At 44.0% G+C, this 72,089-nt stretch overlaps 1 protein-coding gene and 1 long non-coding RNA gene across 3 annotated transcripts; both read left to right on the top strand.

The window, feature by feature from the left end:
• Window positions 1-31,679: 31,679 nt before the first annotated feature.
• LOC123150472 (uncharacterized protein slr1919) lies at window positions 31,680-38,979 on the top strand. Of its 2 annotated transcripts, none has more exons than XM_044570320.1 (13): window positions 31,680-31,932; window positions 32,439-32,682; window positions 32,787-32,828; window positions 33,149-33,220; window positions 33,664-33,799; window positions 33,943-34,100; window positions 34,819-34,897; window positions 35,276-35,430; window positions 35,735-35,896; window positions 36,683-36,832; window positions 37,313-37,573; window positions 38,019-38,288; window positions 38,665-38,979. In XM_044570320.1, exons 1-13 carry the CDS (start codon window positions 31,772-31,774, stop codon window positions 38,899-38,901), a joined length of 2,127 nt encoding a protein of 708 aa, XP_044426255.1. In that variant the 5' UTR covers window positions 31,680-31,771; the 3' UTR covers window positions 38,902-38,979. The 2 variants fall into 2 exon arrangements, with proteins under 2 accessions (XP_044426255.1, XP_044426254.1); XM_044570319.1 differs by having other exon boundaries at window positions 31,681-31,932; window positions 35,270-35,430.
• A 17,084-nt stretch (window positions 38,980-56,063) lies between these two features.
• Window positions 56,064-56,861, top strand: LOC123148270 (uncharacterized). The gene is made up of 3 exons (XR_006473714.1): window positions 56,064-56,158; window positions 56,250-56,339; window positions 56,439-56,861. It is a non-coding gene; the product is annotated as an uncharacterized lncRNA (long non-coding RNA).
• The last annotated feature ends 15,228 nt before the right edge of the window (window positions 56,862-72,089 follow it).

The following is a 72,089-nucleotide window of genomic DNA, read 5'->3' as shown; positions in this document are numbered from 1 at the left end:
CCACAGAAAAGAATATAGTGAGGATAATTACAGGTAATGGTTGATCAAAATGATCACTACAGCTAGCTTGAGAGTTAAATTACAGAAAGAAATCACTTATAGATAATAGCAACTGACGATAGATTTGTTGAGTGCGTCTTGATTGTATAGCTGAAACAGTTCTGAATACTCAACGGCCAGAGCTTTCTCATGGTAGTAATGCTCCTCCTTGACATTCACCATGAGGGACTCTCGATTGGAAATCTTGGTAATGTCCATGTACCATCGATGCAATTCATACATTCTCGTTGGGAGGTTCTTGACCTCGTCTGGCTCGACCAAAGGTTGGCCCCGGACATATTTCCGTTTTATTTCCTCCTCTCTAGTCGGAGACATGGGCTCGATATCGAGGAGTTGTCCAATAGTGATCCCGATCGCTTCAGCCTGCGCAATATGCTCCTCGGTTATTACCACATCGCCCACCCCGGGAATGTTAACGGTTTGCCCACAATAATATTGGGCGCGCCTACTCTCATGTGTTGTTGGCACAACAAGCGGGGGGATTGATTGCGCCGCCTGTTCTCCCTACTGGGGAACGGTTTTACCGCTCCTTTTGCTAGTTGATTTGCTCGAGCTCGAGCTCGCCTCTTTCTGTAGACGTGCTCGATTTAACTTCTTGATGTGGCGCTCATAGTCTGTGTCAACAGGCTTGGGAGCTGGTGCTCTAGCCATATGAATGAAGTGGTCAATCTTTTCCACAGGCACGTTCTCCCTTGGCGGCGATGGCGGTTTCGGTGCAAAATGGGCTTACACCTCGGCCTTCGATATGGCTACGTTTTCCTCCTCGGACTTGTCGTAAGGCCTCTGCGGAAGAGGCGCGAGGCTTGGACCATATTGAAATCGCTTGCCTCCGCCTGTACCTCCAATACTACCTCGACTTTTACCGCTACGCACCATAGCTGAGGCCGCTCTCTTCCGTGATTGCTGAGGCGGCGAAGACGGCTGATGTGGCTGAGTTGGAGGAGGAGGAGTGGCCTGAAGCTGTGCCGGACTTGGAGGAGGAGTGGCCTGACGCTTTGCCGGACTTGGAGGAGGAGGAGTGGCCTGAAGCTGTGCCGGACTTGGAGGAGGAGTGGCCTGACGCATTGGTGGACTTGGAGGAGCGGGAGTCTGCTGACTCGATGGCGGACTTCGACGAGGAGTCGGATGACGCGGCGTCGGTGGCCTTCAAAAGATGATGCAATCCTTTCTCCATAGGATGATACGATGGTTGGCCTCTCCCAGTGTGTGCTCATCGTCACCTCCAGGAATGTCAAGCTCTAGCCCGGAATATTGGTCCACCACCTCATCAACCAAGACACGAGCATAGCCCACTGGAATCGGGTTGCAATGGAAGGTTGCCTCGGGGGGATTTGTAAAAGCAAGGGTGTCCACCACCTTCATGGATATGTTCTTCATTTTGAAGTGTAGCTCGCAGTTAGTGTTCTCCATGATGTCATCCACTGGGTAGCTATCCAGCAATGCGTCGCCCGGGGCGGAACCCACGCTGCTTCTCGGCATGGATGGGATGGTGCTATCCAATGGTGGATCATCCATTAGCTACTGAGACCCCCTTTGCTGGCTAAGTGAGTCGATCTGCTCCTGCTGCCGCTGGAATTTGACTGCCCAGTCCGCGTGTGCTAATTCTAGGCCTTGAAGGCGTTCATAGTCTAGCTTCCTCTGCTCCTCCTCCATCTTCCTCTTCTTCTCCTCCGCAATCTTCTTTCTCGCACGGGTTCTGTAGTCAGCGTTCCAGTCCGAAAACCCCTCATACCACGGCATAGCGCCCATGCCTCGTGTTCTTCCCGGGTGTTCAGGATTTCCCAGGGCACGCGTAAGCTCGTCGTTCTCTCTGTTGGGCTCGAACACCCCCGATCGAGCCTCTTCTATTGCAACAAGTATCTTATCTTCGGCTCCGTCTAGACATGCCTTCTTTGAAACTTTGCCTGTCTTCAGGTCCAACTCCCCCCCATGCACATAGAACCAAGTCCTGCACCTGGGGGCCAGCTCAATGTTTCTGGAGTGACACCTGCATCCAGCATCTCTTTCTCAGACTTATCCCACTTAGGCATTCCCACCGCATAACCACCTGGCCCCAGCTTATGGAACTTATCCTTTTTTGCGGCATTGGCCTTGTTTATTCTTGACCATTCCTTAGATAATTCTGAATCCTTGAATTTCATGAAATCGTCCCAATGAGCACTTTGCTTCTCTAGTGTTCCCTCGAATACTAGAGTCTTCCTTCCTCCCTTGACGTACTTGGGCCATTCACGAATCTTGTGGTTCTTGAATGCAACCGCCATCTTCCTAAGAGCAGCGTCCTTGACTTTCTCCACATCTGCATCTGTGAAATGATCTGGTAGGGTGAAATGTTCCATGAGCGTTTCCCAAAGCAGAAGTTTTTGTCTGTCATCGACAAAAGTAACTCCTGGACGTGGCTTTGCTGGCTCTCTCCATTCTTGAAGGGAGATCGGGAGTTGGTCCTTCACAAGAACTCCGCACTGACGAATAAACTTGTCCGCAATCTTCTTAGGTGCTAATGGTTCGCCATTAGGTTTGATGGCCTCGATATTGTACTTTACGCCCTCCTTCAACTTTTTGTTCGGGCCTCGTTTCCTGTTGCCTGAAGATTTGCTCGATCTGGATGGCTGAAAGAAGGAAGATCGATTCGTTAATATATCTTCAAGTCATTTAAAACATGTGATGATCACCAGATGCCTGCTTATATAAATATATATACCTCGCCGGTCTTTGTTTGTTTCAAGATCAACATTTTCTTCATCATGTTCATAGTTCATGACTTCATCAATTCGGTCGTCGCGATCGAATATCATATCACCCTCCCCGGTGTTGTTTAAATATTCGGAGCTGTCATAATCTTCTTCATTCTGATCATCATCTAGCCCGCGACGATTGCGTATGATATTGAACAGGGCCTCTTCTCCCTCTTTGCCGGTATTGTCCGCCATAGGTTTTGTTTAACTAATCCAAAAGAAATATATTCAAATTACAATGCATGGATGCAATCAATTAATAAGGAAAAACTGAATCAATCATAGTACATAATAAGCATCATTGAATATAATCTCAAATACGTCGTCTCGAATAATAGATATAATCTCGAATACATCGTCTTGAATAATAGATATAATATCGAATACATCGTCTCGAATAATAGATATAATATCGAATACATCACTAGCTAGCTAGCTAGCAAGCTAATAAAGATCGAATACTACAGAGTAATCTAGGCCACTCGCGGTTCCTGAGGTGCGGGCGGTGGACACCCAAAGAGAAGGAACCATCACTGGATCATAGCTCGGGTGATCTCCCAAAAGAACCTGCCAGGTATTGGAGAACCTGATGTCCATAGCAGCCATGTTGCGATGGATGTGCTCGTCCTCCTCCCTGACACAGCGACGTACCACCTCCAGCGGGGCCGGCTCCCTCCGCACCGAAAGTGGCCCACGCGAACGCCACCAAAGGAGATGAGGGTCGACGACGGGACCCGGGGCCGGGTTCCTCACCAAGCGTCGCGCCCCTGAAGGTAGCACCTCCCAGTGCCAGCCCGGCGGAGCCCAGTCCCGGACATGGGTCCTCTGAAGCAGGACGTCGTCGTGAACGGGTCGACGGCGAGGATGCGGGCCGGGCATCGTCGACAACAAATACTATATGCCGCAAAAGTAAAGTAACATTTTTTAAATGATGGATTGTGATTTCATATATGCAAATTCTAAATTTTATAACTAAAACTAACATTTCTAATATTTCTATAACTAACATTAACATTTCTAATATTTCTATAACTAAAAAACATTTCTATATAACTAACATTTCTAATATTTCTATATAACTAACATTTCTATATAACTAACATTTCTATAACTAAAACTAACATTTCTAATATTGCTAACAATTCTATAACAATGTGTGTGTGTAACATTTCTAAGAAAGAAGTAGGGAGAGATGAGAAACTGACAATTTTTTTTGAACTGTTTTCTTATATAGAACCCACCTTTAGTACCGGTTGGAGCCACCAACCGGTACTAAAGGTCTGTTTTGGCCAGGCGAAGCGGCGGGAACCGCACCCCCTTTAGTACCGAGTCGTGGCACCAACCGGTACTAAAGCCCCCCCCCCCCTTAGTACCGGTTGGAGCCACGACCCAGTACTAAAGGGTGTGCGTTGCCAGGCGAGGGGCGCAAAAGTTTAGTCCCACCTTGCTAGCCGAGGGGCACTCGCACCTGCTTATAAGCCCCGCCGTCGCTGCTGTCTCGAGCTCCTCTCTTAAGCAGGCCTTCTGGGCCTACCTCTTCTGTGATGCCCTGTTGGGCCTACTGGGCTAGCGGGCCTGCATCCTGGCCCAACTAGAATTTGGGTTTCTAGTCTTATGCAGGCCGCTGTGGCCCAGTAGGTGGGCTTTTTTTCTTACTTTTTTTGCTTTATTTATTTTTGTTTTATTTATTTTAGAGTTGTTTTTGCTGTATTTAGAGTTTTTTTGTAAATATTTTTGCTTTACGTACAAAAAATTACAAACTTTCGGTTAGTACCAGTAGTTTACAAATTTGAATAGTTTAAATTTTGAATTATTTGAAATTGTGTGAATCACTAGTTTGTGAATAACTTAACTTTGAAAATAGATTTTTTTCAGTGATTCTTTTTTCTTATGTTTAATATTAGTGTGTTTTATCATTATATTCAATTTGGTAATGCTTAGGTTATTTAAAAAATGAAATGCCTTTGTAATGGATGAGTTTTCGTCCGAAACCCTGATACTTCGAAAGAGATTGTCCATTTTGTACACGAAGTGCATCCAGTTTTTGCGGTAACCCTCTCTACTTTTTTGCACATGCTATGTGGGTGAAATTATGATACCATGCCAACTTTCAACCTTTTCTGAGTTCATTTGAAATGCTTTTCAATTTCAGGGTCATTTAGCTGAAAAAATCAGTAAATGCATGAAAGAATTGGCTTGCACATAAAATTTCTTCGCGTTTCAAATGCCAAAACACATAACTAGCTACCCTAACTATTACAGAGATTCCCTCCTGGGTGTGAAACACAGAAGAAATTGATGATAGTGAAGCCGATCACATCCCAGATCTTTGGGTGTGAAACTTTTTCTTCGCGCGTGTCCCTTTGTGTCGTAGCCATGGAAAATCTTCATCATTTAACTGGATGCTCGGGTCAATATTCACTATGAATGGAGCAATTTCATCAAACTTTTCATAATCTCCTGACATGTCTGTCTTTTCATCCACTCCCATGATGTTTCTCTTCCCAGAAAGAACTATGTGCCGCTTTGGCTCATCGTACGATGCATTCGCTTCCTTATCTTTTCTTTTTCTCGGCTTGGTAGACATGTCGTTCACATAGAAAACCTGTGCCACATCATTGGCTAGGACGAATGGTTCGTCTGCATACGCAAGATTGTTGAGATCCACTATTGTCATTCCGTACTGCGGGTCTTCCGTTACCCCGCCTCGTGTCATATTGACCCATTTGCACCGAAACAAAGGGACCTTCAAACCACGTCGATAGTCAAGTTCCCATATGTCTTGTATATAACCATAATATGTTTCCTTTCCCGTCTTGGTTTCTGCATCAAAGCGGACACCACTGTTTTGGTTGGTGCTCTTCTTATCTTGGGCCATCATGTAAAATGTATTACCATTTATCTCGTACCCTTTGAAAGTCATTATATTCGAAGATGGTAACTGGGACAGCAAGTACAGGTCATCTTCAATAGAGGCGTCATGCATGGTACGTGTCTGCAACCAGCTGGTGAAACTCCTCGTTTGTTCACGTGTAATCCAGTCATCAGACCGCTTCGGGTGTTTGGAGCGTAGCAAATTCTTGTGTTCATCCATATACGGAGCCACCAAGGCGGAATTCTGTAGAACTATGTAGTGTGCTTCAGTGAGAGAATGTCCGTCCATACATATTATTTGTTCCCCTCCTAGCGTGCCTTTTCCATCCAGTCTGCCCTTATGCCGTGATTCAGGAACACCAATCGGCTTAAGGTCAGGAATAAAGTCAATACAAAACTCAATGACCTCCTCATTTTCATGGCCCTTGGAGATGCTTCCTTCTGTCCTAGCACGGTTATGAACATATTTCTTTAAGACTCCCATGAACCTCTCAAAGGGGAACATATTGTGTAGAAATACAGGACCCAAAACGTTAATCTCTTCACATAGGTGAACTAGGACGTGCGTCATGATGTTGAAGAAGGATGGTGGGAACACCAACTAGAAACTGACAAGACATTGCACCAAATCATTCTCTAACCTTAGTATGATTTCTGGATCGATTACCTTCTGAGAGATTGCATTGAGAAATGCACATAGCTTCACAATGGCTAATCGAACGTTTTCCGGTAGAAGCCCCCTCAATGCAACCGGAAGCAGTTGCGTCATAGTCACGTGGCAGACATGAGACTTTAGGTTCTGGAACTTTTTCTCTGCCATGTTTATTATTCCCTTTATATTCGACGAGAAGCCAGACGGTACCTTAATACTGAGCAGGCATTCAAAGAATATTTCCTTCTCTTCTTTGGTAAGAGCGTAGCTTGCATGACCCTGATGTATGCCGTCTTTTCCGTGCATACGTTGCTGCTCCTCCCGTGCCTCAGGTGTATCTTTTGTCTTCCCATACACGCCCAAGAAGTCAAGCAGGGTCACACAAAGATTCTTCATCACGTGCATCACGTCGATTGCGGAGCGGACCTCTAGGTCTTTCCAATAGGGCAGGTCCCAAAATATAGATTTCTTCTTCCACATGGGTGCGCGTCCGTCAGCATCATTCGGAACAGGTTGTCCACCAGGACCCTTTCCAAAGACCACCTTCAAATCCTTGACCATATCATGTACATCAGCACCAGTACGGTGGCGAGGCTTCATCTGGTGATCCGCCTCACCTTTGAAATGCTTGCCTTTCTTTCTTACGGGATGCCTGCTCGGAAGAAATCAACGATGTCCTAGGTACACATTCTTCTTACAATTAGCCAAATATATACTGTCGGTATCGTCCAAACAGTGCGTGCATGCGCGGTATCCCTTGTTCGTCTGTCCTGAAAGGTTACTGAGAGCAGGCCAATCATTGATGGTCATGAACAGCAACGCCTTTAGGTCAAATTCTTCCCCCAGTGCTCATCCCACGCACGTACACATGTTCCATTCCACAGTTGTAAGAGTTCTTCAACTAATGGCCTTAGGTACACATCAATGTCGTTGCCGGGTTGCTTAGGGCCTTGGATGAGCACTGGCATCATAATGAACTTTCGCTTCATGCACAACCAAGGAGGAAGTTTATAAAAACATAGAGTCACAGGCCAGGTGCTATGGTTGCTGCTCTGCTCCCCAAAAGTATTAATGCCATCTGCGCTTAGACCAAACCAGACGTTCCTTGCGTCATCTGCAAACTCCTTCTCATACTTTCTTTCGATTTTTCTCCACTGCGACCCATCAGCGGGTACTCTCAACTTTCCGTCTTTCTTACGGTCTTCTCTGTGCCATCGCATCACCTTGGCATGCTCTTTGTTTTGGAACAAACATTTCAACCGTGGTATTATAGGAGCATACCACATCACCTTGGCAGGAATCTTCTTCCTGGGGCGCTTGCCCTCGACATCACCAGGGTCATCGCGGCTGATCTTATAGCGCAATGCACCGCATACTGGGCAAGTGTTCAAATCCTCGTACTCATCGCGGTACAGGATGCAATCATTAGGGCATGCATGTATCTTCTGCACTTCTAACCCTAGAGGGCAGACAGCCTTCTTTGCTTCGTACGTACTCTCGGGCAATTCGTTGTCCTTTGGAAGCATATCCTTTATCATTACCAGCAACTTTCCAAATCCCTTGTCAGATACACCATTCTCTGCCTTCCATTGCAGCAATTCCAGTGTGGTGCCCAGCTTTTTCTTGTCACCTACGCAATTCGGGTACAACATTTTTTTGTGGTCCTCTAACATGCACTGCAACTTCTTCTTCTCCAAATCACTTGCGCAGTTTCTCTTTGCATCGGCAATGGCCCGACCTAGATCATCAACAGGCTCATCCGATGCCTCTTCTTCAGCTTCTTCCTGCATTGCCGGCTCAGCTTCTTCCCGCATTACCGGCTCAGCTTCTTCCCTCATTGTTTTATCATCGTATTCAGGGAACCCATGGCCAGGATAGCTGTCGCCGTCCTCTTCTTCTTCATTGTCTTCCATCATAACCCTCTTTCTCCATGCTTGGTCCAAACATTATAGTGGGGCATGAAACCGGACTCAAACAGGTGGACGTGAATGGTTCTTGACGTAGAGTAATTGTGACCATTCTTACAGCCAGCACATGGACAAGGCATAAAACCATCCGCCCGCTTGTTTGCCTCAGCCGCAAGTAGAAAAGTACGCACGCCATTAATGAACTCGGTAGAGCATCGGTCATCGTACATCCATTGTCGGCTCATCCTCAATACACAGCACCAAAAACACCAAATTAATACAATACATAAAGTTCATACATAAAGATCATACAACACTTAAATGCAACAAACGAATAACTCTCTAGCTAAAGAATTTAAACGCAACAACAAATGCGATCAAGATCGCAACTAAGGTAACAATTGATCCAACAGCATAATGATACCAAGCCTCACTATGAATGGCATATTTTCTAATCTTTCTAATCTTCAAGCGCATGTTCTCCATCTTAATCTTGTGATCATCGACGACATCGGCAACATGCAACTCCAATTCCATCTTCTCCCCCTCAATTCTTTTCAATTTTTCCTTCAAATCCTCGTTTTCTCTTTCAACTAAATTTAACCTCTCGACAATAGGGTCGGTTGGAATTTCTGGTTCAACTACCTCCTACGTACAAATATCTATGTCAACTTGATGGGCATAATTTGTCATAAACACGAAATGCAATGAATAGTTTTAAAAGAGAATATACCACATCCGAATCATAACTCGGACGAGGGCCGACGGGGACGGATATCAAAACCATGGCACTATGTATAACAAACAACATATGGGTAAGATAATTATACGAGTAACTATATATCCAAATCACACAAACATCAATTTTTTATATAAAACTTCATGAACAAGAGGCTCACCACAAGGTGGTGCCGGCGACGGGACGTTGCGAGCGATCGATGGTGGTTACGACGGAGATTTAGAAGGTACTAAGTAAACCACACCTACATATGCAAACTAAGTGTTATTTTTGACCTCAAATTGAATATAAATCAAATACTAGCACATATATATAATTCCTCCCAAATTACTAAACTCAAAAATCAATCACTATATAAAGCATTGCACGAGCTAATCTAGCAATGAGAGATGAAAGGACAAAGTTGCTAATAGGGTTGGCAATTTTATCCACGGATCTGGATACCCATGGATACCCGACCCGGTTGGGCAAGGGTATGGAGCACATTTTCTCCCATGGGTCCATGGATATGGATACCCACGAACAGCCGGGTTGGGCAAGGTTATAGTTTGTGCTCCATGGATATCCAATGGATACCCATATGACATGTGTGGCCATATGCCAGTGATAGTAGAAAGAGCTAATCAATGGGAGATGGCAGGAAATATGCAACTTGTTCCATGAGCTATATATTGAAGAATCAACCTCTGGTATGTCACACTTAAGGACTCATCGTATTACTTGTTGCCTACTTATGCATGTAGCTTATGTTGTCATTTGTGAGTGAATGATGATGAGTTAATTTGCTCTTTGGGAAGGCTTCATACTGACTTTTCTATGCCCATGGAGCTCCATGGGTATGTGGGTATCCAGTGGATTTGGACATGGGCACAAGTTTTGCCCATGCATAATTTGGTGGATGGGTAGAGGGTAGGAAGGTGGGTCATGGGTTGGATTTGGACCAGCTCCACCCGCCCCAAACCCGACCCATTGACATCCCTAGTTGCTAACCTTTGTGATCATTTGAATGGATGGGGGCCTTCAAATCTAGAAAAAATTTGGGCAAAATGTGTGATGAGCTTGAGAGGAAGAGGGAAAAGAACAGATGGGAGAGGGGAAAGGGGAAGAACAGAGCGAGCTCGGGTGGACGAAGGGTCTATGTAGGACGACCTTTAGTACCGGTTCATCATACGACCCGGTACTAAAGGTGCTGGAGGGGCCCCGGACTGACAACATCCTGCCACCACTCACTTTAGTACCGGTTCGTGGCACGAACCGGTGCTAAAGGTTCGCCACAAACCGGTACTAATGAGAGCGGCCGGCTAGCCGTTGGAACCGGCACTAATGCACACATTAGTGCCGGCTCAAATTCAAACCAGCACTAATGTGCTTCACGTTTGACCCTTTTTCTACTAGTGATTGCATATCCAGGTACACCACCGGAGCCATTCACATAGAGTCATATTTTGTTCTAAGTATCGAGTTGTTATTCTTTAGTTGTAAAGTAAATATAAGTGTGATGATTTTCATTATTAGAGCATTGTCCCATGTGAGGAAAGTTCTTCGAAAAAAACAAAAGAGAAAGGACATAAAAAAAGGAAAGGCCCAAAAATAAGAGAGAGAAAAAGAGAGAAGGGGCAATGTTACTATCATTTTTCCACAAACGTGCTTCAAAGTATCACCATGATCTTCATGATAGAGAGTCTCTTAAGTTGTCACCTTCATATACTAATGGGAATTTTTCATTATAGAACTTGGCTTGTATATTCCAACAATGGGCTTCCTCAAATGCCCTAGGTCTTCGTGAGCAAGCAAGTTGGATGCACACCCACTTAGTTTCTTTTGTTGAGCTTTCATATATTCATTGCTCTAGTGCATCCGTTGCATGGCAATCCCTACTCCTTGCATTGACATCAATTGATGGGCATCTCCATAGCCCATTGATTAGCCGCGTCAATGTGAGACTTTCTTCCTTGTTTTCTTCTCACACAACCTCCATCATCATATTCTATTCCACCCATAGTGCTATATCCATGGCTCGCGCTCATATATTGCGTGAAAGTTGAAAGAGTTTGAAAAGACTAAAGTATGAAACAATTGCTTGGCTTGTCATCAGGGTTGTGCATGATGGGAGCATTTTGTGTGACGAAAATGAAGCATGGCCAAACTATATGACTTTGTAGGGATAAGCTTTCTTTGGCTATGTTATTTTGATACGACATGATTGCTTGGTTAGCATTGCTGGAAGTATTATTATTTTTATGTCAATATTAAACTTCCGTCTAGAATCTTTCTGATCTAAACATTCATGCCGCAATAAAGTGAAATACATTGAAAATTATGTTAGGTAGCATTCCACATCAAAAATTCTGTTTTTATCATTTACCTACTCGAGGATGAGCAGGAATTTAGCTTGGGGATGCTTGATACGTCTCCAATGTATCTATAATTTTTGATTGTTCCATGCTATTATATTATTTGTTTTGGATGTTTATGGGCTTTATTATACACTTTTATATTATTTTTGGGACTAACCTATTAACCAAAAGCCCAGTGCAAATTGTTGTTTTTTGCCTATTTAAGTGTTTCACAAAAAAGGAATATCAAACGGAATCCAAACGGAATGAAACCTTCGCAAGAATCTTTTTTGGAACAAACGCAATCCAGGAGACTTGGAGTGGATGTCAAGGAAGTAGCGAGGCTGCCACGAGGTAGGGCGCCGCGCCCAGGGGCTATGCGGAGTCTGCATGACAGTGTTCTTTCTTTGGAGAAGCGGCGTCTCTCCGAGAATGATGTGGCATACCCGGTTTTCATGGCCAAGGTGCCAGAGGGAAAGGGCTTTGTGGATAACGCCATCGGGGGTACGATCGTCATGCGGTTTGATGACATCTTCGCTATGTTTAACCTTCGTTCGGCTATTTTCGCTGAGTATGGAGATGCGGATAATTAGAGACAAGACCCCGGACATCGTGATAGTCGACCCCTTCTACATGTGTGCCAAGATCTTGGACAGCGCTGGGGACCGGCAAGTCGCGAGTTCTTACCTCGAAGGCGTCATTCTGGCAAACCCAGATAAGGATAACTTCCTCGTGCCTTACTTTCCCGAGTAAGTCATCCCCTCACTACCCCGTAACATATGATTTCTTAGATTTCGATCGTTCTTTTTTTCTAACATTCCGTGTTTTGTGCAGTGACACACATTGCACACTCATCCTCTTAAGCCCGAAATATTCCATGGCCACGTATTTCAACTCGGACCATCAGTCAAAGAAAGACTACACAAATATCAAGAAAGTTCTTGATGATGTTCTCCCCAGCTACGCCAGATCTGGAGGCACCTTCACCAAGCCAGTTCGTAGGTACGGCAAGCACGTGTTCGCCCACACTACGACGTTCCCCTGCGTCAAGCAGCCGCCTGGCGGTCATAAGGATGCCTACTACGCCCTCCATCACATGCGGGCGATCGTACAGGACCATAATCACCTTCTGCTACCAAATAATCTCAAAGATTGGGCCGCAAGCTTGTCGGCAATCCAGGACGCGGACATCAGACAATAATTCTTTCGCATCCAGTCGGAGTTTGCGGAAATCATCCATCAAGATGTCCTTCGTACCTCGGGGCAGTTCTGCCTCAGATATCAACCGTCCAACATTGAGATAGACACAATGCTACAAATGCAGGCTGACAACGCCCGCGATTTCATGACCATCACGAGAGACGGCGGCTTCGTCCACGCTCCGGTCCCTAAGTCGAGTCGAAAGTAGTGATGCTATGTGTAGTTCTGAAATATCGATTAGCTCATGTTGTAATTAAACTTTAATGAACTTGTATGTCTCTTTGGTTTGTACAGTCGTTCAACTTAGATGTAATCGATGCTATTTATTAGTAGGACCATGAATCGTGCTATTAATGTCTTGCTTTTCTCTTCCGATCCTTTTGTTGCATACTTATATATTGCTTATGTATTGTCTGTGAATTGCTACTAACGTTTTGTTTGGCTAGTGCATAGAGATGCCATCGTATGTCGTGTACAAGGGTAAGGTTCCTGGAGTCTACGACGACTGGGAGGAGTGTCGGAGACAGGTTCACCGTTTCAGCGGTAACAATTACAAAGGGTACACCACTAGGGCGGAGGCGGAATCTAGATACGCGCGCTATCTAGCGGGAGAGAGGAGGGAGCGGAGGAGGAACCGGATGAAGACTAGTTTCATCGCGATGATGCTCATCGTGATGACCGCAGCTCTCTTCTATGTGATGGTAGTTTAGATGATCGATATCGACTTGTAATGTGAAGACAAACTCGCTACTCGCGGTCTCGAGACTTGTAATGTTCTATCTTTGTTCAGTCTTTTGAATTCGGAGACTAATATGATGAATTGTATTCGGAGACTAATCTTCTATTGTATTCGATGAATCTGCTGTTGCTGTGTGGTGTTGTCTATATTTTGTCTAGTAATATATTTTGTAACCTGTGCAAAAATCAGAAAAGAAAAAATCCCTAATATTCATACTAGTGGCGCACCACCAACTAGTGCGCCATTAGTAACCCAGAGCACACTAGTGGCGCATCATCAACCAGTGCGCCATTAGTAAGCCAGAGCACATGGGTAAATTTGGCCCCTGGGAGGCATGCTAATGGCGCACCGTGGGACATACTAATGGCGCACTGCGTAGTGCGCCATTAGTATACCAGATACTAATGGCGCACCTGTGGTGCGCCATTTGTAAACAATACTAATGGCGCGATGCTAGTGGCGCACCTGTAGTGCGCCATTAGTAGGCAAAACAGGTGCGCCACTAGTAGGCCTTTTCCTACTAGTGTCCTTCTGGAATCGGACGGCAGTGAAAAGTTGCGTCGGGTTCATGAGGTGCAACAGAGCCGACATCCGCCTTGACTTTAAAGTTCTGCCATTGCGTCATAAGGTGGCAAGGTTGAGCCCCCATGATAGCATCCACGGGGTAGCTAGCAGGAGCCGTGAAGTCAGGCTACTGAAGGAGCTCGGTGGAAGCCACGCTGCCTCTCCGCTGAGATGGCGGGTAGCTTCTGGGGTAGCTTCGACATGTCGTTGGCTGTCCTTTTCTTCTAGCGCTTGTACCCTTGCATGTAGCTTCTGCAGTTAGGTCTATTCCACTTTCCACCTCCTCTCCCGGGTTTTGTAACCGTCTGCCTCGAGAAACCCAGCCTTCCACGAAATGGAGCCTGGCATGCCTTGTGTCCGTCCAGGGTGCTCAGGATTCCTGAGGGCCAGTGTGAGCTTGTCGTTCTCTCTATCGGGAACGAACGTCCCTTGCTGCACTGCGGTGATATACTCCTGAAGCTTCGTGACTGGTATATTCAGTTACTGGTTCGTCCAACGACACTTCCCTATTTCAGGGTCCAAGGTTCCCCCAACCCGGAAGAACCAAGTCCTTGAATGGTCTGGCCAGTGCAATGTCTCTGGTTCGACCCCTTTATCAAGCAGGTCATTCTCAGTCTTGTCCCACAACGGCCGGGCTTTGAGGTAGCCACCTGACCCCGTGCGATGGTGAAGCTCCTTCTTTGCAGCATTTTTCTTGTTTGTCACTGACATCTTCTTGCTCTTCTCCAATGTCTTATGGGCTACAAATGCGTCCCAGTGATCTCTTATCTTCTCAAATCGACCGGTGAATTTTGGAATCTTTTCTTTGTCGACGAACGTTGTTTTCAACTCATTTTTCCACCTCCTGAACAGATCTGACATCTTCTTAAGAGCATGAGCCTTGACCAATGGCTCTATAGCTGGCTTCTCTGGATCCTCCTCTGGCGGTAGGGTGAAATTTGCCTTCAGCGTGGTCCAAAGATCATCTTTCTGCCTATCGTTGACATAAGACACCTCAGGGTCTTCGTTCTTAGGCTTATACCATTGGTGGATGCTGGACGGGATCATGTCCCTAACAAGAACCCCGCATTGAGCAGAAAAATGTTTCCTTGGTCTGGATGGGTTCAATCGGTTGGCCATCGTGCGCGATTGCTGTGATCGTGAACCTTTCATCCTGGCGCAACTTTTTCTTCGGGCCTTGTCTCGTTACCGAAGTTGTCCTTGATCCGGAGGGCTAGAAAAGAAGAAAGAAGAGAGTTAATATGTGCACACACCAAAAAAATTAATGCATCAATTAACTAGTCAACACAGGCTTAATTAATATGTATACCTGGTCGGACTCTGTTTGGTCACAGGAGCCGTCATCACGGTCTCCTTCTTCCACCGGCATTCGGTCACCGGAGCCATCATAATCATGTCCTTGCTCCTCCATTGTTCGATAACCGTAGCCTACTTCACCCTCTCCTTCCAGACCATCGGTGTCGTTGAGATACGACATGACATCACCTCCGGCGAGGATTATGTCCCCCAACACCTGTTCTGCTTCCAAGTCTCGGTGCTCCATAGTTTCTGCAAATATACAACATGGCAATTAATATACAAACATGACAGATGGATATATTAGTGGCAAACGTAGACCTAGCTAGCTAATCACAACAAGGAATCATACTAGTGTCCTCGACGCTTCTACGGTTTGGGGTGGCCTCGGCAACGCTTCTAGGGTTTGGGGTGGCCTCGACGACAACGCTCTTTTAACTTGGTAAATTTGGGTGGCCTCGGCAGCGCTTCTAGGGTTTGGATCAACTTGTGCACATCCATAATGGGGCATTCTTGATAAATCTGGACCCTCGACCCCTGGACGACCCTGGACCCTCGACCGCTCAGCGATCCATGACCCTCTACCCTATTTCCTGACCCTCGACCCCCTCATGTCACATTTGTCTAGTGTCAAAGGATTCAACAAAACCATGTCTTCATCATTAGGCGAAAGTAACAGGCGCATGATGGTACGAAGTTCTGCAAAGTTGTTCTAGAACGGAGTCCCAGATAGGATAATTCGCTTTTTGGTACAAAGTTCAGCAAGAGCCTTCCGAATATCACTATTTGGAAGGCCTTTGCTGAAATTCATACCAAAAGGTGAATTATCCTATCCGGGACTCCGTTCCATAATAACTTTGCACAACTTCGTACCATCATGCCCCAGTTACTTCCAGCTAATGATGAAGCCATGGATTTCTTCAATACTTTGACACTAGGCAACCTCTCGACCCCTCGGCGATCCTCGACCCTCGACCGCTCGGTGATCCACGACCCTCTACCCTAGTTCCCGACCCTCGACCCCCTCATGTCACATTTGTCTAGTGTCAAAGGATTCAACAAAACCATGTCTTCATCATTAGGCAAAAGTAATAGGCGCATGATGGTACGAAGTTCTGCAAAGTTGTTTTGGAACGGAGTCCCAGATAAGATAATTCACTTTTTGGTACAAAGTTCAGCAAGAGCCTTCCGAATATCGCTATTTGGAAGGCCTTTGCTGAAATTCGTACCAAAAGGCGAATTATCCTATCTGGGACTCTATTCCAGAATAACTTTGGACAACTTCATACCGTCATGCCCCGGTTACTTTCGGCTAATGATGAAGCCATTGATTTCTTCATTACTTTGACGCTAGGAAACCTCTCGACCCCTCCGAGATCCTCGACCCTCGACCGCTCAGCGATCCACGACCCTCTACCCTAGTTCCCGACCCTTGACCCCCATGTCACATTTGTCTAGTGTCAAAGGATTCAACACCATGTCTTCATCATTAGACGAAAGTACACTAGTGAAGAACCGGGCAATAGCACCGGTTGGTAAGGGCCTTTAGTGCCGGTTCGGTAACTGGCACTAAATTGTGGGCACTAAAGCCCCCCCTTTAGTACTGGTTCATCACGAACCGGTGCTAAAGGGCAACCACGTGGCACGAGCCAGCTCCGTGGGCGCGTAGGACATTAGTACCGGTTGGTAACACCAACCGGTACTAAATGTTTGGGTGTGTTTTGGCTTTATTTTTTATTTTTACTTTAATTTTGTGTTTTCAATTTAATTTAGTGATTGTTTTACATTATAATGAGTTGTTAAATCATTAGGTGAATGTACCGCAGATTAGTTTGACTGGATGCGTGGATCCTAGCTAAGTCATCAAGTATATGTCATATCCATATTATATATACTTGATCACCTACTTAAGTGATTGAGGTAATATGGATAGGGCATATACTTGATCACTTAGCTAGAATCCATCCAGTTGAAACTAATATGCAGTTTCTTTCATAAATGATATAATCATCATCATCATCATCACATTAATATAAAAACTCTTGCATCATATATATCATCACCAACGGTTTTCATAGCAAAGTTATCATCGAGTTCAACATGGTAATGATATTATAAGCGTTCATAACACCACAAAAGCAAATCACTCTTTGAGGTTAAGTTCAGGACAAAGAACACGGACATGAGAGGACAAGTACTAAGAGCATGAACTAGCTAATTAATCACTCCTGCTGCTCTCTCTCAGGTAAAATAGCATAGAACATGTATAGCTTTGCTGATTCATCGTATTGGAGCATGCAGATGAACCTGTCTCCTAATCGTGGGTTGCGCTTCTGATTGCTGCCCCCTAGTACTTCTCTGTGATCGTTCACAATTTTGCTCCAGTCTTTTACTATTAAGCGTTCCTCGCTATTAGAAATCCTGAATGCACTAAAGTGCATTGTAGGATATCTTGGCCGTAAGCTAACAATATTCATGGTACCTTTAGTCTCGATCCAATCAGGCACAACATTCATCGGGAGTCCCTCTTGAAGAACATTGTATAGTAACATACTTAGCAATGAAGTTTAGCTTAAAAAATAATGTATGCAAAAGATGCACTGAGGAGAAATAGTAGAAATCTTACCATCTTTTCTAAATATATGTGACCGTAGTTCAGTACGAACACTATTGGTCGCACGTTTGGAGTACTAACATTTCTAAGTGCAGGAAAGAAATTTGTCTTGACAGCATCAAGATCCTCAAGCCATGAAACATAATGACTTGTCTCGCAGTTTAGTTCAGCCCCGGGACAGTGGACGGTCCTGTCTACCAAGCGTCGGACATGTTTGCTTGATTGGAAGTAAGTTGTCAATATAAATTGAGATCTATTAATTATTGAACTGGTTCAAATAATCTCATATCGAAGACATAAATATGGTTGAGAAACTCACATAATGGTAGAACTGGAGGCGTCTGCACATCGACCCAGATGTCTCTATTACCTTCAATATCATCTTCCGGACGAATATCAAAGGTGATAACCATATCAGGCTCAAATGCATAAGCCTTGCATAGTGCTTTCCAAGTTTTGCATTCAAAATAGGTGTATGTGTCTGCATTGTATAATTTGATGTTGAAGGTATAACCATGCTGGGTCTTCAAGTAAACTCTTTTTACCTCCATAGTTTCCTTAGGACTGAAACCTATCTTGTCCAAGACAAAAATTCTTGCATGACCAATGGTGGTGGGCCAGGAGCGAGGCCCATTGGTCCCGGTTCGTCCCACTAACCGGGACCAAAAGGTCCAGATGAACCGGGACCAATGGCCCATGTGGCCCGGCCGGCCCCCTGGGCTCACGAACCGGGTCCAATGCCCCCATTGGTCCTGGTTCTGGACTGAACCGGGACTAATGGGCTGACCCGGCCTGGACCAAAGCCCTGTTTTCTACTAGTGTCTGCACAAAAATAAAACCATGGCAATTCTGCTGAAAATAGCGTCAGTCCGGGTTAGTTCCATTCAAATCATGCAAGTTAGAGTCCAAAACAAGGGCAAAAGTGTTTGGAAAAGTAGACACGATGGAGACGTATCAACTCCCCAAAGCTTAAACCTTTGCTTGTCCTCCAGCAATTCAGTTGACAAACTGAAAGTGATAAAGAAAAACTTGTACAAACTCTGTTTGCTCTTCTTGTTGTAAATATGTAAAGCCAACATTCAAGTTTTCAGCAAAGTTTATGAACTAACCATATTCACAATAACACTTAGGTCTCATATTTACTCATATCAATGGCATAATCAACTAGCGAGCAATAATAGTAAATCTCGGATGACAACACTTTCTCAAAACAATCATAATATGATATAACAAGATGGTATCTCGCTAGCCCTTTCTAAGACCGCAAAACATAAATGCAGAGCACCTCTGAGGACCAAGGACTGACTAGACATTGTAATTCATGGTAAAAGAGATCCAGTCATACTCAATGTAAACTAATAGTACCGCATGCACATGACAGTGGTGCTCTCCAACTGGTGATTTTTAATAAGAGGATGATGACTCAACATAAAAGTAAATAGATAGGCCCTTCGCAGAGGGAAGCAAGGATTTGTAGAGGTGTCAGAGCTCAATTTTTGAAATAGAGATAAATAATATTTTGAGTGGTATACTTTCATTGTCAACATAACAACCGAGAGATCTCGATATCTTTCATGCTACACACATTATAGGTTGTTCCCAAACAGAGTGGTAAATTTTATACTCCCCCACCACCAACAAACATCAATCCATGGCTTGTCTGAAACAACGGGTGCCTCCAACTAAAAACATTCCTGGGGGAGTTTTGTTTGCAATTATTTTAATTTAAGCATGGGACTGGGCATCCCGGTTACCAGCCATTTTCTCGTGAATGAGGAGCGGAGTCCACTCCTCGTGAGAATAATTCACCTAGCATGGAAGATATAGACAGCCCTAGTTGATACATGAGCTATTCGAGCATACAAAATATAATTTCATTTGAAGGTTTAGAGTTTGGCACATACAAATTTAGTTGGGACGGCAGGTAGATACCGTGTATAGGAAGGTATGGTGGACTCATATGGAATAACTCTTGGGGTTTATGGAAGTGGATGCACCGGCAGTATTCCCGCTTAGTATAAGTGAAGGCTAGAAAGAGACTGGGAAGCGACCAGCTAGAGAGCGACAACATTCATGAACATGCATTAAAATTAATCAACACTAAGTGCAAGCATGAGTAGGATATAATTCACCATGAACATAAATATCATGGAGGATATGTTGATTTTGTTTCAACTACATGTGTGAACATGTGGCAAGTCGAGCCACTCGAATCGTTCAAAGGAGGATACCACCCTATGATACCACATCACAACCATTTTAATAGCATGTTGGCACGCAAGGTAAATCATTATAAACTCCTAGCTAATTAAGCATGGCATGAGCAACTATAATCTCTAATTGTCATTGCAAACATGTTTCATTCATAATAGGCTGAATCAGGAACGATGAACTAATCATATTTATAAAAACAAGATAGGTCAAGTTCATACCAGCTTCTCTCATCTCAATCAGTCCATCATATATCGTCATTATTGCCTTTCACTTGCATGACCAAACGGTGTGGATAATAATAATAGTGCACGTGCATTGGACTAAGCTGGAATCTGCACGCATTTAATATAAGGGAGAAGACAAAGTAATATGGGCTCTTGGTTAGATCAACAATAATTCATATGAGAGCCACTCAACATTTTCATTATGGTCGTGTCCTCTCGACCCCCAAAGAAAAGAAAGGAAATAAAACTATTTACACGGGAAAGCTCCCAACAAGCAAAAGAAGAACGAGAAATCTTTTTGGGTTTTATTTTAATTATTACTACTATAGGCATGGAAAGTAAACTAGCTAAAAGCTACAACTAATTTTTTTTGGTTTTTCTTAAGGTTTTTCAAACACACAAGAAGAAAATTGGAAAAGGAAATAAACTAGCATGGATAGTACAATAGAAAAGTATGAGCATCGACAACTGGAATGAGTGTGTGAATATGAATGTAATGTCGGTGAGAAATACGTACTCCCCCAAGCTTAGTATTTTGGCCTAAGTTGGTCTATAGCCACGGCTGGCCTAGTGGATATCCAAAGTTGTAACTGGGGTCGTACTGAGATGCAGCAGCTACTGCCTGACAAGCTGCAGCTTGGAGGCGAGATGCCTCCGTCCTCCTCTCATATTTGTTTGCTTCCTCCCTGGTTATAACATATCTCCTTTTTGCCTGAAAGTCAAAGAAAGTAGGAGCAGGGACGGCGATATGGATGGTGTGCCGTCTGTTAAAGATTAGTCGGTACTAGAGAAATTGTTCATTCCTCTCAACAAACTGATGGCGAACCATGGCATTATAATCTAGGTAAGCAGGAGGTAATTCTATATCATTTCCATGTATGGGTATATCAAGATAGTTAGCTACACGAGTTGCATAAATTCCATCAAACAAATCTCCACTTATACTGTTGTGATGCAACCTACGTGCAACAATAGCCCCCAAGTTATATTGTTTATCACCTAATACCGCACTCTTGGGGACACTAAGATCTGGAACGCACATGTGACAAGCCTCATCTTTACCATTAATGCATCTACCAATGAAGAGAGCAAAATAATGTATGGAAGGGAAATGAATGCTCCCTATGGTAGCTTGTGTGATTTCTCTAGATTCCCCCACAGTAATACTAGCAAGAAAGTCTTTATATTCAGATTTGCCAGGTTCACTAACATTGCCCCACTGCGGGAGTTTACAAGCAATATTAAAATCTTCTACGTCCATGGTATATGATTTATCATAAAGATCAAATAAAACAGTGTGAGAATTGCGCGAGGATGTAAATTTAAACCTTCTCACAAAGGAATCAGTTAGATAGCGGTATTGTCGGCACTTATCTGACACGAAGTCCTCAAGATCAGCATTACGCATATACGCGTCAAATTCATCCTTGATGCCTGCCTGAACCATGAACTCCTTTGACGGCCATTCACAAGGCCGCACTTGAGCTTCCCTCGGCGGTTCATCGTCCTGCTCACGTATCGTGAGCCTTGGTCCTTGCTTCCTTGAGGAACCACCTTGGTACATTTTCCTAAACATTTTTCTTCCTCTGAAAAATTTGTGAAATTTTTAGTGACTCAAAATAAAAGTGAACCAAACTTAACAAGATTGATAGCAACTACTCCTACAAATGCCTAGAGGCCAAATCATGCATTAAAACTACTATTGACCACATAAATTTGACATGCAAGCTCAAGAACAGGGTCACCTAAGAAGCAAAAAATTGCAATAAATAAAGCACTAGAACAAAAACTAATTGGACCATTGGAGGAGTCACATACCGAAGAACAATCCCCCAAAGCAGTTTTGTGAATGGAGGTTTGAGCTAGGAGATCGAAACTGGCAGCAAGATGAGCTAGAACACGGGTTTGAGATATGGGATGATTTTTTCTGGAGGAAGACGAAGTGTGTTGGTGCAGGAATAAATGGAGGGGGCCCACGTGGGGTCCATGAGGTAGGGGGCGCGCCCTGAACCCTCGTGGCCAGGTGGTGTGGCCCCCAGGTGTGTTCTCAGTGCCAATAATTCTTAAATATTCTAGAAAAAAAATCATATTTCATTTTCAGGACATTTGGAGAACTTTTATTTTTGGGGTATTTTTTATTGCAAGGATAATTCAGGAAACAGACAGAAAATACTATTTTTTTCTTTATTTAATCTAAATAACAGAAAGTAAAAGGAGGGTACAGAGAGTTTGTTCTTTCTAACTTCATCCATCTCATGCTCATCAAAAGGAATCCACTAACAAGGTTGATCAAGTCTTGTTAACAAACTCTTTCCAAATCGCATGAAACGGAGAATTTTCGAATAACACTAAGTTACCTCAACGGCGATATGCACATTCCCAACAATAAGAATATCATATTTCTTCTTGATAGTAGGAAGAGGGGATTCAAAACCTCCAATAATAATCGTTGGAATTTTTCCAATAGAATTGATATTGTGGACTTGAGGTTGTTTTCTCGGAAAGTGTACCGTATGCTCATTACCATTAACATGAAAAGTGACATTGCCTTTGTTGCAATCAATAACAGCCCCTGCAGTATTCAAAAAGGGTCAACCAAGGATAATCGACATACTATCGTTCTCAGGAATATCAAGAATAACAAAGTCCGTTAAAATAGTAACGTTTGCAGCCACAACAGGCACATCCTTGCAAATACCGACTGGTATAGCAGTTGATTTATCGGCCATTTGCAAAGATATTTCAGTAGGTGTCAACTTATTCAAATCAAGTCTATGATATAAAGAGAGAGGCATAACACTAACACCGGCTCCAAGATCACACAAAGCAGTTTTAACATAGTTTCTTTTAATGGAGCATGGTATAGTTGGTACTCCTGGATCTCCTAGTTTCTTGGGCATTCCACCTTTAAAACTATTATTAGCAAGCATGGTGGAAATTTCAGCTTCCGGTATCTTTCTTTTATTTGTAACAATATCTTTCATATACTTAGCATAATGATTCATTTTAAGCATATCAGTCAAACGCATACACAAAAAGATAGGTCTAATCATTTCAGCAAAGCGCTCAAAATCCTCATCATCCTTTTTCTTGGATGGTTTAGGAGGAAAAGGCATGGGTTTCTGAACCCAAGGTTCTCTTTCTTTACCGTGCTTCCTAGCAACAAAGTCTCTCTTATCATAACGTTGATTTTTTGATTGTGGGTTATCAAGATCAACAACAGGTTCAATCTCTACATCATTGTTATTGCTCGGTTGAGCATCAATATGAACATCATCATTAATATTATCACTAGGTTCATGTTCATTACCAGATTGTGTTTCAGCATCAGAAATAGAAATATCATTGGGATTCTCAGGTGTGTCAACAACGGGTTCACTAGAAGCATGCAAAGTCCTATCATTTTTATTTTTCTTCTTCTTAGAAGAACTAGGTGCATCAACATTAGTTCTCTGAGAATCTTTCTCAACTCTCTTAGGGTGGCCCTTAGGATACAAAGGTTCCTGAGTCATTTTACCCCCTCTAGTCACAACTCTAACAGCATTATCATTTTTCTTATTATTTAATTCACTAAGCAAATCATTTTGAGCTTTAAGCACTTGTTCTACTTGAGTGGTAACCATAGAAGCATGTTTACTAATAAGTTTAACCTTTAACTCTAGACATATAATACCTCAAGTGTTCAATCATATAAGCATTACGTTTCAATTGTCTACCAACATAAGCATTGAAGTTTTCTTGTTTAACAATGAAATTATCAAACTCATCCTAGCATTGGCTAGCAAACTTAGTAGATGGGATTTCACCCTCATCAAATCTATAGAGAGAATTTACCTTTACTACCCGTGTCGGGTTATCAAGACCATGTATTTCTTCAATAGGTGGTAAATTCTTAACATCTTCAGCTTTAATACCCTTTTCTTTCATAGATTTCTTTGCCTCTTGCATATCTTCAGGACTGAGAAATAGAATACCCCTTTTCTTCGGAGTTGGCTTAGGAGTTGGTTCAGGAAGTGTCCAATCATTTTCATTACTCAACATATTATTCAATAGCAATTCAGCTTGATCAATAGTTCTTTTCCTGAAAACACAACCAACACAACTATCTAGGTGGTCTCTGGAAGCATCATTTAGTCCACTATAAAAGATATCAAGTATTTCATTTTTCTTGAGAGGATGACCAGTCAAAGCATTAAGTAATCGGAGAAGTCTCCCACAAGCTCTCTTCTTCAATTTGCGCAAAATTATATGTTTTCCTTAAGGCAGCTTGTTTCTTATGAGCGGGGAAATATTTAGCAGAGAAGTAATAAATCATATCCTGGGGACTACGCACACAACCAGGATCAAGAGAATTAAACCATGTTTTAGCATCACCCTTTAATGAGAACGGAAATAACTTAAGGATATAGTAGTAACGATTTTTTTCCTCATTAGTGAATAGGGTGGCTATATAATTCAATTTAGTAAGATGTGCCACAACAGTTTCATATTCATAGCCATAAAAGGATCATATTCAACCGAAGTAATTATCTTAGGATCGATAGAGAAATCATAATCCTTATCGAATATACAGATAGGTGAAGTAGCAAAAGAAGGGTCATATTTCATTCTAGCATTCAAAGATTTTTCTTTCAGCTTAGCTAACAGTTTCTTAAGATCATATCTATCTTTCCAAGCTAAAAGATCTCTAGCAGTTTCTTCATCGATAACATAACCCTCAGGCACAACAGACAATTCATATCTAGGGGGAGAATCTTCATCATCACTTTCATCAATATTATCAGTTTCAATAATTTCATTCTCTCTAACCCTAGCAAGTTGTTCATCAAGAAATTCACCTAGTGGCACAGTATTATTAAGCATAGAAGTAGTTTCATCATAAGCATCGTGCATAGCAGAAGTGGCATCATCAATAATATGCAACATATCAGAATCAATAGCAGGAGTATGTGTCGCAAGTTTACTCAAAACAGAAGGTGAATCAAGTGCAGAGCTAGATGGCAGTTCCTTACCTCCCCTCGTAGTTGAGGGAAAAATCTTGGTTCTTTCATCTTTCAAGTTCCTCATAGTGATCAACATATAAATCCTAAGTGACTCAAAGAATAGAGCTATGCTCCCCGGCAACGGCGCCAGAAAATAGTCTTGATAACCCACAAGTATAGGGGATCGCAACAGTTTTCGAGGGTAGAGTATTAAACCCAAATTTATTGATTCGACACAAGGGGAGCCAAAGAATATTCTCAAGTATTAATAGTTGAGTCATCAATTCAACCGCACCTGAAAGACTTAATATCTGAAGCAAAGTATTTAGTAGCAAAGTAATATGGAAGTAACGGTAACGGTGGCAAAAGTAACAATATTGGTTTTGTAGTGATTGTAACAGTAGCAACGGTAAAGTAACTAAGCAAAGATCAATATGTGAAAAGCTCGTAGGCAACGGATCAGTGGTGGATAATTATGTCGGATGCGATTCCTCATGCAACAGTTATAACATAGGGTGACACAGAACTAGCTCCAGTTCATTAATGTAATGTAGGCATATATTCCGAATATAGTCATACATGCTTATGGAAAAGAACTTGCATGACATCTTTTGTCCTACCCTCCCGTGGCATGGGGTCCTATTGGAAACTAAGGGATATTAAGGCCTCCTTTTAATAGAGTACCAGACCAAAGCATTAACACTTAGTGAATACATGAACTCCTTGAACTACGGTCATCACCGGGAGTGGTCCCGATTATTGTCACTTCGGGGTTACCGGATCATAACACATAGTAGGTGACTATTGACTTGGAAGATAGGATCAATAACTCACATATATTCATGAAAACATAATAGGTTCAGATGTGAAATCATGGCACTCGGGCCCTAGTGACAAGCATTAAGCATAGCAAAGTCATAGCAACATCAATCTCAGAACATAATGGGTACTAGGGATCAAACCCTAACAAAACTAACTCGATTACATGATAAATCTCATCCAACCCATCACCGTTCAGCAAGCCTACGATGGAATTACTCACGCACATCGATGAGCATCATGAAATTGGTGATGGAGGAAGGTTGATGATGACGATGGCGATGGATTCCGCTCTCCGGAGCCTTGAACGGACTCCGGATCAGCCCTCCCGAGAGAGATTAGGGCTTGGCGGCGGCTTTGTATCATAAAATGCGATGAATTCTTCTCTCTTATTTTTTCTCCCCGAATGTGAATATATAGAGTTGGAGTTGAGGTCGGTGGAGCCTCAGGGGGCCCACGAGACAGGGGGCGCGTCCCCCACCCTCGTGGACATGGTGTGGGCCCCCTAGTGTTGATTCTTTCGCCAGTATTTTTTATAAATTCCAAAAATATTCTCCGTGAAGTTTCAGGTCATTCTGAGAACTTTTATTTCTGCACAAAAATAACACCATAGCAATTCTGGTGAAAACAACGTCAGTCCGGGTTAGTTCCATTCAAATCAAGCAAGTTAGAGTCCAAAATAAGGGCAAAAGTGTTTGGAAAAGTAGATACGATGGAGACGTATCACCGCTGTAAAGGATCCAGTCATTAGGGCATGCATGTATCTTCTGCACCTCCAATCCTAGAGGGCTTACGACCTTCTTTGATGCGTACGTATTGTTGGGAAATTCGTTATCCTTTGGAAGCTTCTTATTCAATATTTTCAGTAGCTTCTCAAATCCTTTGTCAGGCAGAACATTTTCTGCCTTCCACTGCAGCAATTCCAGTACGGTACCGAGCTTTGTGTTGCCATCTTTGCAATTGGGGTACAACCCTTTTTGTGATCCTCTAACATGCGATCAAACTCCAGCTTCTCATTTTCACTTTCGCACTGTCTCCTTGCATCAACAATGACCCGACGGAGATCATCATCGGGCACATCGTCTGGTTCCTCTTGATCTTCAGCAGCTTCCCCCGTTGCAGCATCACCGTATTCAGGGGGCACATAGTTGTCATCGTCCTCTTCTTCTTCGTTGTCTTCCATCACAACCCCTATTTCTCCGTGCTTGGTCTAAACATTATAGTGTGGCATGAAACCCTTATAAAGCAGGTGGCTGTGACGGATTTTTCGGTCAGATTAAGACTTCGTATTCCCACATATAGGGCATGGACAACACATAAAACCATTCTGCTTGTTTGCCTCAGCCACTTCGAGAAAATTATGCACGCCCTTAATGTACTCGGAGGTGTGTCTGTCAACGTACATCTATTGCCGGTTCATCTGCGTGCATTATATATAATTAAGTGTGTCAAAAACCATTACAGAACATCATGGATAGATAAGTGACCAAATTAATAGAAGTTCATCATCACATTAAAACCAAAGTACATACATAGTTCTCATTGAAGAACATATAGCTCTCTAGAGCATCTAATTAAACCATACATTGAAACTATGTAAAACATTTCAATGCAACAACAAATGCGATCATAATCGCAACCAAGATAATATTGATCCAATGGCATAATTATACCAAGCCTCGGTATGAATAGCATATTTTCTAATCGTTCTAATCTTCAAACGCATTGCATCTATCTTGATCTTGTGATCATCGATGACATCCGCAACATGCAACTCCAATATCATCTTCTCCTCCTCAATTTTTTTTATTTTTTCCTTTGAGTAATTGTTTTCTTCTTCAACTAAATTTAATCTCTCGACAATAGGGTCGGTTGGAATTTCCGGTTCACATACCTCCTAGATAAATAATATCTATGTCACGTTGGTCGGCATAATTGTCATAAACAATAAATGAACCAAATAGTTATAAAAGATAATGTATACCACATCTGAATCATAGACAGGACGAAGGCCGACGGGGGCGGATACCAAAAACATCGCACTATATAATAACAAGCAATAATAAAAGTAAGAAAATTAGACAAGTATCTATCTAATCATACAAGAATTTTTTTCCTTTCAGAAAGAAGATAAGAACAAGAGGCTCACCACGGTGGTGCCAGCGACGAGATCGGTGCGGGCGATCGACGATGGTGAAGACGGGGATGGGACGTGACAGACCGCTAAACCTAGACAAATCTTGAGGAAAATGGAGCTTGGAGGTCAAGCTTCGAGAGGAGAAAGCTTAACTAGTGTGGCTTGGGTATTTCATCAAACACCTCATGTGCATAGGAGGTGAGCTAGAGCACCACAAAGCTCTCCCCTAGCCGATCAGAAAAAACAGAGCAGTGTGGAGTGCTCTGCTCGCCGGCGATGGGGTATATATAGGCAACTCATTGGTCTCAGTTCGTGGCTGGAACCGGGACTGAAGGCCCCCCTTTTGTCCCGGTTCCAGCCACGAACCGGGACCAATGGTTGTGGGCCAGGAGCGTGGACCATTGGTCCCGGTTCGTGCCTAGAACCGGGACAAATGGGTCCAGACTAACCGGGACCAATGCCCCACGAAGCCCGGCCGGCCCCCTGGGCTCACGAACCGGGACGTATGCCTTCATTGGTCCCGATTCGTGATTGAACCGGGACTAATGGGCTGGCCAGGACTGAACCTAAGCTATGTTTTCTACTAGTGGTGTGAAGGCTGGGCACCATGCGGATTCCATCTAGATTCTCAGGGGTTTGCAGCAGACGCACGCATTGGTGGCGGGGTGGATCGAGGCTAACGTTGATACTCGGATCCGACACGAACGACATCGGCAGCGGTCACATACGTGCTTAGTGTGGGGCTCCATTGGGTTGTTTGGCGACGTTGCCTTGTCGCTCGCCAGCCTAGATCGGATGGCACGATGCCCGTGTGGTGGTTTTCCACTCCTGATTTGGCGGCGGCTGCGCTCCGCGTCGGTGATGTTGATCTACTTTTCGTGCTCCAGCTCTGGCCATGTCGGCTCTGAAGTTAACGGGCTAGGCAGGGCTCTATCCGGCGAGGTGGTAGTTGGCGGGGTTGTGCTTCGCCACCGCCTTTGGTCCTTATGGTGACCACTCCAGCCTGCGGCTGCTGACTTGATGCGGATGGCGGTGACCACCAAAAGGTCTTCGTGAGGGTTCCTCTCTCTAGACCCGGTGGCCGACTTTGGAGGGAAAGTGCAAACTACAAACAACGGCTTGACGCAAATGGGTGGTTGTGCAGCCGCAACTGTCCACGTCGCATGTAGCTGCTAGGATCATAGAAAAGTGGTGGCGACAACACATAAGTGATGTCGGTCTTGAGTTCTGGGATGAAAGCCTAGGCCTGACCCTTGTTGGTTATACCTAGCAATGGTGATATTTTTATGTCGTTACGTCGAAGGCATTGCTTGGATATGCTCTGACTGGTTCTTCTGGATGAAAACCTAGATACCGGGCTTGCATGGTTGGATTCAGTGATGACGACGCTTGAGCTTCAATCCCTTTCTGAAGGCGATTCTCTTTGAAGAACCTCGTCATCCATGTGGATTTATGAGATTGTTGGTGCGAATATGGTCAATGTTGTATTTTGTCGATCACGGATCTGATCACTTTTGTTTTTCTCCTTTTTCCTCGCCCACACATAGTTTAGTCTTTATGACTTCGCTTTTTATCGGCGTGTTTTTTGTCTGCGTATGTTAGTGTTTGTTGTGTGCATTCTAGCTATGTAGAGGCTGGATGTGTGCTCTTTGTGTTTGTATTATCTTGATGCCACATTTTAAGCCAATAGAATTCACTCTTTGTCGAAAAATGCCAACACTTGGCAAACAAGGCATTTGCCAAAGTTCTTGCTACATGGCACTCAACAAATAAGGCATTTGTCGGGTTCCTGCCACGTGGCCCTTTGTAAAAAAACATTTTCTTTCTTTCTTTGTTTCGTTTGTTTGTACACTATTTGTTTTCTTTTTCTAATTTCACACTCTGTTCTTTTCTATATTTTTGCCCCACCCCCTTTCAAATTTCAACTGCAAGTGCATGCTTTTTTTTGACAAAATTGGGTTGCAAAATCATGTTTATCATTTAGAAGATTTCAAATTTTCTAGAAGAATGCTCACAAAATTTAAAATTTTAGTGATTTAGATAAAATTTTCATGAATTTTGAAAAAGTCATGTAGCTGAAAAATGTTCATGATTTCCGAAAATGTTCACTAATTTGAAAAATTTCACAAATTTGAAAAAGGTTCAGAACTAAAAATTCTCCCCAATAAAATTTCATTAAATAAAGGAATTTTTTTGGGAATTAAATACTAAATAAAAACTAAGTAAAAAAGAATAAAACCAAAGATGAGAAAAAATGGAAAATACTGGTCAGAAGCTGACCGAATGGAAGCTACGGGTTGACCCATTACAAACTTACACTGGGAGAACGTGGACGCTTTCAAAAATATTGGTTGAAAGCTGACCGAATGGAAGCTACGGGTTGGCCCATTACAACCTGTGGCTCTCGCCAAAGGAAAAAAAAGAAAACACATTTTTTCTTTTTCAATGTGCCTCTCGTGGAAGAAAATCTATGCCTCCACGAGAAATAAATATGTGCCTCTTGTGGAAGGAAAAACACATTTTTTCCTTTTTGAGAGGCACAATTGCCTCTAACGAAAACAAATCCACCCATCCACGAGAAGTAAATATGTGCGTCTCAGAGAAGGAAAAAAAAAGAAAATGTGTTTTTTTTGCTTTTCCGTCTCAAAGAAGGAATGCCTCCACGAGAAGTAAATATGTGCCTCTCAGAAAAGAAAAGAAAAGAAAAACGTGTTTTTCTGCTTTTCTGTCTCGACGAAGGAATGCCTCCACGAGAAGTAAATCAGTGCCTCTCGTAGAAGAAAAAGGAAAAAAATGTGTTTTTCCGTGAATTTTTGTGTCCAAAACCAAAGAAAATCGGTGAAAAACCAAAAAACCAAAAAAATCATTAAAAAGTCAAAAACCCGTTTTTTCCTTGTTTTTTGTGAATGTTTGTGTCCAAAACCGGTGAAAAACCGAAAAGCAAAAAAAATCATTAAAAAGTCAAAATCCGTTTTTCCCTTTTTCAAGAGGCACGACTATGCCTCTCGCAGAAGCAAATCTGTGCCTATCACAGAAGCAAAAAAGAAACCATGTTGTTTTCTTTTTCGAGAGGGTTGATTGTTCTCTCGAGGAAGCAATGCCTCCACGGGAAGTAAATCGGTGCCTCTGGCGAAAGAAAAAAAGGCATTTTTCCATGAAAAAAATCGATTTTTTGTTCCATAACCTAAGAAAAAACTAGGAAAAAGCAAAAAGCCGAAAAACCCAAAAAAATATCCATATAAAAGCCAAAAATGCGTAAAAAATAAGGAGAACAAAATCCGAAAGGAGTGTCCAAAGCGCAGCACATGGCAGCGGCTGAGAGCGCGTCAAGCGCCGTGCTCTTTTCTCCCCAAAAGTGACCCTTGCGGGCTCCTGAAGGGGTACTTGCTTTATATTCTGTTGTTGTTGAGAAAACTGAAAGAGTACCTGCTGATTAGTTGGTATCGCCACTTAGCCGTGGGCCGTGCTGGATCGTCACGTGCCGGGAACGCGGGCTATTGGGCTGGCGGCACGGCCCAGTAGGCCAGGTTCGGCTGCCAGCACGCCCCTGTGGTCCGGTCACGTGGCGCCGTCTCCTCCCTCTCCTCTTTCCCAAGCAACGCTCTCCCCCTGCCCCCTTCTCTCCCTCTCTTCTCTGCTCGGTGGGAAGCCGGAGCTGCATGTAGCTGATGAGATCCCGGCCATGGCGGGCCCCACCTCGCGGCTCCTCCTCCTCGCCCGCGGCGCCGACCTCGGCCGCCGCCGCCACCTCCACGGCCCCCTCCTCCTCCTCCGCCCCCTCCACTCCGCCGCCGCCGCCGACCTCTCCCTGCGGTCCCTCTCCGCCGCGCCATCTGTTCGGAGGTAATCGCATTTTTTTTCTGCTCCATTTGGAATCTAGATGCCCCCGCAGGAACCCCCGCAAAGTGGCAACATGCGTAATAATGTACCTAGGCATAGAGGAATACGCTTGCTATCTATTTGTTCCTTTGTCTATCAAGTAACCCCCTTTGTCAGCTCTGGCGTTTTTCCTGCATACTGTAGTTAGAAATTGACACGCATGGAGAGCTGCGCCCAGTTATGCCCTGTGTCCATAACTCAATTGATGTATAAACTTTGTTCTCCACAGGCTTTCTGAACCTCACTGTAGTCTGGAGGTTCTCAATTCCAATTAAATCAATTCGGTTAACTCAATGCTAACTTATCTATTCCGTTTGGTGGCAAGTTGAGTTACCACCTGAACAAAAAATAGCTAGTTCAAGGGGGAAAAAAATAGCGGTTTCACTCCGACCGCAGGTTAAATAGTTCTGGTGTTGTCTGGCTGGACTCTAGAGACATGACTCTTAAGCCAGTCGTTTCCTGTTTTGCAGCTACTCAAGTGCATTCACAAGTGTGCATGGTGGGAGACCGTCATCAGAGTATGCAAAGATCAGAAAGGAGTCGCTGGAAACACAGTTTAGAAGAATCTTGGGATCAAGTTCCCACACACTCTTTGCTGACCGTGGCTTCGGTCCGTTCCTTGCACTGTACAGGGCAGCAACTATCTCTTATCATGTTGTGAAGCTTACTGTTTGGCATTTATTGCTCAGTGACGTGCATAAACGAGCTGAGAAGGTATTTTTCTTTGTCCTGCGTTCCTTCCTTCATTCCTGTTACCTACTTGTTCTATTTGTGGAGGAACTGAGTGTCTTGTGTGGTTGTCATTTTCCCCATTTCAGTTCCGGGAGACCTTGATACGCTTGGGGCCTTTTTACATCAAGGTAGGCCAGAACAATGTCTGTAAACAATGATAAAGAATGGGAGATCTCTACAGTGAGGCATTACTTTGTTATATTATTGCTGCTGTTTACCTTTTGCATATTGTGAATACTGAAAAAGTGTCTAAAATGTGCAATTTGTTACTATGACTACCAGAACCTCTGCAATTAGCACAACAATGGTTTAGTTACATCAACATTTAAAGTGCTCATATGGATTTGGTATACTGGTGAACTTGTGAGATTTATAGTGTAATCCTTTTCCCTGGCCACGGTTGGGAGTTCGTAATGTAATCGTTTCCTTATCCTTCCACACCATGCAGCTTGGACAGGCATTGAGCACGCGCCCTGATATATTGCCCAGCGCATATTGTCAAGAGCTCTCGAAGCTGCAGGTATCATCTTATCGTGCTTTACATAGTTTCACTTACTTGATCGAAAACCAACACTATTGTAGTGATATGGCTTTCTATGCCAAGCTTTTAAGGATATTATATTTTTGCACTGGAATGAGAAGGTCAGGGATTAGAGAAGGAGATAAGGTTCTGGAATCAAGGCATCAATATATGGCCACTGAAAAGTATTGATCCTAAAATGGCAATAACCCAATGAGATTTTCTGTAATTAACAGCACTAAATTCAGAATCTGAAAGCTGAGAACTTGTTGTACTCCCTCCGATCCATATTTATTGTTGCAGCTTTAGTACAACTTTAGCACAAAGTTACACTAAAGCTGCGACAATTAATTTGGATCGGAGGGAGTACTATATTTTACTCTTCTTTCTTTTATTTATTGACGATTTTATTTCACTGTGCTTGCTGACAACAATCTCGTTAGGATCAAATACCACCATTTCCTACTCGTAAAGCAATCAGGACCATCGAGTCTGAACTGGGCTCTCGAATGTCTGATCTATTTGCTGATATCAGCCCAGAGCCAATTGCAGCAGCATCACTGGGGCAAGTATACAAAGGTTAGTTGTATCTGATTAGGATTTGGCTATTTTTGTATGATCATCTTTGTTCTCATTTATTTTATTTTGCTTCCTTTAGCATATATTTCAGACCTGAGTTCTCCAAATTGAAATGCATCCCTTTGATATTTCAAGTCATGCAGCTCATCTACACTCTGGAGAGCTTGTTGCAATCAAAGTTCAGAGGCCTGGAATGGCACCCTTGCTGACCCTAGATGCACTTCTATTCAATATGATTGGAGGACAGCTAAAACGATTTGCTAAGGCCCGCAAAGATTTATTGGTAGCTGTTAATGAAATTGTGAGTTTTCACATCTTTTTAGCTCTGATCTTGACCCTTGGCCGTTATATTTTCTTCATTCTTATCTTTCCTGAGTAATATAATTTTGTCCAAGTTGTTTTTTCAGATTACTTTCATACATATTAAATATAGTGTTTTATAGTGTTTGTCTCTCGATGGATTCTGTCCACTTCAATGTGTTGTATAAAATTCACAGTGTTTTGTAGTGTTTCTTGCTTTGAATTCTGCCACTTCAATGTGTCGGATAAAATTCACATATGGTTTTTTCTCAGCACACATTTATGGTGGATTGTCTTTGGATTATCTGTATATCATACTAAGAACTGCCGAACTATAAAACTTTTAGGATTATATTATGATTTTTTCTCCCTTAAGCATGTATGATGGCCTTGAATGTTTTAGCAACTTGTTATGGTTTTCTTCGTGGTAATTTACATCCAAGTGACTTACCTTGGGTAGTTTATTATTGTGATGCTTTCTGTATTGCTTTCTAAATCATAAACAATAAGTATATGATATATGTTTCCTGTAAATGTTATCAAGGGAATGACATGGGCAGCTAGTCACCAAGAAAGTTGTATTTATCCGAATCCTTTGGGCAGGCACTTTGGCAATTCTTTTTGGAGAGGTTGAGCCAACCTGGGTTCTAGTCCAGTTGGTTAGACTTTGATATGCGGTGCGTTATAGTTAATTCGGAGTGCACCTTTTGTTTCAACAGGTTAGACACATGTTTGATGAGATTGATTATGTTTTAGAAGGGAAGAATGCTGAAAGATTTGCAATCCTGTATTCTCATGGTGAGTTTGACATCTTATCTATTCAATTTGTGATTGTCAGTAACCTCTATATACATATCATTGGCATGGGGATTACAACAGAAGGAATTAGGCATCAGTACTATGTCAGCTAGAAGTTAGCAAGCTTAGAAGGTACCGGTACCCTAACTATAAGAAGTAGGTATTGAATTGAGTACTTAAGCTGGTAATGGAACAGGTTATCCGAGTTGTTAAGTAGATAATAGAGCAGGGCATCTTACCCTCACTTGAGTCCAATCTGGACACAGTAAATATTCAGATTTCTCAACATCAAACATCTTTTTGGCTGCGAACTCCATCTGCATTAATTGACATATGCAACTCTGTGAAGTCATCATCTTGTTTTCTTGTCAGGTTCAGGTGGTGAAGGCAGGACCAGTATCAAGGTCCCAAAGGTCTACTGGACTTATACACGTAAATCTATACTAGCACTGGAATGGATTGACGGGATCAAGCTGACCGATGCTGAGCGCATCAGCAAAGCCAATCTGAACAGGAAAAAGATGATTGATGAGGTAAACTTACAGTGCTCCTTAACCAGAATTCTTTACCGACATTTCTTTTGACTGGATACAGACATAGCTACATACATACTATTGATATTGTGTTGACTAGTTACCTTTCTTTTTATGATTCGTGTAAGATTGTAAATAATTGAATTGTTTGTATAGTATTTCGGTTAGCTGCCAAAGTTGGACTGTATGATTCTTTCGCTCTTTTCACCATACTTATTCATTATCTTTGCAAGTCATGTGGTTAGTTTCATTGGGTTGTTGTGTTCTTATTTTGTATGCTGATGTTTTTGGGTGAACTTTATAGGGTCTCTATTGCTCGTTGAGACAACTTCTCGAAGATGGGTTTTTCCATGCAGATCCCCATCCAGGTAATCTGGTGGCAACTGAAGACGGGTCTCTTGCTTATTTTGACTTTGGTATGATGGGTGATATTCCAAGACACTATCGAGTGGGACTCATACAGATGGTAAGCTTCATCTTTTTACATGCAAGTATGTTTGTTGCTTGTTTGGTTTTTGTGCATTCACCTGGAACATCTTTATAAAGAGTGTCATTCTTGTTAATGGCAAAACTAGATATATTTCGAACTTAGATGATATGTGGCTAAACCTGTTATCCTGTTTTCTGTACTACTCCCTCCGTCCCAAAATAAGCGTCTTAAACTTAGTACAATTTTGTACTAAAGTTAGTACAAAGTTGAGACACTTATTTTGGGACGGAGGGAGTATTATATTTCGAACCTATTGGGTTTAGGCTTTAGTTTATGGTTTTCAAAGATTGGAGAAGAGTTAATTTTAGGATAGGTTTACATTGGTAATGTCATTTCCTATGCTAAATGTCGAGTAGGAAGTCAAGTCTGGAGCTTTGCCAAGAGATAGTCGACTAAACAATCTTATCGTTTCACAATTATCACAACTTAGTATATATATGAAATTTGCTTGAATTTAAGTTAGTAAAAAGTAAGAGTTCTGTATCTGCCAAGTAATATAGAACTGAGAAGCAAAGCAATACACATGTACTCACTCATGTGAAAAGTTTAAGCTAGTTATGTGACTTGGATCAAATTATAATATACTAAATGGTCTTGGTGTGTTTTAGTACATGTGCACTACCATATAAGCAGGTATGAGTGGTTTAAAAAAAGTGCACACATGTTTTATTATGAGTTTATATGGCCTTTGTTGGTTTCATTCGTGTTACTTTATTCAAATATGAAGTAGAACTTAATGGGAACTGAGTTCACTTGTTTCAGCTTGTGCACTATGTTAACCGTGACCCATTGGGCTTGGCGAACGACTTCCATTCACTCGGATTTGTCCCTGAGGGAACAGACCTACATGCAGTTGCAACTGCATTGAGGGTTGCCTTTGGTGATGGAAGGAGGCAATCAAATGATTTTCAGGTTAGTTAGTGTTCTTCTTTCCAGTATATATTCTGTTATGATAATTTGTATTCTGTCATGCAACGTCGAAATCAATGGACACCTTAATCATAGTTGAGACCTAGGAGTGCACATGTGCTATATAGCCCTTAACTGAACTGAACAAACAGCTAAAATAACATGAATGCTTTAGTAATAACCACAGTCAAGCTATGCTTAGAATGAAAATTTTCTGATGCATCTCGAAAAGTGTAGTAGACATGATATTAAAAAAAATTAATGGAGCAGTGACATTTTCTTCTCTCTGCACTCCTGAGGTTCCAACATTGTGTAAGTAATTAGCTGCTCATGGTTCTAACATACACACTGTTCGGTCACTGGGGTCTCTGTCACATTCTCCAGTCTTGTGTATTGCTGCCGCCTTCATTTGGCCCTTCAATTCGTAGTTTCCTAACCTGGATGAGTTGGTACATTCTAAATCGCTATTTGCTTCTCTTACAGGGGGTAATGAACCATCTGTATGACGTCATGTATGATTTTAATTTCTCTCTTCCTCCTGATTATGCACTGGTGATAAGAGCACTTGGTTCTTTAGAAGGGACTGCAAAAGCACTGGATCCTGATTTCAAAGTTATTGAGAGCGCTTACCCATTTGTCATTGGGAGGCTCCTTGCAGACCCCAGCCCTGATATGAGGAAAATATTGAGGGAGCTTCTGATACGTGATGATGGATCCATCAGATGGAATCGACTGGAGCGGCTGGTATGTAGTTCTTAGTTGTTTTTGTTTCTGTTTCCTTTCTTGTTGGAACTGTTTGCAATGCACTCTCAAGTCTTAATATTTTATAACTTGGTAAGAATATTGTCATGTCTGCTATGGCTGCAGCATCATGGCTCTAGTTCTGATTTTTGCCCCCATCTCTTCATGAGCATGAATAAGAAGTCCCTTGTTACCCTTGTTTACTAGGAAATGTTAATAGCTATTATGGTAAGACCCGAAAGGATTTGAATGCATCCAGTGCTGTAACAGTTTATACAAATTTTAGCGGTGGTCATCATACATCAGCTGACATAGGACTAATAGAAATGTACCATAGTGTTGAGTTGCTATCATTGTCATGAATTTATGTGGCAGCTGACCCTTTGGTGTTCTTTATCTTTCTAGCTTCTGTTACTACATTTGATCCCTACTATCCTTCAATATGCAGATTGCAGCTATATCTCAACAGTCGTCAGAATCTTCAAAGAAACCTGGAGAAGAGAATACTGCCAGCAGTTCTGACTGGAGATCATTCGATATGCATTCGGTTGTTTCAGCTACAGAAGACCTTTTTCATTTCATTTTATCGAGGAAAGGCTGGAGGGTTCGTGTTTTCCTTATCCAGGACATTGTGAAGGCTTCTGATGCATTCTTACAAGAAACAACATTTCCAGGTATATTTGAGGAAGAGGGAAATACAGGCGAGCTAAATCCAGAGGTTAGTCAATGCTTGTCACGATTTCTCATTTCTAATCGCTTACATCAGTGTACTCTGTGCTGAAAACACCCATTTTAGATTGCATGAAACTGGTCGTACTGCTTAACTGTTTTTCACAAATTTACACTCCAGTACTAGATGCATGGCTGCTGCATCATCATTGCATCCCTCGGAATCATCCCAGAATTGCGTTAGGTGTCTGTTTCCTAAATCCCCAAAAACAGTTGGTCTGTTTAATCAGAGAAAAAAAAGAGGATGATGATTCTATGAGCTACTACATGAGTTGGTCTTTAGTGGCATTTCATATCAGCACTGTGTTACATGCTATAGGGCCTAAGTGTGTATGTACTGAAGGTTTCTTCTTTTGAACTTGTAGAGAAGTAGAATGATCAGAAGGTTGGTTAATGGTGTTCAATCATTCCGTCAAGCAATCAGTTTGGCCCCAAATGCCTGGACCGCAATGCTAATCCGTGTCGCCCTGAAACCTGAATCTCAAAGATTCATTCTTGATGTATTCCTAGCCTTGGTGAACTATTCCCATGACAAGGTTCCAGAAACATGCTGGATTTGTATGTCAAAATATCTCAACTACTTGGACAAGCAGTGGAGGTAGGTAAAATGAAGAACGGAAATGCTCAGCCTGCTAGCTGTTTTCGGAATGTTGTGTTCAGTGCTAATCTCTCTCATTCTCCAAAAGCTGCAAGCGTTTGTTGTCCTATTTATTACACCCTCTGTTTCTATATATAAGATGTCTCGTTGGTTAAGTTTAAACTGCCAAAACTTCTTATATTTAGGAACAGAGGTACTCCCTCCGTCCCATAATATAAGAACGTTACTAGTGTCAAAAACGTTCTTATATTATGGGACGGAGGGAGTAGTATTTAATATTGCACAAACATCCTCATGCTTCTAGAACTTGCATTCTTTGTGGTAGTTGGGTTTAGTTACGCTGGCGTTAAGTGAAAATATTTTTTGAGTTGTATGCAAATTCCAGAAATGTTACAAGAGAGTTCAACTTCTTAGTAGGATTCATGGGAAAGTGAAAGTGTGCATAATTCCTTTTCCCCCTCAATCTACGGGAACATATGTTAATGAGACAACAAAGCCTAAGGTTTGATTCTTGGTAGGCTTGGGGTAGTACCACCATCCAACCAATTGGTTGTCATGCGATTTTTTTGCGTATTTGAACCTGATCAGAGTGCGTTGTCAGGCAAAGGAGATATCTGCTTGTTAGTTTCGTCGTATGCAGGGTGAAGCAGTGTGTAAAACTGAGAGGGGAGATCATATTTGATTGCAGGGCGTATTGCAATTTTCGCACATTTCTCAAGCTGTATAATTGAAAGGAGGTATGCTACCACATATGTTGTGGTGAAAGAATAGTTGATGAAGACATGGTTCTTGCTGAAGTTAGGGAGTATCATTTGTCTAATTGATGGTTAAAGTTTATCTCGAAAAACATGTGCACCTTGTATTCTGGAACGGAGGGAGTATTAGTTTTTGATCACCTACACACTAGTTACAGCACTTAGTACTATGTTCCAGTTTTTGCAGCGCACGGGCATTTTTTGGCTCTACACGGCTTATTGTAGAGAGCTGCATTTTCACGTGCTTCCTGAAAGAAAAAAGGCTCCACAAATTATGGTCACAAATGACAGTCACTAAGTGGTTTTAGGTTGCATGTATTGTGCGGTGTACTATCACGTGAGACATCTTCCCATATGAAAACCAAAGCTATGTCTTCTTCATTGGTCTAGCTTGCTTGCCTCCATGATTTCTTCCTCGACGCTTGGGAAGCACATAATTCCTCCCACGTCGCTTCTCTCCTAGTCGCACGTTAGGGGAGAGGCGTGAATTTTGCGGAGGTCCAACCTTGCCTCAGTCTCCGGGAATGATCAAACTAGTTTCAAAGTATCTGAGGTGCATCGTGGAACAGTACCGATCACGTGAAGCGTCCGTCCAATTGGTCAGAAAAATCTCTCACAAGCCGTTGGCGTTGGAGTACAGTCCTTGAGAGTTGCAGCCGGTGAGTGAGTTGTTTGGACCAAGTGAAGAACTGGTGCCACCATTAATGAATAAGTGAACACTCTTGTCATATTTTTCAACAAGTTCAACACATTGTTGCATCTATGTTTGAGCATGAAACCGTATGCCATTGGTAGGTTGTAGGAGAAGATAGCTCAAGAGAAAGTACAGGCCCTCGCCCCGCGTCGCCCTCCCCCTAGGGCGACTCGGGCGGTCAAAAACCTAGCCACCGCCGCCGCAAACTCCCTCCTCCCCTCCCTCTGCCGCCGCCGGAAGACGCCGCCGGGCTAAGCCCGGGGGCCGACGGCGCTGGCGGGGGATCTCCTCTCTCGCACGTCTCTGGGGTGGGGCGGACCCCAAGGCGTGTGATGGCGCGACCGATCTGGGATCTGCGGCACGGCGGATGGCGGCAGGCGGCGGAGGCCGGCCCGTCCTCGGACGGCGATGGCTTGGCGCGGCGAGCCAGGGCTGCTGGTGCTGCGGATGGCCCTTCGGGCGGCGGCGGCGGCTGCGGTTGGCGGCGGCCGGCTTGGCTGCGGCGCCGTGCATGCTGTCTTCAGATCGGCGACGGCGGCGTGGAGGGCCTGGTGGTCTCATTGGCGGCACCTCCGATCAGATAGGTTCTGACCGGTGTAGCCAGCGGTGGTGGTCATCTCTTCTGTCAGAGGTGGTCGGCCTGAGGCTGGGTGTTCGGATCTCGGGGTCCGTCATCTGGCACCAGTTGCGAGTCGGGGAGACGTAGTTGCCGGTGAAAACCGAGCCGACGGCGGGCGATGGTGGTGTTCCACGTCGTTACCTTGATGAATGCATCGTCATGTGACTTCCGTCGACCCACTCGTATTGCTCCGAGGGAAACCCTAGGATCTGGTGTTCCGGACCGGACGATGGTGGCACTGCGGTGTCGTTTCTCTCTTGGGAGCGTCGTTTTGTGGAGCAGCGCTGGAAGTCAGAGGCAGGAGGTGGAGCGGCTTCGTCTTGCACGGAGCTTCGGTGGAGATGTCAAGTCATGCCTGACCGACAGGTGCTACGCTTGGTCATGCCTGGTCGGCAGGTGCTATGCACGACAGATTCTTCAAGGGCTTCAAGCTATGTCGGCTGGTGGTACGTGGCAGCATGGTGTTGAGGTGTATCAGTGATGACCGCGACGTGTACAGCTGTTTGCACGCAGGGAGGAGGTGCCGTTGGGTGCCATGGTGGCGTCGACGATAGCTGGACCGAGCAAGGTTGATGCATCCATACAGTTCTGAAGATGGAGCGGTGGCAGTTGGCGGCGGCGGCCTCTGAGAGCACGCCGGACCAGTGTGTGTCCCAGACCCGGCAAGTGGCTAGGTTGGGGTCTCAGGTCTTAGATCTTAGGCTTGGCTACGATGTCTGTTTGGTATTAGGCCCAGGCTATCTGCGCCCCTTCATCAACTGGATAGATGTAGCGATAATTTGTTGTTTAGACAGCGGCTTTAGTCTTACTGTTGTATGACTTTGTAAGGTCTTGTGAGAATAATTAATAAAGTGGTCGTATGCATCGCCTAGATGCAGAGGTCGGGGGTCATCCTCCTTTTCTAAAAAAAAGGAAGTACAGGCAAATGGCCCCGATGAGGAATGGGGAGGCTCCTCCGAAGAAATTGAGGTCCTGTAGCTTGATTGGAGGTTCAAGATGACGATGATGATGATGATGGCGACAATAGAGGAGGCTTATGAGTCATACTCTGGGGTTAAGAAAGGTCGACACGACGAGAGGAAGAGAGCGAAGGAGATGTTCAAGAGATGGAGAGGTGGCAACAATGAGAGACGACACTGATGAGATGACCAATGCAAACAAGGAGTTAGTGACTCAAGCAATGCAAATAACGATGGCATGACTATGGGGTGTAGTCAAGGACAAACTCGGCCCAGTCACCACAGGATGGGCTAGGTCAGCGACTCGAAGTTCATCCCTTATACAGGGGCACATAATCAACTTGGGGGTATAAGACACGCATTCTACCATATATAGTAGGCCTATTTGCAACCACGTAGGACTACTAGATTTAACTAAGGGAAACTCTTTCTGCCAGACGTCTGATACTCCCTCGGTTTGTAAATATAAGTCTTTTTAAAGATTTCAATACAAACTATACATATGTATCTATATCTATATCTCCTAGCAAAAAGGTCCGTGCATTGCAACGGGTGAACAAAATCCTTACACATACCTAGTGACACATCGGTCTGGTCACTTCTCTCATTCATGGATGGTGGTCATGTATTCCACCTAACCACGATAGACACTTCTCCCATTCGTCGATGGTGGTCATGTATATTCCACCTAATCACGGTAAACATGATCAATTCCATGGCGATGAGGTTGGCCATCAGCAAAAGTTTCAAATTTTTCCTAAGAATATTAATAGTCATGTTGCAAATATGTCCGTACATTGCAATAGGTGAAACACTATTATCCCCACATGGCCGCATCCTCTTACTAAATGAACACGTTGTCCAGGACTCAAGAATCAGGCTATGGTGATGTGGTGGAGATAATTTTATTTGAAATTATATGCCAAAATAAGATAAGGACTTTTAAAAGGCAACTGCGACTAAAAGGGCTGCGATGTTATCGTCGCCTAATTTCATATTAGCATCCACAAGTAGTCATTTTTGGTCCTATAAAGGCAGCCTCCATACACTGCAAGCATCAGAGTCAGTTATCTTCAAGCTTGACCTCCCTCCAGCCTTAAAGTACATCTCCAACAAATGAACAAATTTGGATTAATTGGTCTCACTTATGAGCAAGCGTTGTGGCTAGCTAGTGATGTTTGTTAATGGATCGATCATAAGCATACCGATCCAAGACGGTCGAACAACAAAAATGATGAGACAAAAAAATCAAATCATTGTTTGGAACTTAATTAAAATGAAAAACTAAGAACAAACCGATACTTGAGAAAGAATTGTAATGCAACTGATGGTTCGTCTCAGGTAAACCTTTTTTTTTGTTAGGTAAACTTTTTTTTACACCATCTCAGATAAGCCTACTCGTCGAGAGCATCCAACGTGTGACATGTGATGAGGCTAACTTGATGCGAGCTCATAGCGATTGATTATTGAACGACAACCAGTTTTTTTGTGTTTCCGATCAGCCATGAAATACATGTATGTGTTGTTCATATCAGCCACATACCGTGCAGGTGTGCGTCTAGGTTTAATAGGAGCAAATACCACGAGTCATCACCACCATGCAGAGCTCCATTTTAGGCACGGCCAGCATGGGGAGCCACCATATTTAATTAGGAGCCAACGGGAAAAAATTGACGTGTCAACTAAAACGTCCACCCGCGTGGCATGATAGCATTAGACGGTGTAGCCCGGCAGCTGTTACTCAACTTGATCGTGATGGCATTCCTTGAGTTTTAAGACTATGTCCTCATTTGGTGGGAACAAATTAGCGAGCGCCGAGAGGCAAGAGGTGAACCACCCATCACTACTTGGGCGCAAATGAAGGATGTCATGAGAGCACGCTTTGTACGTACCTACTACAACCGCAATCTCTTCAAGAAACTCCAACTACTCAAGCAAGGAACCAAGAGCGTTGAAGAGTACTACAAGGAGATGGAGATTGCCATGATAAGAGCCAATGTCACGGAAGATGATGAGCAAACAATGACACGTTTCTTGAATGGACTCAGCCATCCTATCAAGAAGATTGCCGACTTCCAACCATACTCGAACCTCGTCGAGCTAGTGCATCAAGCTACCAAAGCGGAACGTCAAGTGCAAGATGATTTCAAGTATGCCAAGTTCTCATCCAAGTCATATGGTTTCTCCAACAACCAAGCTTCAACGACTCCAACACTGTCTACCAAGCCTTCTATAGCAACATCGACAAGTCGAGTTCCAAGAAAGCTTCGTCAACTCCAAGTCATCCTCCTACTACGAGCAACTTCAAGCCGAGAGCTTCATCATCATCCACTCCAACCAATGAGACGGTCAAGACAAGTTCCTTGCTTCACATGCGGAGGCCGAGGCCACAAGTCCTACGAATGCACCAACAAGCGGACCATGATCCTCAACGACGACGGAACCTACGACTCGATGAGTGAAGGAGAAATGAACGCTCTTGAGCAAGTCGCCATGCACCGGCAAGTGAACGATAAAGAGGAACAAGTCTCCAAAGTCTTGACTCAAGTCCCGCTCTTGTCGTCTTCAAAGTCTTGACTCTCCAACATCACCAAGAAGAAGACCAAAGATGCCACATATTTCACACCAAGGCCGGCATCAATGGACGATCTTTCAAGGTCATCATCGATGAAGGGAGTTGTCATAATTTCGCAAGTGAAGAACTTTGCTCCAAGCTCCAATTGCCCAAGACGAATCACCCTCATCCATACAAAGTGCAATGGCTTAGCGACTCCAGCACTATCCAAGTCAAGCATCGAGTACAAGTCTCCTTCAAAATTGGCACCTACGAAGACACCTTGGAGTGCGACGTCGTTCCAATGACCGTTTGCTACCTTCTCCTTGGACGCCCATGGCAATTTGATAGAGGAGTCATCCACAATGGCCGAACGAACCACTACATCTTCAAGATGAAGGGCAAGGAGTACGTCCTTCATCCAATGTCGCCAAGCCAAGTGATTGCCGACAAGCAAGCCACCCATCATGAAGATCATAGTGAGAGAGCGAGCCACCAAAAAGAGAGTGAGCGCCACAAGCCCAAATCGAACACCTCCACGATGAGCGAAAAGAAGAACTTAGTCCTATTGGCCACCAAAAGTGAGATAAGAGGAGTGTGTGAGAACTCATCTAGTGTCCTACACTACGTCCTTGTGTGCAAGGACAATGCCCCACAAACTAACACTTCTCACACTCTTCCTCTAGTGTTATCTTCTCTTTTGCAGGAATTTCACGATGTTTTCCCCGACGAGCTACCTCCGGGACTACCTACACTACGAGGCATTGAGCACCGCATCGACCTCATTCCCGGATCACCGCTTCCGAACAAAGCTTCTTACCGCGTCAACCCCGAAGAAACCAAAGAAATACAAAGGCAAGTAAAGCATCTCATAGACCATGGACATGTGCGTGAAAGTTTGAGCCCTTGTGCCATCCAGGTCATTCTTGTGCCTAAACGAGACGGTAGCTTTCGCATGTGCTCCAATTGTAGACTTATCAATGCTATTACCGTTCGCTATAGGTATCCCATTCCATGCCTTGATGATATGCTTGATGAACTTAGTGGTGCCTCTATCTTTTCTAAAATTGATGTTAAGAGTGGTTACTATCAAATCCGCATACAAGAGGGTGATGAATGGAAAACCGCTTTCAAAACCAAGTTTGGCTTGTATGAGTGGTTAGTCATGCCTATGGGTCTATCAGAAGCACCGGGTACTTTTATGCGTCTTATGAATCATGTCTTTCGCCCTTACATAGGTATATTTGTTATGATCTACTTTGATGATATCCTTGTTTATAGCAAATCTCTTAGAGATCATGTCACTCATGTCCGAACTGTGTTGCAAACTCTTCGAAAAGAGCATCTCTATGCTAATATGGAGAAATGCCTTTTTGGCGTTGACAAGCTCGTTTTCTTGGGTTTTGTTGTTTCTTCTAAGGGTGTTCATGTTGATGAGTCCAAAATCAATGCTATTAATACTTGGCCACAACCAACCAATTTGCAACAAGTGCGTAGCTTTCTTGGCCTTGCGGGTTTCTATCGTCGCTTTGTGAAAGATTTTAGCACCATTGCTTCGCCTTTGCATGCTTTGAGCAAGAAGAATGCGCCTTTTGTTTGGGGACCATCCCAAGATACCTCTTTCAATGAGCTTAAGAATTTGCTTACTCATGCTCCGGTGCTTGCATTACCCAACTTTAACAAACCCTTTGAGATTCATTGCGATGCTAGTGGTAATGGCATAGGAGGTGTGTTAACGCAAGAGAAGCGCCCCATAGCTTACTTTAGTGAGAAACTCTCCGGCGCGCAACTCAATTACCCCATCTATGACAAAGAGCTATATGCTTTAGTCCGCGTTTTGCATGAATGGGAACACTATCTTCGCCCTCATGAGTTTATCATTCATACCGATTATGAAACGCTCAAGTATCTTAAGGGCCAAACCAAGTTGAATAAGCGTCATGCTAAATGGAGTGAATTTATTGAGTCTTTTCCTTATGTCATCAAGTACATTAAAGGTAAAGAAAACATTGTGGTAGATGCCCTTTCTCGCATATGCATGCTTGTTACTCAACTTGAATTGGATGTCATTTGTTTTGAGCATATCAAAGACTTGTATGAGCATGATCCTACTTTTGCTACTCCTTATGCCAAGAGTTTGTCGCACACCTTGTAGGAACGCTATTACATCAAAGACGGATACCTTATGAGAGCTAACAAACTTTGCATCCCTGAGTCTTCTCTTCGTTTGTTGCTTTTGCACGAATCTCATGGAGGAGGCTTAATGGGACATTTTGGACGAGACAAGACGTTCGCCACGCTCTCGAAGAACTACTTTTGGCCCAAGATGTTTCGCGCATCAACCGCTTCACCAACCGATGCTCTACATGTCGCAAAGATAAGTCCAAATCTCAATCCCATGGCCTTTATATGCCTCTACCAATTCCATATCAACCATGGGAAGACATTAGCATGGACTTTGTACTTAGTTTGCCTAGGACTCGAAATGGGAAGGATTCGGTATTTGTCGTTGTGGACCGTTTCTCAAAAATGACACATTTCATTCCTTGCAACAAGATAGACGATGCTTCACATGTTGCTACTCTTTTTTCTAGGGAAATATTGCGTCTACACGGAGTGCCAAAGACGATCGTCTCGAACCGTGACATCAAGTTCCTTAGCTACTTTTGGAAGACCCTATGCGCCAAGCTCGGAATCAAGCTACTTTTCCCGATGACATAGTCTTGTGGGAAAAAAATTGACGTGTCAACTAAAACGTCCACCGGCATGGCATGAGAGCATTAGACGGTGTAGCCCGGCATGCTAGGATCCGACGATGCCAGCTGGCAATAGAAGGGAGACGCACGCCGATGTAGAAGCCCTAATGGCACATATGCCTTTTGGAGCTCGAGCTACATGGAACTTTTTTTTAACAATTCAATAATAATACTTCAATAAGTAACGAAGCAAAAAAATTGTCTTATTTGGTAAGTTTGTAAATTAACAAATAAGAGAGGAAAGAGTGAATATTCTCCCATGAAATTATTATTGAATTAGAATACTTTGTCACGGTTGAATAGGAGTAGAAATAAGGATAAGTTTTTAAGAAGAGTTACATTATCTATAAATATAGAATTCGGATAAATACACAGACACACGTCTATATATAATATATTATTCTATTTTACCAAATTTAATAGAGAAAAACTTAACATTTCTATTATCTTATTAATGTGTATCTATCTGTACCGGTATTATTTCTGTATAAAATCAACAATTTTCACTTTTTGTTATCTTATTAATAGAGAAAAACTTAATATTTCTATTATCTTATTAATGTGGAGTTTTTTACAGCATTTTTGTTTGAAACTTTAGCGTACACAACAATTACGGCCTAGCATATGCACTCTAAATAATAACCAATCGACGCCATCCGGCATGCTGCAACGCATGATCCTCCCATTTGTTGGAATCCTTTCCCATCCTCCTTCCTAAGACAGGCACATAATTCCTTTTAATTTTTTATTGATGTTTCTTTCAACCCCACCAACACGTTTAATCCTTGCCATGTGAATGTCCCTTGAAATTAATCTTTCCTTTTAAGACAGGAACACAATTCCTTTTAATCGTTGATCCTTCCTTTAATGCACACCACCAAGACAATCCACATAATTTCTTTCAATTGTCGAAATGCATCCTTCCTTTAATTCCTCCAAGACAGCCCGTAATTCCGTTTTACAAGTTCTTGTCTTGCTGATATTTCATGTAAATTACGAAATATATAAACTGGTAAGCATACATCTAAACCAGCGAGGTGGGATAAATTAGCATCCATATGTTAGCCAAGTTGGTTGCAGCTATCGGGGAAGATCATGAGTTTGATTCTCACGCAGCACTTTAATTTTTGATGCACCGCGCGTGGCCCATGAACGTACATTTCTGTCTTAAAAAAGGCCCATGAAAACAAAACATTTTTTATCCCCCTGTACAGAGTCGGGCGGCTTCTTTTATTTTCTAGGAAACTCTATTGGTCAATAAGAGGGCGACTTCTTTGGTTTTTCCATAGGTAAGTGTTTGGGGACGGTGCGCCGGCCGAGACGCTCGGCCGGTTGCTTCCGTTTTTCACGCGCGAGACATGCTGGCACGCGCGCTTAGTTGACCCAAACGTTTTTCATTTTTTTTCTTTTTTTTCTTTGCTTCTTCTTCCTTCCGTCTTTGTCTAACCCCATCTCATCTCCCCCATTGTAGCGCATGGAGCAGCTCGCCGTCGGCCATGGATATAGGTTGCAGCCCCGCTCGCCTTCCCACCTCCTTTTTCTTCCTTCTCCCTCTCTTCCCTTTTTCTCCTCCGTTCTTCCCCTTTTGTTGCAACCGGCGACAGGCAAATCGCCGGGAGGACGAGGTGTTTGTGCTACAACCATGGCCACGGGGAGGAGCTGCAATCGCGGTACTGGAAGAATTGCAAATGGCGTTTTCCCGTGCTACAACCATGGACACAAAAAACTACATCCAGTAGATAAAAAAGGTTCAACCAAACAACAAAATACAAGAAAAGTTACAACCGTTTGACAAAAAGCTTCAACCCGCAGATGAAAAAGCTTCAACCAGAGATTGAGAAATCTTCCTCGACGACAGCCAATGGCGTCTCTCTGTGATTTTGCTGCAACCGTAGAGTAAAAAGTTGCAACCAAACGATAGAGGAAGATTTCACCCAGGCGCTCCTCAAAACGAAAAAAGTTTCAATCGTTTACAGAAAAGCTTCCACTGTAGAGGGGAAAAACTTCAACCATTGAGAGAAAAGCTACAACCGTGTCATTTTTGTGCTACTACCGTCTGTGTGTTTTGCTACATCCATTCATGCGGCCATGACGCTTTTTTACAACTGAGGTGTAACCGGCAACGACGAGGACGACATTTTTGTTGCAACAGGCTCGTTTTTTGCTACCAGTGGCGATGTATTTTGCTACATCCATTCACGAGGCCATGATGCTTCAAGCGCGGCGGCGAGTTCCGACAGCGTTCACGGATTAGCTACAACTGCGGCGAGTGTTGCATGTGTCGATGGCCGGCTGTGACGGAGTTGCGACGGACTTCATCGCCAAGCTAAGGCTGACGGCGGAGGTGGCTAGCTGCCATCCGCGGGGGGTGGGGGATGGGTGTTGCGAGGTCAACGGCTGGCAGGGGGCGGCCCCCGGTGCGGTGCGGCGAGGGGCGGGGGTGTGGCGAGGTGCAGCCTGCGGCGAGGGGCGGGGGCGCAGCAAGGTGCAGCCTGCGGGGAGGGGCGGGGGCGCGGCGAGGTGCAGCCTGCTGCGTGCGGGAGGATTTTTTCAGAGAGATCTCGATCGCGGAGATCTGACGACCCCGGCTCGCGCATCGGACGGCTGGTGCTGGACCGGCCCAACAGTTGGGCCAGCGCACCGGCGCAGATCAACGCCCTTTTCCATACAAGTGTTGGCTAGTTGAGTTGGATTGCAAGGGTGTTTGCTTTCTTGGCCGACCAGGTTTGAGTCCGACGTACGACATTTTATTTTTTGACGCGTTGTTGTTTTTGAGGTACGAAAAACACAGGATATATAGGAAGGACGGACGAAAAGTATGAATACTTATTAAGGGGGATTTATGCAAAAATTATGGAATTAAATGTTTTTGGATTGGATTGGGATGAATAGTACCATCTCGGATGTAGAAAATAATATAGGTGAAAAAAACTGAAAGCGTAAATTCCCGAGGAGAAGCGTATTGTGACGGTGAACCCGACAAACTATATCTTTCCCTGTATATTATTATCTCTCCCTAATAACAAAGTACAGATTGACTCCGTGAGTTCACCGTCACAATATGCTACTTCTCGTGAATTTATGCTTTCAGTTTTTTTTTCAACACGTCCATATTTTTCCAAAATCCAAGGTGGTACTAAAGTTAATGGTTCGTACGACCGATTCCTCCGATCGCTTGCCTGGGCCTCAGCCCATTCTATGGCCCATCATCGCACCCTAATCCTGCTCGATCTGGATCTCCGATTGATTGACCCCCCGCTCGCTTCCCATCGAGAGCAAACACAAGGAGGCGCGCCGAAAAAAATCTAGCGATTTTGCTCGGAAAGAGGTGTGGGTGGATCTCGTGGAGGCGGAGGAGCCGCTGGGCGAGGAGACGTCCGCCGAGGCTGATCCCGCGGGGCACTTTTAAACTAGCAAATATGCCCGTGCGTTTCAACGGAAAATAATCGCATGCCCATAACCTAATAATCATGGCTCACCATCCACAGAGGTCCAGGATCTCTATTTCAACACGGTGACACAGCTGTGTCACAACACAATGGAATGTTTAAATCTTTAAAAGCAAACCTCATCGAGTTGAACCCCCCCCCCCCCCCAACCACTCTTTGCACCTGGTCCATACCCGCCTCTCGTAAGGATTTACTACAATAAAGAGCGACCTTGTTATCGAAAAGGGGAGTTTGGAAGCAATCTCCCTCCTTGGATAACCACGGGCCTTAGTCGGCCCGACTTTCCCAAATGCCAGTTGTGACGCCCGGGTAATTAAGCTACAGTGATCCTTTGCTAATGATGCCATGTCACCACTATTACTGTTACTAATCTCACGTTGATCCAAATCCGATTCAAATTCAAATTCAAATAATAAGTGAAATTCTAAACTTCTCAAACATGAAAACTAAAATGATCATCATGTGGCAAATAATCCCTAACTTATTTCGGGTGTTGGAACCAACATTTTTCAAAATGTTTAAGTGCCTAAACTAAATAAAAACAGGGGCTAAAACAATTATTAAATACTTTTAAATAATAAACAAATGTAAAACTAATTTATTTAGTGCCAAATTAATTATGGCAGTAGCCTAACTAATAATGCTAATTTAGGGACTGAGTTGATATATTATAAAACTACATATAAAGTAAAACTAAAAGAAACAGAAAATAGATAAACAGAAATAAACAGAAAACAAAAGGAAAAGGAGAAAACCCTCCCCCTGCTGGGCCTTTTGGCCCAGCTGGCCGTCCACACGGACCCCGGCCGCCTGAATGGGCCGGCCCACCCCGCTGCCTTAACCCCCCCACTCCCCCAGTCCAACACCACCGACACCCACTCCCCCCCACAAAAATATCTCCTCTCCCCCCGATTGGATCGAGATCGGGAGAGGAGGTCGCTGCCCTACGCCAGGACGCCGCCGCCGCCCGAATCGACCTTCGACGCCCGGATCGCTCCCCCCGCCGGCCTGCTTCTCCTCTACATCGTCGTTCCCGCCGCCCTCCTCACGCACCACTGCCCCGTTCCCCACGCACCACGGTGAGGCCCTCGGCCTCCTACTCTCCTCCCCGCCTCGCGCGCACGCGCACACACGCACGCGCACCGCCTCACCTTGCCGACCCGCCTCGCTCGCGTCGCCACGCACCGCCGGCCTCGCCCATGTTTCGTTGCTGCTGCTGCCTGTGCCGCGACCTGCGCCGGCCACACCCCCTGCATCCATGGCACGCCTCGTCGATGCGCGCCTGCGCGCCGGCCATGGCCTTGGTCGCCAGCCGCGGCCAGCTCCTACTGCTACCGCGTGCTGGCCTCACCCACCCCAGCCCCTCATGCTCCTCGCGCCGCCCCGCCTCCACCTCTTGCAGCCGCTCACGCGCCCACGGCCTTGCTCCCTGCCGGCTCCTGCCCGACTGCAGCTCGCCGCTCCCATGCACGCATGCCGGCGCGTGAAACCGCGCCCTACGTCGCCCCCAGGGCCGCCACTGCCGGGGCTGCGCCCTACTTCCCCGGCGAGCTGGTCGCCGGCACCCAGCGCCCGTCCCTCCCGCGTCGACCTGGGCGGGTGCTCGGTGCCCGTTCCAGGCGCCCGTTACCCCGCACCCGCACGCCCGCTCCAGTGGCACTACAAGAATCTTGTTAACCCATGACGGATACAGTCTGTCATGGAACAGTGCAAAACCGTCAAGGAGGGTTCTCCGTGACGGATTTATAATCCGTCATGTATATCGCGTCATAATTTGACAACTATACCACCATGACGGATCCTGGCCGTCACCGATCAGTCCCTAGGCCCACCCAGGCCCGGTCCTCTATGACAGACTAGTCCGTCATGGATTTGGAGACGCTGTACAAAAAGAGAAAATTCCTTATATAACACTATTTTAAATAATGGTTCCTTATTTAACACTGGAAATTTTCTTCTTCCTTATCTAACATCATGTATAAAAAATATTCCCCTATCTAACACTCCCGTCAGTTCTGTTAGCTAACACCGTTAAAATAGGCATGAAGTGATGTCAGTTTTCTTTAGCTGGACAAAAATGCCCCTGCCCATAAGCATGAAAAAAAAGAAAACACAACAGGACCGAACCGAACCGGGCATCTCTCTCGCGATCCACATCCCCTTCCCCGCTTCCCCTTTCTCAAACCCTAGCGATTGCGGGCGGCCGCGACGGCGGTGAACCTGCTAGCGGCGGCGGAGATTCGGCGTCATGGATGGCGGTGGTGCTGAGGATGGGGAAGGCGCTGCGGAGGAAAGCCAGTGCGCGGCAGCGGAGGGGTCCGACCTTGGCGCCCCCGCGGATCCGGCGATGGCGAGCCTTAGCGACGGCGGTGGTCCGGAGGGGTCGGGCCAGCGCACGGCTACGGTTGCGGAGGGGCCGGGTCAGCGCACGGCTTCGGCAGGAGGCGGTGTCTCGGCTGCAGCAATCACGGGCCAGGGCGGGGCATGGGCTGAGGGCTCAACCGCCGACGTGGCTGGAGGCTCAGGCCAAGGCATGGCTGGTTTGGGCTCGACAGCAGCTGTAGGCTCAGGCCAATACGCTGCTGAATCGGCCTCAGCAGCAGCTATAGGGTCAGGCCAGGGTGCAGCTCGGCTGGCCTCCGCTACATGGGCGTGTCCAGATGGGTAAGTTCATGGCACTTAATGGATTTGTATGATGTTTGTACCACTAGCAATGATCAGAACTATCTAGCAATACTCATGCATAGTTTCTTCACTTAATTGTCTCTTGAATTCACAGGATGGATCCAAATTCAAGTTATTTGATAAAAATTGAATTGTTTGGCAACAAAAAAAGCTCGAAAAGACATCCGATGTTTCTGTTTCGAGAAGATCATTGATTGTGACTTGACAAACTATAAGGATTTCATTGAATCAATTGTAGAGCAGTACTCTCCGCGTTATTTGGAAGTTGCACATGTGCAGTACTATGATGATGCTCTAAAAATCTGTCCAGAAGTAAAATGTGACCAAGATTTAATGCTTATGTTTGAGAAACACTCGGAGACAAAGGTGGTGCGTATGATCATTGCATATTGTGATCCGTCTGAACCGTATGAGCCTATCACCAAGTGGCATAGTGATGCGCATAGCCAACCTAATAAAAATGTAGAACAAGAGGATGATGCTTACCTTCGCAACCCAAGACCTGAGAATGAGCATGTTGGTGTTGATGAGGAGAATATGTATGAAGTGGATGAACCTATTCCCTTAAATGTGGTTCTTTGTCCTAATAAAGAGAAGGACAAAGACTATATTTGTGAGGATGATAGTGAGGCTGAGAGTGAAGTAGAGGATGATGAAGTAGAGGAGGTTGAAGTAGAGGAGGATGAGGAGTTGCATGAGGCAGAGCATACTCCACATGTAGAGTATGACAAATTAGACCCTCCAATGACAAAAGGCTTTACATATCCCAGCATGAAAGAGTTCAAGTTGGCACTTTCTCAGCATGCAATCAAACGTGAATTTGAGTATAACACCGAGTATAGTACCCGTCATCGGTTTAGGGGCTATTGTTCAAGACGGGATGCAGATAATTGTCCCTGGAGGATACATGCTTCTACAACAGAAGATAAGTGTACCGTGATGGTAATTGTTTAACTTTACCCATTTGTGAACATTTCTTGCATAATTGTTAAGTATTTTTAGCTAATTACATCTGTTTTCTCTTTTGAAGGTGAAGAAAAACCCATGTGGTCATGATTGCTCTAGTACAAGAAGGAAAAAGAAGACGAAGAATGGAACCAAGCATTGGGTATGTGATAAGGTGAAGGATTGGCTGATTGAAGATGCAACTCTCGGAGCGAAGGCATTGCAGAAGAAGATTAAAGAACACCACAAGGTTGACCTCCACTACAAGAGAGTATATATGGGTAAGAAGCTAGCTCTGAAAGAATTGTATGGTGATTGGGATAGCAGCTTTGACAATTTGTATAGGTTTAAAGCACAAGTTGAAACCACTTGCCCTGGTAGCATAGTTCAGATTGATCATTACACTATAAAAGGAAAAATCAGGTTTAGAAGGTTCTTCTTTGCTTTGAAACCTTGCATAGACGGATTCCTTGGTGGGTGCAGGCCATATTTGGCAGTAGATAGCACATTCTTAACAGGCAGGTTCAAGGGGCAGCTGGCTAGTGCTACCGCTGTAGATGGCCATAATTGGATGTATCCACTTTGTTTTGGAATTTTTGATTCCGAAACAAATGAGAACTGGATTTGGTTCATGCAATTGCTTAGGCAAGCCATAGGATCACCAAGGGGTTTAGCCATAAGCACTGATGCCGGGCAGGCGGTGATGACAGGGGTAAAGGAAGTTTTCCCAGAAGTAGAACATAGGGAATGCATGTTTCACTTGGTGTCAAACTTCAAGAAAAAGTATCACGGAAAGGTATTTGATGACCATCTTTGGAATGCTGCTTACTCATGGAATACATATATATTTGAGAAAAATTGGGTTGCAATGGAAACAGCAAAGCCAGCAGCAACTGCATATCTTAGGAAATGGCACACTAGGTTGTGGACTAGGAGTCAGTTCTCAACCATTTGTAAGGTGGACTATGTAACCAACAACCTGGCAGAGTGCTTCAATAATTGGATTAAGCACCACAAGTCTTTGAACTTGGACGACTTAATGGACAAGCTTAGGCAGATGATTATGATCATGTGGAATCGCCGGAGAAAAGTAGCAAAGAAGTTAGTTGGCTTAATTTTGCCCCACATAATTAAGAAGTTGAATGCAAAGAGTAGAGAGTTGAACTTGGAGGTGGTAGAAAGCTCGGAAGAAGTTGCTGAAGTTACTCAATTGGGAGGCAGCGGGTTTAGGTTTGTCGTCAACTTGCATGACAACACATGCTCTTGTAGACAATGGCAAGTTTCTGGCCTTCCTTGCAAACATGCTCTAGCATTCATCACATCACTTGTCAATGCACATATACAGAATTATGTGGACTCGTATTACTCCATTGACAAGTTTAGAGCAGCTTATGGCCAACTAATCCCTGCTATGTGTGACAAGACCCAGTGGCCTAAATCTAACCATGGATTCTTCATGCATCCACCCTTGTTAAAAGCCGTAGCTGGTCGGCCCCAAACAGAGAGGCATAAGGGTTGTAGTGAGAAAAAGAGGAAAAGTGGCCAGCACTTATGCCCTATTTGTAAGGAATACGGGCACCATTGGCACAAGTGCAAGAAGGGGAACAAATATGACATTGCTGCTTTGATGGAGTTGAGGTAATCAACTATGCATTCTACTTTCTTATGCATGTTAACTACTCTCTTGCATTACTGTTTTGTAATCAACTATGCATGTGAACTACTTTCTTATTGCTCATGTAGAGAACCACCAAAGAAGAGGAGGAAGACTACCAAATCAGCCGAGTCATCCATTGTGCCAAGAGGTGATGAAGCACCGGCAACCGCTATGTATTTTCCACCAAGGTTAGCAAATCTGAATTTAATTTGTGCCAAATGAAAACTGAGTTTGATTTGTGCCAAATGAAAACTGAGTGTGCATTCATCTAATCCATAGCCAAAGCTTAGAAATTACAACCAAGAAGAAAGGAAAACATAGCCAAACTTTGAAGACTACAAACAAGAAAAATGCAAAAGGGTGTAAAAGGTGATCTTTGCTAATTCTGAATTTTAATGTCAAATACTATGCATAGTTCATATTGTTATTTGCTCTAAGACTACTGTTGCCATACATGTACAAGTGCAGATCAGGGAAGGGGAAGAAGATGGAGCTTGCTAAAAAGGATGAAAGTTGTCCTATGGTGCCACCATTCGACAGCCCCGCAATGAGCACAAGAAGCAAAAAAGCTAACCCAGCCAGCCCCGCAATGAGCACAAGGAGTAGAAGAAGACTTAGCTTGTGAACTAAATTTAATTTCTTTTAGTTAGAGTCACTTCTGTTGCTGCTCAAGTCATGTTGTGTGGACTTGGACTCATATGGGAACCTTATGTCACTTTTGTGTAGTCCATATCATGGACTTGGACTATGTACGCGAACCTGGACATGATGACAATCCTTTTGTGTTGCTCATATGATGTAGATTATGATGTATGTGTGGGATTGGACTCATATGTGATCATGTATATGTTGGAAGCGATATATGTGTACTTGGATGGGGGCCTGTATGTTTATGTGCAAATCTGAATACTATTTGTTGAAATATATGTATATGTGAATTGTGTGATCTGGATGTGCATCAAATTACAGGGGAGGTTCTGCCCAAATTTTGAACTAAATTGTGAAAAAACTGTTGCTTTTTACTGTGGGAAGAATTTTGATCACAAGTTCATCAGGGGTAAAATCGTCTTCTCAGGTGTCATTTCACACCGTTAGAGGTCAAAATGGATGGAAATGTTATAAAGGGAACAAATTTTAGCATTGGTGTTACATAAGGAAGAAAAAGTTTTGCAGTGTCAAATAAGGCAAAAAAATTTAAGGTAGTGTTAGATAAGGAATTCTCTCGTACAAAAATGGGCTTGACGTGGCATCTACATGGCACCAGCGTGAATGTGACGTGGCATCCACTTTTTTTGTTGTGGTAGTTTAGACCATTTATTTTAGTCTGGCATGATTTCCATCCAACCAGTTACAGCGCCACCCATTACACATAATCAAACAAGCTTTCACAACACAATTAATTCTATTGAACATGCCCATAATTTAAAGCATTTCACAAATTTCTATTCAATTATTTCACTGAGTAAAGCCCTTTTAAAACGTGGCCAATAAAACATCCAACATCAGATAACAGACCCTTAGTAATAATTACACCAGATTACATCAACAAATATACAAGATTGTACAGACCCTCTTAATCATCAAGTTCATGCCTACACCTCGAACTTCCTTTTTGGCTCTGACCACCAAGTAAACCTGTAACAGACAATATGCTTCTGTTACAAAATGGCAAGTTGATTACAACAACATAAATAGTAGTTATTATCATCTGAACCATCATTTTTATTTCACGTGGTTTGAACCTCACTCATGAGGCCTATATACTTAAGAGTTATGCCAGGATTGCTTGTCTTTCATTAATCAACAATATTGTTTCATTGCAGCAACACAACATCGACGACTAATCATGAGTAATCTAGTGCCAAATAGTTCAAATCATCCTGAAGGGCATAGGAGCTTACCCATGCCAAAGCGCTGAGGAGCTCCACCTTGTTGTGTAACTGTAGGTACCTTTGAATAATTATCATCTCAAAGATCAGAGGGGTGTTGACAAATAATAAAGGGATAGGGGAACAAGATAAGTTATCGTTTCTGGAAAACTACTTGCAACAAAACTGTACTTCTATTTACCATAGTGCACACCTTTTTTTTTCTAAACCATGATCATGAACTAACTTGGTGTCATTTTTCTTATGTAAACAAATACACCTATCTACATGTCAAGAACAGCCAAGTGACCTCTTTTTTACTTATAAACTTGATCAAATTCAATTATTTCGGAATTGAGGAAGCATATTATAAATAATACCTATTAATGGTAGAGAAAATAAGAATAAATGAAATGTTCAAGGTGGAGACACTTTCAAAGTTGCACAGCCAACGATGGTTCACATAACATTTCAAGGAAGTATATCTAAACTATTATAAAGTAGTTATGATTGACTATGTATTGTAGTGTGAGGTCCTAAAGAATTGACACACCAAGTTCTTTTGTCTGCAACATAGTTCTTCAACTATATTTAATTCTACCAGTGGACTGATTCAGTCGTTCAGTTGTAATCATCAACCTTCGTCACTGATCAAGTGGAGACCTGAGCCAGGAACAGTGCTTAAGATATCATAACAAGCATAATAATATTGCATTAATATATACACTTTACATTAGTAGAGAAATATGTCAGACAAGGAACACTGATTCCACAATATAGAAAGACAAAAAGGAGGCTATTGTAGAATGTAAAGCAACATCCAGTAATTCATAAAGTGGATAACTCGCTTTTCCTGATATATCAACAAGCATTCTGGAAGTGATTGAACTAGTAATACACTCCCTTTTATTAGGCAGTAAGAAGAGGTTCAATTCTCCATATCTTTTTGTTCTGGAAAGATACAAAAATGTACAGAACATACAGTTTTGCACATTGCCTTTTATTAGGAGCTAGAAGAGGTTCAATTCATCCCTTTTTGTTCTGAAAAGATACAAAAATGCACAACAAATACAATTTTGCACTCTGGAGTTTACTTTCACAGAATACAGCTAAAAAAGTACACTCAAATAAAACTACAACCACCTGATTGCAACAGTCATTTTAATCAAATCAGGGAAGCAACAAACAGTTTACTGACTATGAGCCTAACTTGCTACTAGACTATAAATTCTATAACAGAGGGATTAATGTTTGTAAATATTAAATCATCAATTCTTGAGAGGAAAGATACAAAATCAAGCTGAATCAAGGAGAAGAGGGAGGTAGAGGTCGCAGTGCTCACTGGAGACCTTTGTAAGCAATGCAATGGTCGCAGTGCAGGTCAGACGCCGTCTCGCGTGACAGAGGAGGTTGCCATGGGACGCGCCGCTGCGCCGGAGACGCGGAAGAGGGGGTCGGGGTCACCGCCGTCCAGCCCAACGCAGGCGAGCGCACTGAGCTAGGGGGAGGCGGAGAGGCGCGAGGGGGCGCGATGCACGACGAAGTGCTGCTGCTGGAGACGCGCCAGTGACAGACGCGCCGCCGTAGCTGAAACCCTAGACATTGGCTAAGGGTTGAGTGCGAGTGCAGGGGGCTGGGAGCGGCGGATCCAGCCGGGCTGGAGGGCGGAGGGGTCGGAGATGAGCTCGTGAGTGTGTTGCACAGTGGCGGACATCGCCGGAATCGGCGGATCTTGGTGGCGGCGCGATGATTCGCGGGAAAGGGAGAGATGGGTCGCACGAGAGATGGATTGGTGGGGGTTGCGGCGGATCTAGCAGCCGCCGTAGCGGCGAGGTGAGAGGAGGGGAAGGGCTGGCGACGAGCAGTGGGAGGAGGCGATGTGGTGGTGGGTGGCGGCAATGTGTGTGAGGAGATGGGGAATCGGGAGGGGGGCTGCGACGAAGGGAGAGACAGAGAGAGGAGAGGCACTTAGGGTTTGGGTTTTATACGTGAATGGTTAGGCGAGCTTTGGCGGGCTTTAGCGGGCTTGCGGGCCTATACCGGGCTATTCATGACAGATTTCGAAAACGTCATGCGAAATCCGTCATGGATCAACATATTTCTTGTAGTGTGGCCTCTGTGCCACTGGGCAAGGGGCCCCACGCCCCCTGAGAACATTAAAAAAAGGAATTGAAAATAATTAATTATTAATTAATTAATTAAAGAGTTAATTAACTAATTAATTAACTTAATTAATCCTATCCAATTAACCTAATCACTTAATTAAATTAACTAATCATGTTTAGTTAACCTAAGTCAATGACAACTGGGACCCACGCGTCAGTTTGACCAAGTCAACTGACTGTTGACTGCTGACATCACCCTGATGTCATGCTGACATCATAATGGCATTTTCTAATTAAATTAATTCTGATAATTCTAAAAATGATTTAAATCTTCTAAAAATAATATAAAATAAATCGTAACTCGGATGAAAAATACCTTGTACATGAAAGTTGCTCAGAACGACGAGACGAACCCGATTTCGCAGCCCGTTCGTCCGCCACGCATACTTAGCATAGCGAACACGCAACTTTCCTCCTCCAGTTCATCTGTTCGAAAATGCGAAACCCCGGGGATATTTTCCCGGAGGTTTCCCCCCTTCGCCGGTACCACCTCATACTGCGTTAGGGCACCCCTAGCACTGCGTATTGTCATGTTATGCCTTGTGAGGCTTTGATTGCACTGTTATTTATTGTGTTCCTCCTCCGTTACTTCTTTCCGGTAGACCCTGAGGCTGCCGGCGAACCCCCCAGTTCGACTACGGTGTTGACGACCCATCTCTCTTGCCAGAGAAACCAGGCAAGCCCCCCCTTTGATCACCAGATATCGCCTACTCTTCTCTATACTGCTTGCATTAGAGTAGTGTAGCATGTTACTGCTTTCCGTTATTCCTATCCTGATGCATAGCCTGTCCTTGCTACTACTGTTGTTACCATTACGTGCTATCCTACTGCTTAGTATAGGATGCTAGTGTTCCATCAGTGGCCCTACACTCTTGTCCGTCTACCATGCTATACTACTGGGCCGTGATCACTTCGGGAGGTGATCACGGGCATATACTATATACTTTACACAGTTACATTACCTGTGGTACTGTTCGGAGTTGGGGGCTGAAGAGGCAGGTGGCTCCATCCCGGTAGAGGTGGGCCTGGGTTCCCGACGGCCCCCGACTGTTACTTTGTGGCGGAGCGACAGGGCAGGTTGAGACCACCTAGGAGAGAAGTGGGCCTGGCCCTGGTCGACGTTCGCGAATACTTAAACACGCTTAACGAGATCTTGGTATTTGATCTGAGTCTGGCCACTGGCTTATACGCACTAACCATCTACGCGGGGACAGTTATGGGCACTCGACGTCGTGGTATCAGCCGAAGCCTTCGTGACGTCAGCGACTGAGTGGCGCGCGCCGAATTGGACCGTAAGCCTGCTCTTGTATTAAGGGGGCTAGTTCTGCTTCCGGCCGCGTACGCAACGTGCAGGTGTGCAATGGGCGATGGGCCCAGACCCTTGCGCCATAGGATTTAGACCGGCGTGCTGACCTCTCTGTTGTGCCTAGGTAGGGCTGCGACGTGTTGATCTTCCGAGGCCGGGCATGACCCAGGAAAGTGTGTCCGGCCAAATGGGATCGAGCGTGTTGGGTTATGTGGTGCACCCCTGCAGGGAAGTTAATCTATTCGAATAGCCGTGATCTTCGGTAACAGGACGACTTGGAGTTGTACCTTGACCTTATGACAACTAGAACCGGATACTTAATAAAACACACCCTTCCAAGTGCCAGATACAACTGGTGATCGCTCTCTGACAGGGCGACGAGGGGAGGATCATCGGTTAGGATTATGCTATATGATGCTAATTGATGCTACTTGGTGAACTTACCATCTACTCTCTCCTACATGCTGCAAGATGGAGGTGGCCAGAAGCGTAGTCTTCGACAGGATTAGTTATCCCCCTCTTATTCTGGCATTCTGCAGTTCAGTCCACATATGATACCCTTATTCCATTTGATACCCATGCATATGTAGTGTAGCTCCTTGCTTGCGAGTACTTTGGATGAGTACTCACGGTTGCTTTCTCCCCCTTTTTCCCCCTTTCCTTTCTTTCTAGTTGTCGCAACCAGATGCTGGAGTCCAGGAGCCAGACGCCACCATTGATGATGACTACTACTACTCGGGAGGTGCCTACTACTACGTGCAGCCCGCTGACGGCGACCAACAGTAGTTTAGGAGGATCCTAGGCAGGAGGCCTACGCCTCTTTCGATCTGTATCCCAGTTTGTGTTAGCCTTCTTAAGGCAAACTTGTTTAACTTATGTCTGTACTCAGATATTGTTGCTTCCGCTGATTCGTCTGTGATCGAGCTCTTGTATTCGAGCCTTCGAGGCCCCTGGCTTGTAATATGATGCTTGTATGACTTATTTTATTTGTAGAGTTGTGTTGTGGTATCTTCCCGTGAGTCCCTGATCTTGATCGTACACGTTTGCATGTATGATTAGTGTATGATTGAATCGGGGGCGTCACACCGGTCACCGGCCCTTTTCCTGAAAACACAATTGCAAGATAACACATGCACCTTTGTATTTAAGAAGTGAATCCGAGGCTAAAATAGTACTATCTTCTACTGACCATTCCACATATCAAATTTAGTCCATCTACATATCGTATAGCAAGAGAGGGAGGTTCGAAGGAAGGGGAGGATCTAACCTTGGATACTGCATCGTCGCCAACCTCGTTCGCCTCTCTAAACTGAATATTATGTCTGAAATATCCAAAATTAATAATTGGTAATAGTATTTATAGTGCTTCCCTACTACTCGAGGAAGATAATATACGGCGAGACGAATGCGACAACGTCATTGCCTCAGCCATGTACGCCTCCCTTCTCACCAAGCCTAACTACAACAACAGACTTCACTCCTTACAGGCCAAACAAATAGCAGCAACGTTAATGTTCATGCACTGCTTAAAAGCATTTGATAACTTATTAGTAGTACAAAATTATTACAAAAATATCTAGCGCATGTTCACACAGCAATTATTTTGCATCTTGTTGTAGAAATTTATCAATATGCACAATTAGCGTAAACTAAATTATAGGATTGTACGTAGGCAACACACAGCCACACATGTACCTTGATTTCTCTCTGAACTTCCCAGGCTTTTCCACTGATCTACTGAAGGGATATGTTGGCGTCGGTGGCGGTCAGCTCCCAACGAGGGGAATCAGGATTGCTAGCGCCCGTAACTCTTTTCAGTCATCAGTCTCCAGCATGCTTGGCTTCCCGCCACCCACAATGGTTTCTAGCGTTCCATTGTGTGCCAGCTAGGTTGTAGTACTGAAAAGATGCAAAGAATACTCACATATATTTCGCTGCTTCTTTATTTTTCGGAGACCAATGAACGTCTTGTTATTAGTACCACCAATTATATGCCACTCTAGGATTAGTCTACGTGATCATAGTTATGTCTTGATTTATTTGCCGCTGGATTCGCTCGCGACACCACCGAGTTCTTCATCGAGTGTAACGCCCTCGATGCGGCTATATCTCCCACGTGTTGAAGCATGACTTAGAGGCATAACCGCATTGAAATCAATGTCGCAAGTGAGATAATCTTCGCAAACAACCCATGTAATACAATAAGGAACAAGATACATAGTTGGCTTACAATCGCCACTTCACACAAATACATGAATAAATCATTACATCATCCAGATACAATCAAGGTCCGACTACGGGAGCAAAATAAAAGAAGACTACCCCAAATGCTACACAAATTACCGATCGACCCGACTGGGCTCCACTACTGATCAACTGGAAACAGAACAACACAAAGAACGAGATCTTCATCGATCTCCTCCTTGAGCTTGGTTGCGTCATCTGCACAGTTCAACGGCACCTGCAAACTGGTTTTGAAAGTATCTGTGAGTCACGGGGACTCAGCAATCTTACACCCTCGCGATCAAGTCTATTTAAGCTTATGGGTAAAGTAAAGGTATGAGGTGGAGCTGCAGCAAGCGACAAGCATATATGGTGGCTAACATACGCAAATGAGAGCGAGAAGAGAAGTCAAAAGCACGGTCGAACAACTATGATCAAGAAGTGATCCTAGAACAACATACGTCAAGCATAACTCCAACACCGTGTTCACTTCCCGGACTCCGCCGGAAAGAGACCATCACGGTTACACACGCGGTTGATGTATTTTAATTAAGATCCACTTCAGGTTTTTTACAACCGGACATTAACAAATTCCCATCTGCCCATAACCGCGGGCACGACTTTCGAAAGTTCAAATCCCTGCAGGGGTGTCCCAACTTAGCCCATCACAAGCTCTCACGGTCAACAAAGGATATTCCTTCTCCCAAGACAATCCGATCAGGCTCGGCATCCAGGTTACAAGACATCCTCGACAATGGTAAAACAAGTCCAGCAATACCGCCCGAATGTGCCGACAAATCCCGATAGGAGCTGCACATATCTCGTTCTCAGGGCACACTCAGATGAGCGCTCCGTACAACTAAAACCAGCCCTCGAGTTTCCCCGAGGTGGCGCTGCAAGGGGCTCTAGTTTGGACCAACACTCAGAAGCACTGGCCCGGGGGGGTTTAAATAAAGATGACCCTTGAGTCTGCAGAACCCAAGGGAAAGAAAAGGCTAGGTGGCGAATGGTAAAAACAATGTTGGGCATTAGTGGAGGAGTTTTATTCAAGGCGAACTGTCAAGGGGTTCCCATTATAACCCAACCACGTAAGGAACGCAAAATTCGGGAACATAACACCGATATGACGGAAACTAGGGCGGCAAGAGTGGAACAAGACACCAGACATAAGGCCGAGCCTTTCACCCTTTACCAAGTATATAGATGCATTAATTAAATAAGAGATATTGTGATATCCCCACATATGAACATGTTCCAATAAGGAACAACATCTCCATGTTCCAACAAGGAACAAACTTCAATCTTCACCTGCAACTAACAACGCTATAAGAGGGGCTGAGCAAAGAGGTAACATAGCCAAACAACGGTTTGCTAGGACAAGGTGGGTTAGAGGCTTGGCTTAACAATATGAGAGGCATGATAAGCAAGTGGTAGGTATCATAGCATATGCATACCAAAAGAGCGAGCAATCTAGCAAGCAAAGATAGAAGTGATTTCGAGGGTATGGTCATCTTGCCTGAAATCCCGCAAGGAAGAAGAACGAGTCCATGAAGTAGACAAACGGACATCGTCGAACAGGTACTCACAAACGCGACGTTATCGGAACCAACCCGAAGAAGCAACACGGGAAAGAAGCACACAACATAGTAAACAAACCACACACGAACATGGTATGATATGCGTGATGCGGTATGTGATGCATATGCATGATTTGCAAAGGAATGATTGAACCTGGCCTCAACTTGGAAATCCAAGAGTGCCACTGGAAAGAGGAGATGATTTCGGTTGAAATCGATATAAAGATCACCGGAATCGGATGCATGGTTTGGAAATGGCAAGCAAAACAAATATGGCACCGGTCTGCGATTAACAGCAAGTAGCCATCTAAATGCATCAAGATAAATATGCTATAACAATCAAACATGGCAACAAAATACATGGAAGGTATCCACTCATGAAGCTTAACAAAAGATGAACACCGCGCTACGGCTAATTCACTCAATAATAGGTTCAAACAAGCATGGCAAAAGGGCAAACGATAACATGTTTCAGACTTTGTGAAATTAACACAAGTCTGGAATTTATCATTAGGAAGCACACTTTAGAGCATGAAAACTACATGCTACAGGAAAATATCATGGCAAATCAATGCATGGCATGAAGCTACTCAAAGCACTTAACAAAAGTCCCTTAGTGACCTTGAGCCAAAAGGGATCAGAAAATACAATTGCAAGCATGTGAACATAGCAAAAACATAAACAGATTCAGACTTAGTGAAAAACTGGAGCATGCAAAACAGTTAACGATTAGGCATGTTTACGAGCTCGATGCACTCACCACAAAGCATGGCATGACAAAATAGTCATACACCCATCAAGAATACATGGCATAGACTCTAGACATGGCAATAACAACAACATAGCATACACGGATCAATAGCAACATCCTCGGCAAAATCGCTAAACATGTCAACAATCTGCCAGGATTCACGATATAGCAAAAGTAGAGCTCGATTGACTCAAGCTAGGATGCTCCATAAATGCAAACAAAGACATGGGTGGATAGAGCATCACAATGTTAACAAAACATCCTTACTAATCATCCTCAAAAGAGGCAGGGATCACTAGGAAACAACATGAACATATGGCATAACAACAAAATCAGGACAAGGACTTGGTGAAATTCTAAGTCCCTGAAATCAGCATTAACGATTACGCTACTTTGCAAGCTTGTGATAGTCACCACATAGATCACAAAAATACATGGCAAGCACCCCTGTAAAGATGGTATGGCATATAACAAAACACATGTAGAGTTCAGGATCATAGCATGCACACATTAATCATGGCAAAAATGACAAAATGCCATTTGTTGAAACAAGTCTGACAAATTACTCACATTTCCCTCTTCAAACAGCATTTCGGACATCAAGATGAGCTCAAATGAAAATGATGCAATGAGAAGAAATGATGTACTCGTCGAGACGAACATCTTGATATGCTACACGCACGAATCGGAGCAACGAATGATGAGTTATGATGCGATGAAAATGCCAAAAAGTTAGGGTTTCGGGAGGAGAAAGTCAACCGTCGAGTGGATCCAGATCTGGATCGGCGCGAATTACGAGGATGGCCAGATCCCTCATCGGAGTTAGGCCGGAGTCAGAGGAGACGACGTTCGGGGAGGTGCAGGTGTGTGGGATCCGGCGGAGGAGGTCGTCGGAGGGCCCCGGCAGGTGCGGCAGCGAGCACCCGGGCACCAGGCAGGGGCGGCGGGCGCGCTCACCGGCCGGTGAGGTTTGCCGGCGTCGGGGGCGGCGAGCCTGAGCCGGAACCGAACTTGGCACGGGGAGGCGCGGTGGTGGCGGCGGAGAATGGTGCAGGCGGCGCGGGCGCGGTGGCGCTAGGGCGGCGAGGCACGGCAGGGAGGCGAGGCGGTGCAGCCCCGGCGAGGCGGCGGAGATGCTCGACGGCGGGAAGCCAGGCGGCGGCGCTGAGGCATGGGGCGGCGGGGCGGACGAAGGCGGTGCGGCGACACGCGGTGGCTGGGCCGCGGGGGCCCGCTGTGGGCCGGGCGGGCCTGCGCGGCGCCGGGCGTCGGCGGGGACAGGTGTCGGATGCGGATAGGGCGGACATGTCCGGCGGCGCGGGGACAATGGATCTAGGGTTTTTGTCCGCGAAATTTTTGGGGGAGGCCACATATTTATAAGTAGAGGGAGCTAGGAGAGTCCAAATAAGGTGCGGTTTTCGGCCACACAATCGTGATCGAACGACCGAGATGATGGAGAGGTCTTAGGTGGGTTTTGGGCCACTTTGGAAGGGTGTTGGGCTGCAACACTCATGAGGCCTTTTCGGTCCCTCGGTTAACCGTTGGAGTATCAAACAAAGTCCAAATGGCACGAAACTTGACAGGCGGTCTACCGGTAGTAAACCAAGGCCGCATGACAAGTCTTGGTCCAATCCGAAAACGTTTAACACCCGCACATGAAAAGAGGTAATAAGGGACACCAGGTGACATAGGAGCGCCGGATTGCAAAACGGACAACAGGGAAAATGCTCGGATGCATGAGGCGAACATGTATGCAAATGAAATGCACACGATGACATGATATGCAATGCATGACACGCAAGCAATGACAATGCAACAACAGCGAAAAAATGGAGGACACCTGGCATATTGGTCTCGGGGCGTTACAACACTCCACCACTACGAGAGGATCTCGTCCCGAGATTTAGAATGGCACCGGAGGGAAAAACGGAAGAGAAAGAGAAGATGTAAAACTAAGTTGCTTCTTTGACAAACAAGTGAAACCAAAGAACCTTGAAAAGTTTAAACCATTTCACGAAAATAATACAATGGAGATAAACGAAGTTGAAAACACTCTGTTAGAAAAGAGGAACAAGGAAGAACAACTTCGGGCAGCACTCTGGTTGAAAAGAGATGAAAGACTTGATATGATGAAAAGACCTTGAGCAAAAGGCACAACACTCCGGATAGAGATGATGGGTTGAAAAGAGCAACATGAAAATGCCTCCGGAACAAAAGAATAGAAGATAGATAATTGAAATAGGAGAATGGAGAAGAAAAGCCAACTTCTGATACAAAAGAGTTAGAAAAGGCATCTTTAGTAGGAAGGTCGAACGGAGTTGTTGGAACACCAACAACGAAAAGAATACGCTTGATATGGTCTTATGGAATACATCTCAAATTATGAGGTGACAACCTGCCACTCACGGGAAAAGAATTGGATTGGTATGACCAAGGAGGCAAGAAAGTATTTCACCGGTAGGATAAATGAAGAACTTGGGTCATATATGAGCACCATAATAGCAACAATCCTTAGGGAAGGCTTTAGGTGAAAATATTACCCAAGATAACTCAAATGACGAGATTAATGGATTTAAAATACCTCATTCTTAACAACATGTGAATCATGAAGCATGAACTCAAATTATCAAGAATCACGTAATACCACCTCCAATGATATGAAAGAAAGAATTGCACTCCGGAATGCAAGATGAAGAAACTTGAGCTTCTCTGAAAAGAATCTCATTGAACACTTCGAGAAGGAATTAAATCCTTGATGACCCATCATGTAGAACCTTCATGAAGACTCCGGTAAACAAAAGGATAACAAAAAGAAAGAAGAAAAGAATAAGATTGAAGCCTTGCAATGATTGAATGAAGCTTTGCGACGAGATAAATGAGAGATCTTGAAACTCCGGGAAAAGAAGAGATGAAACAAAAGAAATCAGGAATTTGATGAGCCTCCGGAATAGGGAATTAATCACTTGGAAGAAACAAGAATAAGAATTATGTTATGCATATCCTTCACCAATTAAATTGATGACAAACAATGGATTTGGCATACTACTTACTCCCTTAGAAAGGATTAAGATAGATATTGCGCAAACTTGAAGAGGCCTTCAATGATCCACCGGTAGGATTGGAAAGAACGAATGAATTGATATGACAACGAATGACGAGAACTCTTGCATGAACCACCGTAAGAATTAAAAATGAACGAAGAAGAAAAATAAAGAAGCAACGGGAAGAATTTGAGAACAAATGAAGATACTTGAGGGGAATTTAGATAAAAGAGAACGAAGAAATCACGAACTGATTAGAGAATATTGAATGATGCACCGGTAAGATTTGGAGAAAGTGAGCTGAAAGTTGAAATGAAAGATCCGAAATGATGGCCTTCAGAGACCCAAACTGAAAAGACTCCTGAATTGCTCCGGATGGGTGAAAAGAATTCTCACAATCAAAAACAATTATGAGAGGATGGCATAAAGCTAGCACCACGAATCTTGAAGAGAATGGAGCAAGATTGAGAGAAAAAAAATCTTCTTCATTCTTAAAATGTTGAGAATACCGATGAGAAACACCATCAAGAATTATTTAGACACTCTGGAAGAATCAAAAGCGAAGAGGTTGAACCAACGATGAAAAGAATTTGAAAGATCTTGGAGAAATACATATGACTGATGATGAATCATTCTTACGTCAATGTTGGAGAGAATTTGAAAAGCTCCGGGGAAGTTAGAAGAGTCAGGTAAGATTCTGGGAAAAGACCTGTGGGTTAGGGCCCACTCAAAAGAAACACCATAGAACGATTTAAAAGAGAGAATGCACTGGTAAGATTTAAATGGCTAAAATGAGATAACAACCTCGAAATAGGTTGAACTGATCTTGAAAGACAAGACGAGCCTTCTGAGATATCTTCAGCACTCCCGAACAAATGAATAGCGAGAAGTGAATTATTAAGAATTGCACCGGCCTGAGAAAGCATTGAAATGAGGAAAAAATATGATCAACAAGGCTTGAATTGGATCCGCCAGAGAAGAAAGAAAACAAATCAATGATGAACTTGTAGAGCATCTTCAATTGAACCACCGGGTAAGAACATTGATTGAAAAGAATGAAGAGACTTCGCATCAATAAGATGATACTTGATTAAGAAATCTGATTCCTTGAAGAAAAAGGGTGGGTGGGTGGGTGGGAAAAACAAAGGCAACTTGGAGACGGATGAAAGAAACACCGTTGAGAAGAACTGATACTTGATCAAGAGAATGTTGAAAACGATCGGATCCACTTGAAGAGAAAACACGCCGGTTGAAAAGGATTAACATGACAATGTCGATGATCAAGAAGGATTGGTATTCACATCGGAGTACGAGAACACCATTTAGAGAAGGTATGGAATCAACATTTGACTTCAAAGCAACTTGAATACCACAACTGAAAACAAAACAAAGGATTGGCTTGCAGAGTAAGCCAGAACAAACATATGATAGAGATTTCGTCCGAAGTTTTCGTGCTGGGGCCTACACGGGCTGAACCGTACAGTACCATCATGTACAAGGCAGTGCACATGACATACGAAGCGTCCCCGAGTCGGCATATCCAAGGACTCTTTAAAACACAACGAGACCACTGTAAAACCAACCATGGATAGGCGGACCACTAGACGTCGAACCTCAATTTCATATCATACATCTGTCGGAAAGATATCCTAAGAGCTACTTGAATTCCCACTTATAAACTCCCGAAACTTTCCGGTAATGCAATCGGGTGTTGGGGATACAGGGGAAGCATAATATCTCACCCAAAACTAGCAAATCCTACATACAACTGTATCCATCCTTCAACACATAACCAAGAAACCTTCGGAAATCGTTTACCTCAACCTTCGAAAAGCATCCGTTATACGAGTTATGGCAATACTCCCGAACTCCCGCCCCAGTACTGGGTGGCGTCGAGGTTATCTCACCAACAACTGCATAAAAGAGATTTTCGATGTCGGCGAAACTAAACTCAGGTATTCCAGAACTGCAACGATAAAATTGTGACGACAACACCTCGGAGCTCAACTCCCCGGGACACTGCCACAACCCCTAAATGACAGGAGGCACCAAGAACAATGTTCTCGTCACAAAACCATCGGAACGATTCCAAGATACCCGCGTGATCCAAAAAACATTTAGTGAAATTTTAGAAGAGAAGAGTCAAAACTCTACATCAGGATGCCTCACCAGAGCGACGAAGGGACTGAGGAGTAAAAAGAAGTCCTAACTATCCGATATATATAATTCCTAAATGACTCAAAACATTTCTTGACTCACTAACGCCAGCGATTCGATCAAGCAGGGGGCTCCTAAGGTTGGGCTATGCTTTGATACCAACTTGTAATGAGAGGAATCCATTTTTGCAAGAAGGGGGATCGGATCTTATACCTCCGCGGGATCGACGAAAGCCTGCGTGATGCAGGCTTGACGCAGGCTTAACGGAGAGTTGATGGAGCGAAGCGTGCTGATAACGTGTTCTGCAACTCCGCCGGTGAGTCCGGTCCGAGGTTGCGGAGCGAGGGCGAGCGTCGTAGACGAAGTAGTCGAAGTAGTCGAACACGCGAAAATAAATGACACAAAGAGATATGGAGGAGACCAGCTTTATTAATCAATGATCAGAGATTACAATGATAGCTCCTCGTTGCTTTATATAGGGACTAGGGGGTCAAGGGATAAGTACCCACTTACATAAAGTGGGGGAAACGGGAGGGGCTACCCCGTGCAATACGCACGAGGCGCGCCGCCACCCCACGATGGCCCCGGTTTCCAAACACTTTCCTCAACAGCCAGTGCCCGGTAGCGTACATGTGGAGCTCGTCGACCCGTCACGCAAGGAGTGCTCATCCACATCCGATCATGACTATTAATTTGCGGATCACCGATTATTTTTTATTTTTGTCATTGGATTATTTTAAGATTTTATCATTGGAGTTTTTAACGGAGGCATTCATTTTTAATTTGTGGCGACGGGTGGAGGGTTTCCTTGTGTTCTTCAACTGACGTGAAGGTTTTCTTGTCTTTTTTTCTTTGTTGATGACGTGAGGCTTTTCTTGTTTCTTTTTATATGTTGGACGTGTGAGATCCTTTTTGTCTCATAGGACGGGATAATTTGTGTAACGTAAGTTTGCTTATTTTTTATATCACGCATGCAATCAGCCGGATCATTGATTTCTTTTCCCTTTTATCGTTGGGATTTGTTTTGGCAG

This window comes from Triticum aestivum, chromosome 7A, assembly GCF_018294505.1.
Source record: "Triticum aestivum cultivar Chinese Spring chromosome 7A, IWGSC CS RefSeq v2.1, whole genome shotgun sequence".
Taxonomy (NCBI): Eukaryota; Viridiplantae; Streptophyta; class Magnoliopsida; order Poales; family Poaceae; genus Triticum; species Triticum aestivum.
Note: the sequence above shows the minus strand (reverse complement) of the source record. Positions and strands in the feature narration are given on the sequence as shown.

Coding starts and splice junctions, on each gene's coding strand:
- LOC123150472 (XM_044570319.1), top strand. CDS start 31,772: ATGGCGGGCCCCACCTCGCGGCTCCTCCTCCTCGCCCGCGGCGCCGAC. Junction 34,898..35,269: donor TGCAATCCTGTATTCTCATG/GTGAGTTTGACA, acceptor TTTTCTTGTCAG/GTTCAGGTGGTGAAGGCAGG. Junction 38,289..38,664: donor CAGGCGAGCTAAATCCAGAG/GTTAGTCAATGC, acceptor TTGAACTTGTAG/AGAAGTAGAATGATCAGAAG.